Raw genomic sequence first — 68,368 nt, 5'->3', positions numbered from 1 at the left:
CTTCGGCTGATTCTACCAGCAGACACTGAAAGGACTCTGATAGTTCGGTAAGTTAATGTTTATTTTCGTATCGGTGCCGCTTTTACTACACTTTATATGCAGCTTTTGTGTCAGATATAATGTGTGCCATGCACTCCAGATGTTGGTGGAGTTTATTTCTGTGTGTTGACCAGAGAAGAGAGTTAGCATCCAGTAAATATTAGTTTTAATGTTAGCGATGCTATCCGAGCTAGCTGCTCAGTCGTAGCCTGATAAAAGCTAACGTAGCATTAAGCTAACGATGTTTGTGTTGTTTCATGTAAACAGCTGCAGTGTGTTGTGTTCCTGTAATGTGGTTCATTAAGTTCATAAAACTGTTGCTGGTTGACGTTAATGTAACGTTCAGGAAACTTAAATGTGATTAAAATAGTAACAATGTTCTAGTTGTCAGTAATCAGCTTTAATTTGACACTAAAATAGACTCTGATAGTTTTAAATGACATCAGTTTCATGAATTTGTTGAACATTGTCTCATTTGTTGTTGTGATGTTGCTGCTGATTCATTAAAACCAGATGATCCGTCTTGAAGACACGTTTAGTTCTAGTATCAGAAGTACATTAAGGAAAATGGAAGTTTAGTTCTGCTACGTCAAAGATTTCAGGAATAAAATAACTAAATGAGTCTTTACGCCTCAAACTTTATTTTACAATAATGAAATAATCACAGATCATAAAAATATAAATAGCAGAGAAAACCTGAGAGAATAATTTCCTGTGAAGGAAAAGCAGCTTTTTATCCTGAAAGATCAGAATCAGCTCCAACATCTGCATCTGACAGCATCAAGTCAACCAGAAAGAAAAGAAAAAAAGACTTCTTTCTGATCACATCTGTTCCGCTGCTCACAGGCTGCTGCTGCTCACATTCTTCACATTTATAGTCCACTTTTAAAAGTTCAGCAGACAGGTGCTCTGCTTTGGAGTGTGACGATGTCGTCGGTGATGTGGAGAGTGAAGTTTCCGTTTCACCCACAGTGTGCTTTAGGACAGCCGGGTTGGACTTGATGTTTGAAATACTGACCGACAGCTCAGATTTAACTGTCTGTAGTTCCGTTTTGATGGATGTTAAACTTTCATTCAAAGCCGCCAGGAGCTGGGTCTTTAAAATAACCGCCGTCTCGTTACAGAATGAAAGTAGCAGTTCCTCCTGAAGGTCAGAGATTGCAGCATCTGAGGGCCTCTTCAAAAGAAGACGTAGTTGATGAAGGCGTTCTGGAGCAGGACCAGAAAGACCATGACCAAGCAGCCTTGAGATCTTAGGCAGCTTCTCCCTCAGGTGGGTGTCAACGGTGTTCACAGTCAGGTCTGTGGTAATCCCATCATAAAATAAAACAGAAAAAAATCTAGATTATAAATCAACATGTAACCAAAGTACTCTGTGTATAACGCCATAGTATAGGATGTAGTTCAGAAAATGTCAAAGTATAGTATGCTTTTCAAGAATAACATAGTATGGCCTGTAGTTCATAGTATAGCATGTCGGCAAAAAACCCCATAGATTATTATGTGGTTCAAAAAGCACAAAATGATAGGATGTTGCCTAAAATTGTCATGTATGATATGTGGTTCAAAAAATGTCATAGTGCAGTATATTGTCAAAATAGTATGTTATTCAAGAAAACATCAGAGTATATGTTGTCTAAAAAACGTCATAGAATAATATTTCATTGCACAAGTAAAAGTATAGTATTTTTTAAAACTGTTCAAATTCTTATATGTTGCTAAAAAAACAACAAAAAAACTAGAACCAAAAAAACTAAAAAAAAAAAAACAAAAAAAACGTCATAGTTATATGTCAATTAAAAAAGCCTATAGTATAGTGTGCCGTCCAACAAACGTCATAGTTTAGCATGTCGCTCTAAAAACGTCATAGAAAAGCCTTCAGTCCACAAAACGTTGTTTTGTCCCGGCTGTCTGAAGTAGGTGAGGAGCAACACAAAAACAGTCCAAACGCTGGTTTCCAGAGGGTTAGACGAGTATTTATTTGAAAGAGTAAGTTTACAACAACACAACATGTGAGGCGGTTAAAAACAAATGGGTGTTAGTAAAATAAAAAATAAATAAACAGAACTAAAAGTGAACTTCATGTTGACATTGATGGGCATTCCAACCAGGAACAAAGTAAAAGATAATCAATACAAAAAAAACCTCTTCCTGTTCACCTCTTAAAACCCCAAAAACACACCGCAGTAGCACCCTAAACTAAAACTACCAATGGGTTCCCTGTTTTCCTTTCTGAACAATTCAAAGGTCCCTCTGTATCTCCCCACACATCCACCAACCACTGGAACACATCTCCAAAGTTCTGCCAGGCCAGCTCAGCTTCCCCTCAGAAGAAGTGGTGCCACCTGCCAGATGAAGGAGCCTTTTGAGAGGCAGCTGGCATCGTGATTGGACTGTACTTTGGTCTGTTCCAATCCAGCTTCAGCTCCAGAGACGGCAGGCGGGACGAGTCAACGGAGGCCGGGTGGACGAAGACATGCAGCTGAGTACAATCCAGAAAACAACTGAGGAGGAGTGCAGCAACCCAGGGCCAGAACAACCAGAGTAGCATCGTATATCTCTTAGAAAACATCATAGTAGAGCCTCTGGTATGAAAAAACGCCATCATATACATCGTATATTGTACAAATAACAAGTCAAAGGAAAGAGACATACATTGTAGAATTGTAGTAATTGTGGGCTGACTGATTTACTGATTATCAGTATTTTATTTTTTACTGATTTACGGTAATAAATACATTAAAAACGGCGCTACTTTGGCTCTGAACCTTTATCTACCTGTGGTCGCTCTGTCTTCTGGAGTGATTTGATTGGTTATACGTCACGAATAAAACTCCTTTAACTTAACATCTGTAAACAAAACAAAAACGTATCAACAAAGTTTTCTGTTAGAGTTTGTGTTCTTCTAAGTTTAACTCCAAGATTTTAAATACTTTCATTTACTGCAAATGAATATCTACTCCAAATGTCTCACTAATAATCATTATCAGCCTTAAAAACCCACAAAACACCCCTTTATACTCCACCACACTTAGTACAGTCTGGTTCCCCCTTCTATAAATCTGCTTGGAATCATCCACTTCCTGTTTGTCAAAGTGGCCTTCTACCTGGACAGGTTTTGTTGGAGCTCATGCAACAAACATTTTGGGTAACTGCACTTTAATATGGATGGATGACACTGAATTAGAGTCTGTTTTCATGAGACTGAGTTAAGATGTGTAGCTCTGTCATTAAATAAGAAATTATTTCTCAGAAGTCACAGAGAAAAGTCTGAAATGTTTGCTAGGTTAGCGTCCCACATGTTCTTTGGCTCAGCTAAAGCTAACTCTCTCCAACTTCTGGATCTCTTGAGTTGCTTGTTGTTAAAATATCTTGCTAGAGGTGCTGAAGCTCAGAAAGTCTGAGATGTTTGTTCAGAATTAGCTCATTCTCAAGTCTGATCTGAACTGTCCTCTTTTGTTTTAACTTTCCCTAAACTTAGGAGTTAATGACAGAGCAGCACATCCAGACTCAGTCTCATTTATGTAGAGATTAAACTTCAGTGTCATTCATTGATGTTAAAGTGCAGTTTTTCAAATGTTTGCTGCACATGCTCCCGACCAAACCAGTCCAGGTGGAAGACGATGTGAAGAGAAAGCTCCAGCGGATGAATATCACACATTTACGTTGGAAATAAATGTCCTTTAATTAGACATTGTCATGCAAAAGTTGTATTTCCCTTTAATGATGTTCAAATCTTTGTTGAGTGTTTTGTTGATGTTGGTTTCTAAATGTTTTTTGACACTCGGCCCCAAAGATTAAAACCTTTTACGGCTCGCAAGCTGCAACAATTCACACATTATCAACTGTCTTTCTGACTAAACTAAGATAAAAAGTGGAAAAACTGCCTCATTCCTGCATCATGAATGTAAATCTTTTTGGTTTTTATGACATTAAACTGAATATATTTGGGTTTGACATTTTATAAACCAACACAAGAAATTAATTAGTGGAGAAAACAATCAACAGATTAATGGACAAAGAAAATGTGTTTTCCAACATATATGGCTGGATTACTCCAATATTACAAGATACATACAATTTTAATTCAATTTTATTTATAGAATTCCAATTACAGGTCAAATTGTCTCAAGATGCTTTATTGTTATATATTTTTTGTCATATTTAAAATATGACAAAGTACGAAATTTAAACCTCTTGACTAATCCAATTTATTATTTGGTTTTTAAGAGACTAATGGACAATTAAAATAAGTTTCTTCACTAAAACTAATAAACATGAGGTCAAATAGAAGGAAGAGTTTTAAATACTGCAGTCCCACGACGACAAGAATAAAGTTGTCAACAAAAAGTAAATCTGCTGGTGGATTCCTTTAAAGTCCTAATAAAGGATAATAAAGTGTGATACTAAAGGTTTGTGGTGCTAAAAATCTTCAAGTAAAGATATGAAGTTGAACATCTGAATTGAGGTTGATAAAAGTTGATCTCCCTTCATTTCTCTGGAGTGACTCCATGGATTTTATGGATGGTGGTTAAAGACCTGCTCTTCTAGTGGTCTTCCTTCTAGTCGCTGTAAAAAGTCAGTCCATCCTGGCCGACTTCAACACCTCTTCATGACAACTTGTTCTGCCTCCGACCTGGTGGAAACTCCAGAAACTGGGGAAAACCTGTGGAGACTCGAAGAACTCGTGGAGACTCGAAGAACTCGTGGGGCGGGGGAAGGTGTGGTGGGTGGTGGGGGGAGGTGGGGGAGTAGAGGGGGGAGGCCGCCACCCACCTCCCCGCCTACTCTCCGCCCTGACTCCACCCAGACTCCGCCTTGGCTCTGCCCATGTGGTCACTTCAGGGACTACGATGCCAAAGGGACGACGAATTTATTTCTTTGTATCTGATCTGTAGCTCAGTGAGTTAAGGATTTGCCTGTGGAGCTGCAGGTCGCTGGTTCAAGACCAGACACTTCTTAAATTTTATCAAAAGCCTGACAAAGACAAAGAAAGAAAAAGGCCGGTGGTGGGTCTTGAACCTGCGACCTTCCGGTTGGTAGTCCTTCTTCTTATCCCCCTGAGCTACTCGCTCAGATACTAATTCTTCTTTTTTTTGCGCATTTATCATCTATTTTTTGTCATTTTCGAGTTTTTTTTTTTTAACTCGACCGTTTTTCTCAGGAGGTTGGACTTCAGCCTTTGTGCTGGAGGGTGGAACCCTCAGTTCCAAGACTTTCCAAAGCTTCCAGACCTCCTGAGTCCTCAGGACCTGAGCTTTCACACAGTCTGAGGGCTGAAATTTTCTAAGTCCCACAGTAGTTCTCTGTTAGTTTGAACCTTCAGACAGTCTGAGGACTGAAATCTTCTAAGTTCCTGACTAGTTCTCTGTTAGATTGAACTTTCAGACAGTCCAAGGACTGATATCTTCTAAGTTCCTGAGTAGTTCTCTGTTAGTTTGAACCTTCAGACAGTCTGAGGACTGAAAACCTAAAAGTTCTTGAGTAGTTCTTTGTTAGTTTGAACCTTCAGACAGTCTGAGGACTGAAGTTTTAAAAGTTTCTCAGTACTTCTGTTAGTTTGAACTTTCTGGTTAACAGAAGCCTTAAAACTTGTGACCATGAGTCTTGATTTCACATTTAGACCATCCATCTGAGTTCTTCTCAGACCTTCATCTGTGGGTTTTTTAGAAATCCTCAACAAACTTTGATTCTCTTCACTGAACAGTAAAGTTTGTGGAGATCAGAAGGTAACATTAGTTTGATCGATGCCTTCAACTACTAGTAGACTTTATCTGGAAAGCAGTTTTCTGAAATGAGTTCTTAGTAAATCTGTCCACAATCAAACCAAGAACATAGAAAGAGGAAATGTTTGAAGAAACAACTTGATGTTTTCATTTCAGAATAGAAAACGCTTTAAGACTTTTATCTGTTTTTGCTCTTTTTGATCGTTTTATTGTCTCTTCTGTTGAATTTGATCTTCTAAAGTTTAACTGGTGTCTTTTCAAATGTTTTGTCTTTAGTTTGATTCTTCTTAAATGTTTAGTTTTGCTCTTTTCTCACCTTTTATTCTTTTCTAATGTCTGATTTGATTTCCAAATGTTTTGTCTTTTTAATGTTTAATTGTTGTTTTTTCAAATGTTTTATCGGCTTGTTTGAAAAATTCCCTTTTCTTTTCCAATGTTCAATTTTTAGATTAAATCATTAAGGTTTTTCTTTATAAATGTTTTACCACCTTTTAATGTTTAATTTTCTTTTTATATGCTTCATTGTATTTTCTGTTTAATTCCTATTTAAAGTTTTATTGTCTTTAAGATTTAATTTTCTAATTAAACATTCAATTATTTAATTAAATGTTTTGTCTTTTTAAAGGTTTAATAATCTAATTAAATGTTTTGTATTTTTTTAAATGGTTAATGTTCTTGTTTAATTGTATTTTTTAAATGTTTAACTATCTAAAATATTTCATCTTTAATGTTTCATATTTTTATTTAAAAAAATTTGTTTAATTTCATAATTACATTTTTGTATCTTCTGTTTAATTTTCTAAGTAAATATTTTGTCTGTTTAATATTTATTGTATTTAATGTGTAATTTTTTAAAAAAAGTTTTATTGTATTAAATGTTTTTTTCCTTTGATTTAATTGCTTTTTTAATGTAGTTTATTTCTTTAATCTTTTTTTCTGTCAAGATTCTAACTCCAACCTTAAAAATGAAACAAACCCTTAAATCACAATGAAAATACTTCTGTTGTCACAATCATGAGTTTGTCAATTATTCAGTTTATCAATTCAACTTTATTTGTTTAACACCTTTCACATAGATGACAAAACTAAACAAGCAAAGAGAAAAAACTATGCTAAAACTATGATTAAAACTCAAAAACATATTTAAAAGAAAAAAGATTTAACATGGTAATAAAATATGTTGTGTCCAGGGGATGGAGTTTATTGAAGTCTTCTCGGGCTCACATGGGAAATCATTTAAAATATAAACTTGATATTCAGTCTAAGGAAACTGCATAGCGACAGAAGAAGCAACAATATCTCCTGTTTTCTCCTTTAATGAGTCGACTCTTCTTGTGCTTTCAGACCAAAGAACTACAGACTCTTCACAACCTGCTCAAACTCTTGGTACAGGACCTCACCACACGGGTCAAGAAGGTTTCCATCTCATTTCTACTCTGAAGCTCACCTTCTCCTGCTCAAACTGCTGACAAATGTTTCTGCTGCTCTAAAGTCTGGTCTCCAGAACTTCCTAAAAACTCTCAAAGTCTCTTCTGCTGCAGGTTGCTTTGTAGAACTGTTCCAGAAAACCTCACAAAACCACATGGAGGGGCCTCAAGATAGTCGTCCAAATGAAACCGTACAAAAACCAAACTAGCACAACCCAAACGCTAAAGTCTCCTACAGCCTACCAGAGAACCTCTGAGAACAGAGAATCAGGACAGGAACTCTTACCTTCTGGACAATCAATGCTGGTTCTCAAACAAGAATACAGAATATGTCTGACCAAAAACCTCTAAAGACTCACTACAGCCAAGATAAAGACACAACTCAGCTGCAGCAAATCCACTAATCACTGCACACATTAGCACCATATGCTAACTGTGGCTAAAGAACCACCTTTACCAAGACAACTATCCAATACAAAGCCCTAAAACACACCAAGAAACACATTAAAGACGATTTTACTGCTGGAAGCTGCAAGCCAACGCCTAAAGAACCAACTAAAGCAACGGAACCAAACCCGGTTCACTGGTGAAGAGAAACAGAGGAAATGTTTGTCTGCAGCCACATAAAGCAGGAAGACACTGAGCTGCTCAGGTGTTCCTGATAACACCAAGCTGCTCAGGTGTTCCTGATAACACCAAGCAGCCACCTGGACAGCCAATAGGAACACAGCTTCCTGGAAGTCCAGAGGGCTGGCTTAGTGAAGGAAATTTAGTTTAAAGTTGAAGCAGAAAGTTAACAAAGAAAGTTGAAAACTACCTTCTGATCCCTGAAATGTCTGAGTTTTCACACAAAGAATGCCTGAACATGTCAAACTGGTTCCATAGTAGAACCCTCATTGTAAAAACGTCATAGTATGGTGTGTTGCTCAAAAAACATTGGGACCCGACTGTCTAGCGTCGCCGAGGAGCAACACAAAAACAGGACAAACGCTGGTTTCCAGGAGGTTAGGCTGCTATTTATTTGAAAGAGGAAGTTTACAACAACACAACATGTGAGCAGAAAAATCACAAAGTCTGTCTTTAGTTCAGCTGAAAATATTAGTTTTTGTCTTTTTTATTGACCAAACTTTTCAGGAAGTAGATGAAGAATAATTAAAGCTCTCATGTAGAAATCCAACTTATTTTGGATCCTTGTGGAGAGTTTAATCTTAGAGTTTGTAAAGCTGTTGAGTTTTTAGAGTCACATGGATTGTTTTGACATTTAATAACTGAGTCCTGAAATAAAATTACAGTTGTGGATTTCTGTCATTTAGTCTGGACGAAACAAATAACAGCAGCATAAATCTCAAACATCATTATAAGGAGTCTGGATTGAGGTTTCTCACTTGATAATGATCAAGACATGAAATTTAGGTTGGTTTAAAGGAATATTCCACTTTAAATCTTTGAATGTCGACCTAAAAGGTTGGTTTCAGGAAGTATTCCACCTACAAGGTCCTCACGCATCCACCTTAAAGGAACATTCCACCAAAAATCCTTGGACATGCACCTAAAATGTTGCTTTAACCGAGTATTCCATCCAAAATCCTCAAAGAGACCTGAGGGGCTGGTTAAAATGAATATTCCACCTAAAACCTCAAATATAGACCCCAAAGGGTGGTTTAGAAAAAATCCTTCAATGTAGACCAAAAAGGTTAGTATGGAGGAACATTCCACCTTAAATGTAGACCTGAGAAGTTGGTTTGGAAGAATATACCATCCTAAATATCCTTAAATGTAGACTAAAAGATGGTTTGGAAGAAAATTCCACCTAAAATCCTCCAATGTAGACCTAAAAGGTGAGTTTAATGGTATATTCCACCTAAAATTCACTACTGTAGACCTTGGAGGTTGGTCTGATGGTATATTCCACCCAACATCCTTGAACATAAACTTAAAAAGTTTGTTCAAAGGAATATTCCACCTAAAATCCTTCAATGTAGACCAAAAAATCTTGGTGTAAAGGAATATTCCACCTTAAATGTAGACCTAAAGGATGGTTTGGAGTAATATCCATCCATCCATTATCTATACACCGCTTAATCCTCATTAGGGTCGCGGGGGGGCTGGAGTCTATCCCAGCTAACTCGGGCGAAGGCAGGGGACACCCTAGACAGGTCGCCAGTCTGTCGCAGGGTTTGGAGTATTATTCTACTGTAAAATCTTCCAATGTAGACCTAAAAGGTTTACCTGATGGTATATTCTACCCAACATCCTGGAACATTTACCTAAAAGGTTGGTTTAATGGTATATTCCCAGAAGAACCCTTGAACATTGGGCTTATTGGTATATTCCACCCTAAATACTTGTACATACACCAAGAAGTCAGTGTAAAGGAAATGTAGACCTAAAAGGATTGTTTAAAGGAATATTTCAACTGTTATTTTCATTATTTAATAATCTGTTATCAGTCAGAACCCTGGCAAACTTATTTTCATCAGTTTTTTCAGTGGCAGTCACAAATAAAGGAGCTCTTGGTTTTTCCGGGCGTTACTGAGTCCAAAGCTGCTGTTTCAACACAGAACGTTCACACGCTTCCACAAACCTCTCAGCACTCAAACACCCACAGACAGGAGGCCGGCTGGACCGAGGCTCGGCGGCGTCCTCAGACCCACGAGTCGGGGAGTCGCTGAACTTGTTGGTCCGGTTTGAAGGCCTCCGTGTGGTCCAGTAGAAGTCCACGTAGTCAGTGTTGGCTTTGAACCGCAGCGACTGGCCACCATCAGGTGGACCGGCTCGTCCTCATAGGACTCCTCCTGTAGCCTTGAGGGGACCACAGGAACATTCAGTAGCTGTTGGAGTTCTTCCTGTCAGGCTCGTGGTAGAACGGCTCTGAACAATCTTGTACTTGTCTTATCTGGAACAATCCAACAGCCTAAACTGTTCACAGCAGTGTAAAGAAGCAAACACAGGCATAGATTAGGACTCAAACTAGATTTATTTTAGAAAACAAATCAGCTTAGAGGCATTTGTTCACACGTGGCTGAATAGGAGGCCGTCCAATCAGATTGGAGGTCTTCACTCTGTAGGTTGTTTGTTGGGTGAGACTCTTGGACCTCCATCAGCTGACGTGGTGTTTGATGGTCTTCCTCTCTAGTGCCAGATGATTCATCCATGAATTCAGCAGCTACAGACTGAAATGAAGCTCATGCTGCCGTGATTGAATTCCTGTTCCAGATCAAATGTTCAGAGCTCACCTTGAATGCAGCCGTCTGCTGTCTGATAGTTTTTCTCATTGTAGTCTTCAATAAAATCTTTTTCCTCATGTCAGGATGTGGTGAGACTCTTTCTCAGTCTCTGCAGACGTCCCTCATTGTGCATCTCCAGAGAAGAAACAGAAAAACTGCTCCCTGCTTCAGCATCAAATGCTCTCCAGCATTGAGAGTGTTTTAGGAATTCATTCATTGTGTTGTGAACTTTGAAGGAGCAGAAACTTTACAGCTGCCAAAGATATGAGCTCCAATTCTGGATGTTTTAGGAAATTAAGTTCATCAAATGAACACTTGATTTTTGCTGATAACTCATTAAATTACTGAAGAAATCTAACATAAAAAGCTGTAAACTCTCAGGCAGCTTTTGTTAAAAGTTTGTCTATAATTCTATCATCATGTTCTGGAACCAGGACTCTGCAGAAGTTCCTTCAGTCAGATACTTGTGTGTTTCTATTTAAGGCCTCAGGTTTGAACGTACAGCAGAGGATTAGAAAGGAGTGATTTTAATATTTAAATCAGTCCAGTAAATGTTTGGAGTAAAAATGATTAAAATGTTGATTTAGATAGATTTGAGTCAAATAATATTGTAGAGTCTCACTTAAATATATTCAAATGGGTTCAGTGTATTTACATTTTATAGAATATTTGATTTCTTAATCTCAATACTGGAGGGTCTGACCCTAAATATTATAATAATGATGTCAATTTAAATAATAAACTTTAATCAGCTAAACTTACATAATAAATATCACTGCACAATCTTAACCTGAACATTCATATTATTGAGGTAAACTTACATAAATCATGATATTCTGGAGTCTTAACTGGAATATTTCTAACATGAATCTTTTTGTATTGTGCTAATAAACAACAATAACCCAACGTTCAGATAATATTTATTGTCTGTGATTGTGAGACTAAATTCCTCCACATTCTGGAACTTTCCACACAGCAGCTGTAGGAATAAATAAAAATAAAATCTGTTCATTTCCACATTATGCACATTTATTTATTCTTAATATCCCAAACTGAATGGTAGCTGGCAGTAAAAACAAACTCATCTGATGGACTGAATTTCCCAAAATGGAAACATGAACAGAATTTAACACTCATGTATCCATGGCAATGCTAAAGTTTCTGCTTCTTACCAAAGTTCACAACACAAGTAAAGATTTTAATGTAAAACTTCAGGGATGACTGCTAACCATAAGTATTCTGATCAATACTTCATGCTCAATATCAGGACAGATGTTAAAACTCCAGCTGTTCCATTAGACTGCAGTTTTTCACAGAGAAATTAAAACATCACATTCCTCATAAAAACTAGATGGGACTTTTATTAAATAAAGTGTTGGTGAATAAACAGTGTAAAAAGTGCAAAGCAGCTCCATTAAATCAGGAGATGTGAGACTTCCACAGCATGGATCACCATCTGCTGTGTTGATTCATAGCTGAATGTCAGAATGAACTGAGCTAGAAAAGCTGCTTTGAGCTGCAACATTATGGTCTGACAATCCAACACCATCACAGTTTTCATCTGGTTGTTTTGCTCCAACATGCTGTGAAGTTCAGTTTTTACCTGAATCAATACAGAGATTCTATTTCCAACCAAGACTGGAATAAAAATTAGAATGTTATGAGGTTATTAATGCAACTAAATCCTTTCAGATGGAAGGATTTACTTCTAAGTTCTAATTCAACTTTCAGTTGGAGCTCATTGCATTCACAAAGAAAAACAGCGAAACCTTCATAGCAACATTTAATAAACCTAAAACTTCCCTGTTGGCTCATTGGTGGAGTTTGTTACTGAGCATCTGAACCTTAAATCCAGTGAGACGACCATCTTCAGTCGAGGCCAGTCAGAGAACTTCAAGACCTTCCATCAGCTGGACCAGATGTGGCATCATCTCCCTCTGAACATCTGGATGACAGGAGAAAAGACAGAAATCAAACACAGATCACAGAAATACAATTTATTCACTTTCATCATTTTATAAAAGTAGCATGAACTTTATTAAAACTCGACAACATCAGTAATGAAAGTAAATGTTTTTATCTCGTGTTGAAGCTAAATTTAAAGTCAATTTTAATGACAGTTTATCCTGAGAGGAGTGAGAATGGAGCTTTTCTTTCCTTTCTAGAATATTCCCTCAAAATATTCTGTTTATTATTGGCTTTAGAAGCATTTTTCTTTACTTATTTATTTTTAGATACCTCAGACTGATGCACTTTGCTGGTTTGCAGATAATTTCATGTACAATGACAATAAAGATCTTCTATTATAACATATTTTGCTAAAACAAGAAGTGCAAACCTTCTCAACCATCTCTCAGTCTGCAAAATTCCAACTGCGACAAAGAATTATCTAATGTAGTTATTATTATAATCTTTACTGAACCAGCCCTGGAATTAATAAAAATCTGTATATGGATGTGATTTTCTCTGATGGAACCACTAAAACTGCATCCAATAAAGTAAATCTCTTCTGCACTGCACACATACTCTACTTTTGTATAACTCTGGATGTCAGAGTAAAGGCAGACAGATCCACCGATCAGCCACAACATTCTGACCACTGACAGCTGAAGAGAACAACATCCATCATCTTGTTCTAATGCAGTGTTTCTCAAATAGTGGGGCGCGCCCCCCTGGGGGGGCGCAGAGGCATGTCAAGGGGGGAGCGGGAGACTGGGAGGAAAAGGTCCTTCAACACGGAACTAGTTAGCTGAACTATTGTTTTAACGTCGGCCTGTTTTTCGCGGCGTACAACAATACTGAAATTGTGCTGGCCCCATAGACTGTATATGCCATAGATATAAAAAAATATTAATAATGATCTTCTATATATATCTATGGTATATGCACTGGCCGTTCAGACTCTGAAGTACAGACTCCTGAGAACAGGAGAACGCATCGTTAATGTGCAGTCGGAACACCAGCGTACTCGATCACGTCACGTACTCGGCTCATCTCCTCCGATTATTTTTACCAGCGATGTCAAACATACGGCGTGTGGGCCAAAACCGGCCCACCAGACGGTCCATTTTGGCCCGTGGGACGACTTTACAAATGATAAAAATTACAACAACATTAACTGTAAATTTGTAAAGCTGTAAATTTAAAATAATTTCTAGAACCTTGACAAGTTGTTCTGATCATGAAGTAAAATACTGGATTGTTCAGTTGCAGATACCTGTGACTGAATGTTTTGTATTTTTGTAGATAAACTTATCTGGCAGTTACAATGCATGTGTAAATAATGAACTGAGGCATAATTGGCTACTGTTGAAACTGAACTTGTTTTCCTTAAGAAATTTCAGGTTCATAATATTTTGTAAAAAGATAGTTCATTAAATGTGAATATTTTCAGAATGTACTTTTTTGAACTAAAACAAAGGGGAAAAGTTGGAGCTGTGGGGGCCCACTGGAGATCAGATTGGGTTTATGTGATCCCTGGACTAAAATGAGTTTGACACCCCTGATCTTTACTGTGAAAAACAACAAAATGGAATCAGATAAAATAACACAGCCCTGCATATTCATGTTTTCACAGTTTTTATTTTTATATATATATATATATATATATATATATATATATATATATATATATATATATATATATATATACATACATACATACATACATACACACACACACACACAAAGTTATTGAGGGGGCACGAAAGTTTTTTGTCCTCCAAAGGGGGGCCCGACAGAAAAAATTTGAGAACCACTGTTCTAATGCAACGTTCTGCTGGGAAACCTTGACGTTCATGTGGATGTTTGACATGTACCACCACCTAAACACTGCAGGACAAACAACCCCCCAGTCTCCATGGCAACAGCAGTCCTTGATGCCAGCTTCCACCCTCAGCAGGACAAACTAAAACTGCTCAGGAGTGGTCCGAGGAACACGACAGAGCTAAGCTGTTCACCTGGGTTCCACACTCCCCACATCCAGATCTGATGGAGCATCTGTGGGATGGTCCAGGATCAGCCTGGTCTAGGTAGGACCCACCCTGTAACCCACAGGATCCACAGAATCCACAGGACATCCCCAGAGGTTCTGATGAACCACTGGGTCAGAGGAGTTTTAGCAGCATAAAGGGACGAACACAGTATTAGTCAGGTGGTCAGAATGTTCTACTGTTATATTGTCATGCTGATTATATGATCAGTAAATGTTACCATCAATTATAACGTCCACATTGATCAGGAAAAAACAATCAGTTCATTCAGAAACTGTGGGGTTAAACCTAAAAACACAGACCTCAACAGCAGTTTGTTCCAAAGCAGAACACCAGCTGGTTTTCACTAAAGAAGCTTTCAGAGCAACAATTAAATGACAGTTTTGTTCTCATTAAGTTCACAGAGTCAGACAAAATAATGTACACACACATCAGGAAAAGAAAAACTTTTACAAATATTTCATTTGTATAAGTACTTCTATACATATAGATTCCTCTTTCTAAGTTTGATCAAATCACGATAACTCTGTGTCCTGTTGCACGATGTTTCCCCAACAGATGGCGCTACCCTCATGAATGGAGCATCAACAAGTGACGTCTACAACACAACAGAAATGTCTAGAAGCCAGTGGCCACCACTTTGAGCACCTCTTGTAATTGTAGAGGCCAAAGATAACTTTTATTAATCTCATGATGTCTGAATAAATTTGGTATTGAAATATTTATGCTAGCTTTTCTTTTCCTGATGTGTGTAAACATTATTTTGGCTGACTCTGTATGATGGGTTTCTGACAGGTCACCAGGCAACATCTTTTTATAATAATGACAAACATACCTGCATTCTACAGGAGTGATTTTCCTCATGTGCAGGTAAAGATGTGTGAGGAGCTTAGAGATGACAGGAGCTGGAGTCATCCTCACTAATTCAGCTTCCACCTAGAAACAGAAAGACCACAAACAAACACACTGATATACTCTCAAACGTTCAACCTCACAGCCTCAAAATATCTGTTTAGGAAGTGTTGTGTTTCTAAATTCTGCTGAAAGCATTGACAGACATTCTCTTACAAGGTTGTGTAAAAAGCAGCCTGTCCTCTGAGCTACTGAGAAATCTTCCTGAACAAAGTTTCTACGTGTAAATCAGCTCAACAAAAACTAAAGCCTCAGTCAGAGATAACGGGTATCACAGATTATAAACAACTTTCTTTATTAACTCAGACTTTCTGCTTCAACCTCACATAAAAAGGGGAGTTTAACTCGTCAGGTGACTGAAAATGAACGGCTTGTGCAGTTCTAGATCCAAAAGTAGGATGTTTCAACTCATGTTTTACTACAAATACATGCAATAATAAATAAATACAGTGGCTGGTTGTTAGTTTATTCACTATTAATGTCAGTTTATATACTGGATTGAACTTGAGCAGTGGAAGAGAGAAGGAATTTAATTATGGAGATTCAGAGAGGTAATGTTGTGCAATGTTAAGCTAAGCGCGGTTTAATTCAAACCAGCTGAATGTTAAACTTCCGTGCAGCTGAACGGGTTTCAGTTAACCTTAAAGTAAAATAACTTTTTAAAAATCTAAAATACACAGCAGAGAAACACAGGTTGAGAAGTTTGTTCTAATAACGACGGACACCTGCGGCAGCAACTAACACAGGTGTTCCCCGGTAAGTTAGCCACCTGTGTTAATTAGCCCGCTAGCTAACTTAGCCGCTTAGCTAGCTAACGCGTCCGGACCAACTGCTCAAACACAAAACACAACTCTTCACAAGTCGCTGACCTAACGTACAACAAAACAACGCTACTGGTTAGAAGTATTTATCTACTTACCGTGTTTTACTCCAAAAACAAGGTCAGCAGCAGCCTGAGATGCTACCAGACGTGCCGACCATAGATATATATATATAGCAGACTACATCCGCTAGCGCGCTGTCTTCTGTATATCTATGGTCTGACCAATCACTGCTCTCTGGCTCTCAGTCAGTCTGACCAATCACTGCTCTCTGGCTCCGCCCTCTGAGAATCTTCTTGTCGTTTGGCCCCACACTTGCTGATGACCACTTACGGTCTCAGAAAATGAAAAAAACAGAAAAAAACAGACATTTTTTCGTTTCTGTCTCTTACTGATTTTATTTTTTTGTTATTCTAAATATAAAATGAAAATCAAAGCATTTTTAAATCTCGTATATCCCTTTTTGATCATGAAAAGGAAAAACGCCTTGTATTTTAATTTTAATTTTTGTATTTTAAAACGAAAATCAAATAACCACTCGTTTTTTGTTTTTCAATACCCGTTTCAGAACAGAAAATCCAGTTGCGGATCATCCACGGATTATGGACCCTTCATTGTGTGTTGTCACTGAATCTTAATGTCCATAGATGTGAATTGTTTGGGGTTTTTTTTTATGTTAGATGTCATGTAAATAAATGTCTTGGTATGTAAATTAAGAAACACAGCTGACTTGCACTATTTTCTGCAGGAATTGTTGGTTTTGTGTTCTTACAACAGAGATTTGTCTTCACTAATGTTTTTTTTCTTTGTGGTCTAGAAAAAAAATATAATTGAAAGCAGCAGAATCTAATCTGTAGAAGAAAAATAAGTGACTTGATTTCACATTTTATTATTTTTATTAAAATATTGTTCTATTGTTATTTATTTAAAAATACTAACTCCGAAAATTCAATTAACTGAAAAATATTCGATTAAAAATATATATTGATATATATAATGATTTAGGAGTTGATCTCATATTACAGCTACAAAAAATGTTTCTTGAAGCTACTATAATTTGTGTCGTCCTGCAACGTGCTTTATAAAGAATTAACCTGTTCAAAGAGCAGTTTCACTTCATTCTCTGTTGTCACTAAAACAGCACTGATAAAGTGTGTAGAACATTCAGAGGAAGGCAGTCTAGTCTTATGTAACCAACAGCTCAAAGTCCACTTACTAGCTCTACTTGGAGCTTTTAATCAAACACAAACTTGTGTTATCAAAGGACCTAAGAAAGTCTGTACTCAATCAGCTGAGTTGCCTCCATGACCGAGAAAAATCTTTTATACTGAGAAAGATCATGAAATTAATTTAAAGCTTAGGGAAAAAATAGTAATTGGAGCATGATTCAAGTTTTTGTGAAACTATCAAAGTAGCACAATTGAATTACCAAAACAATTTTAATCACTGTCCATTCAGTGACTGTTCTGGAGCTTTCAGTTATATCACATGGTCTTCCTCCGTGGCACTCATGAATTGATCTTTAAAATCATCCATACTGTCCAGCTGGAGATCCAGAATAAACATTTTAGTGTGAAGTTTGAAGCCGCTGCGGGCGAGTAATGCTAAAAATGGTAAGAAATTTTACATTTTGAACTTTGACATTTCTTGTTGATGCTGAGGAAGGTTGTGTGCTACAGTCAAAAGCTCCAGATCAGCTATTGAGTGGATCTTGTGAAATAGTTTCACTCTCAAAGTCAGCTGCAGATTAAATATAGAGGCTAAATCACACTGATGTGGACTGGATTTGAACAGTGCAATAAAATCCTACTGATCTAAAAAAAAAAAAAAAAAGGGTCCATAAATTTCCATTCGGTACAGTTTGAAATAACAACAAAACAAAAAAGCATGAACACACAATAAATGGCCTTCTATTAGCCAGATTTCAGGATTTTGTCTCTATGAATGCATAACCTGCATTAATCAAATGTACAAAGAACCTGAATCTAATGTCATAATAACAATTTCCTTTAAGTGTCTACCACAGTTTAGTGAATTATTCCTGTTGTATTTGCTGCTTTCTGCCAGTCTTATATCAGCTATAGGTGTAGGAATGTTGTACTTGGATATATTACGGCCAACTTTCAGCCTGGGGTTGGCCTATTTAGAGGAGCGCTCACAAACCCATCGAGGACAACCATAATGGGACCGAAAATTGAGAACCAGATAAAGTATCATCATTAAATGCTTTTAATTAGGTAACAGAGAAAAAAAAAAAGTGAAATGTCCCAGCAGGGGCCGCCATGTATAATTGCTGTACTTCTTGAAGACGTGCATCTATTTAAAACTGCATCTCCTGAATGGGAAGATCACCGACTCTTCCTCCTCCTCCTCTTCCCTCCTGCTGCCTCCTGACATTGAATTCCCTCTCAGGCCTTTGTCTTAGACAGGTCCGCCATGTCTGTGTTGTGGCTCTACAGTCGCAGGCAGTCCAGTGACCCATATCTAGTTTCAGAGGCACACTGACCCACAATAGTGACGAGAGGAGTCCCCTGAAATGCTGGCGAGCTATTTCCACTGAGTCCCACCCAGCAGTAGCATTACATAACTGAAGACACAACAGAAAACAAGCAGTTTGCTGAATGTAGCTCACACTGCAGCTGATGGACAAACCCAAGCAGGTCTGCAAGCTAAAAAGTGATCCTGTTAAGCTCACAAAAAAACATCATTTCCTTTGCATTTTACAGCAAATGTAAGTTATATGAAATCTGAAGTGATAAATATTTGTTTTAACTTCCCACCAGAAGTCGAAGCAACATAAAAATGAAACAAAGATCCCCAAAAAAGTGGAACCTCTTCATTTAGCTGACCTCTTTTCCTTCTATTTGGGCCATATTACCATGTTCATTTACATTGATGGGAACCTGGAAAAGGATATTCTATTTCAGAAACATTCCATCACATTCCTTACAGTTTAAAGCTCACAAGAGAAGCCACTGAGTGCATGAATTGCTCTGAGACTGAAACACCCCAGTGAGTATTTTCAGGGTGAGGACCGAATTATCAGGAGACTTGGAACCTTCCTCTGGGCACATTTTTACTAATTAAAGTAAAAATAGCACGCCACGGGGTGTGGTTAAACACCTAAATTAGGTTGCTATAGGGGTAGAGGGTTCTGACAGAACACATGATTTAATGTTTCACAAGCCGCCTAAATGTGGAACCAAAATAGTCGAGCAGACACAGTTAAAAACAGACTTATTGGCATCGCTGCATGTTTATATGCACTAAATTGAGTGAGTCATTGCAAAGTGATGGATGAAATGTGAAAAGTGCTGCATCAGACAGAAAACAGAGGAGCTGCACAACAAGAAAAAGTCTCTATATTTAAATAGAACAATGAATCATCAAGTTTTTTCTAATATATGTGGAGCAAAAGTGGGCGCTGAAGCTCCGCCCAGAGGTGTCGGCCTCCGAGGTGTGACACACTTTAGCAGGATACAAACTAGAGCTGACAGAGAGGATCCATCAGTGCTCATCACATCTGTGGACGGGACACGTTTGATTTCACCTCCAGGTAAGAAGTTGTAGCTCTTCTTTGGAGGCTTGTTCCTCAATTGTCTTGCTTCTTGAATGAATCTTTGTGCATCTTTTGACTCCATATTTGAACTATTTTAGAAGATTTCATGCCAAAATTGATTTGTTTTTGCATGCAGCAGTTCTAAAACTTCACTTCACCTTTTTTACACCATGCAAATTCTTGAGTTAATACTACATCTGTCTACAGTTTTTAAGAAAAAAACTTTTTATGCCTCAGTTTCTGCTGTAGCCTTTTCCATGTGTTGCAGTAAGACATGGGAATCAAAGAATATGGATTACATCAAATTCTAGGTCTAAAATTATAGGAAGTGATTGTTATAAATTTTTTCTTTACATTATTGTGTTTGAATTAAATGTTTGGTTGTAAAACCCAGACAACTGCATGGAGGAGCATCTTTACAATTAGTTATTTCAGCAGGTTCAGTACTCATTGTAACCCATAATAACAATAAGAACCTAAACTAGTTCTACATCCTTTATGAAAGACAGAAAAAGAGAGAAGAAAGTTTAAAATATGGGGGAAAGTGAAGACAATTTCTAGGAGCTTCAGTAGAAAGCAACTGGAGTTGTCTGTCACAAGTCCAGTGGTTTTCTACTAGAGCTCCTATAGGTTCACCATGACCTGGATGGCTGAAAATCTACATAGACGAACATATTTTCTGCTTTAAACTTCATGAAGGGACTGCATCTGTCCTTTTCTAATGAGTGAATAATCATAAGGTCACATTTTCCACTAGAGGCTGTTCGGACAGTCAGTCAGGATGACGCACCAGTTCCCAACACTCTCCGAGGCTCAGAAGAGGGAGCTGCATGAAACTGCTCTACGCATAGTTTCTCCAGGGAAGGGCATCCTGGCTGCAGATGAGTCTGTGGGTCTGTAGCACCGTTTCTGTCTTTACTATAAAAGTGTATTCACGGTGCAGGTGCATGAACAAAGTCCCAACTGTGGATACTAACATCTTGTATGCACATCACACGCTATGAATTACCTGCAGGCAGCATGGCGAAGCGTCTGGCCCAGGTCGGAGTGGAGAACACAGAGGAGAACCGTCGGCAGTATCGCCAGATCCTGTTCAGTGCAGATGATCGCATCAACAGCTGCATCGGAGGAGTCATCTTCTTCCATGAGACGCTGTACCAGCACTCTGATAACGGCGTTCCCTTTGTCAAAATGATCAGGGACAGGGGCATCCTGGTGGGCGTCAAGGTCTGGCAGCACAGTCCTAAATGATATACACCATATTCTACCAACTTCTGTGATAACTGGTTGACTTTTGATAACAAAAAGCAATTATTAATGCTTTCTTTATTTTCTTTATTCCTCAGGTTGACAAAGGTGTTGTTCCTCTGGCAGGAACTTGTGGGGAAACCACCACACAGGGTCAGACAAGCTCCACCATGTATAGCTACTAATATGAACTAATTCACGATAGCAAATTCCTTTACAGTAAACCTTGAAACCTTTCTCCTTAGGTCTGGATGGACTGTCAGAGCGCTGTGCACAGTATAAAAAGGATGGAGCTGTCTTTGCAAAGTGGCGCTGTGTACTCAAGATCAGTGACGCCAATCCATCTAAATTGGCCATCACAGAAAACGCAAATGTTCTTGCACGCTACTCTAGTATCTGTCAGCAGGTCAGGACTCAACATTGTACAGCTTAATAGCTTCATCGTTGGGATATAATGCACCTCAGTGGTATTAATAGTCTCTCATCTCTCGGCCAGCATGGCATCGTGCCCGTTATAGAGCCGGAGATTCTGCCTGATGGCGATCATGACCTGAAACGCTGCCAATACATCACTGAGAAGGTGGGTTTCTTTTTCCTTGCATGCTGCATGTGCACAGATGTGTGATTCTGTTGCAAAGGTCAGACAGATTGGACTGATTTTGCAGAAGTTCTGTGTTAAACTGCTGCCTCTGTGCTGCAGGTGCTGGCTGCAGTCTACAAGGCCATGTCGGACCACCACGTCTACCTGGAAGGAACTCTGCTCAAACCCAACATGGTCACACCTGGACACAGCTGCTCCACCAAGTACAGCCCAGAAGAGGTCGCCATGGCAACCGTCACTGCCCTACGCCGCACTGTTCCCCCAGCAGTCACAGGTAAATCTGCCAAGTGTGGATTATTTTAACCAGAAACATATAAAGTCTGCAGAAACAGAACAAATTGGTTGCATTTTCTGCTGCCCCCCCGCCCTCTAGGAGTTGCTTTCCTCTCGGGCGGCCAGAGCGAAGAGGAGGCTTCTGTCCACCTCAATGCCATCAACAACTGCCCCCTGGCCAAACCCTGGATCCTGACATTCTCATTTGGCCGAGCCCTGCAGGCGTCTGCACTCAGAGCCTGGAGAGGACATAAAGAGAATGAGAAAGCCGCCACTGAGCAGTTCATCAAGAGGGCAGAGGTGCTTTAAACACTCATTTACTGTTAACGTATGATTTAACATGCTGTCTGTGCTCTTCTTCACTGTCTGTTCTGTCCACAGGTGAACAGTCTGGCATGTCAGGGGAAATACGATAACCATGGTGACGTCGGTCAGCGCATCTATGGCTCCTGTCATGCATATTGAACAGTATAGCTTGTTTTCTTCCATATCATAACAAGATGTATTGAATGCAGTGTAGATTATTTTAGAATACAGACACACATGATGCTGTTAAACGTGTTTTCTTGCCTTGATAATTGGGGACAATCAGAACATGGCCTTGGGTATTTCTAATGCATGTACTGAATGGAAGATGTTTGCTGTACTTGTGTTATGTGACAGAGCCACGACTGACGTTTTAAAACCCTGAAGTTAGTATCACGATACTAGACAGGCAAACTGGGCTTTGGCTACAGAGCAGTGACTTTAGTTTATGTCAGAGCACAGTTAACTAAATAGTGGAGAAGACAGAGTGTGTGTGATGTAATTCTCTATTTATTATGTGGAAGCAAAATCAAGTTGTGTGCAGCTTCTGTGTGTGTGGCTGAGTGAAATTTAAATATTGATTTAATGATGAACATGCACAAATAGAAATATTGCATGAGAATTAGCTTCAAGCTAATTTGCATCTGCAGGCAGTGGGCAAAGTACAACATGTGTGATGTGTGTTGTCATTCTCAGTAGCATTTTCTGTGTAATAGTGTGATTAACATAGTTTGAATGGAAGTATTTAAGCAATAAAAGTGTTCCAGTAAAAGCTGGTTTAGAAGCTTTGTTTAATGTGGATTTATGAGGTATCGGACTCATTACAGGCATTGATTGACATTTTGTGAAGAACATTTCATACAGTAAGGGTTTTTAAGTCTCCTCCTCACTCCCCTTTATATTAATTGCTTAGTTTCCTGGGACATTATGGGATCATAACCAGCCAAAAGCAGCACTAGTCACCCCGCTGTTCAGATCGCTTCACTGGCTTCCAGTTGCTTCCTGCATAAAAATCAAAACTATTGCATTCAAAACTAGAATGAAAACAGCTCCCTCCTACCTGAACTCTGTCATTCAGGTCTACACTCCGTCCTGCTCAGTACACTCGGCCAACAGAAGGCGCCTGATACAACCTCCACAACAGGGCCGGTCCATAGCTGGACTCTTCTCCTCTGTGGTTCCCCCGTGGTGGAACAAGTCACCAAACTCTGTTCAGTCTGCAGAGTCCCTCTCAGTCAGTCTTTAAGAAAAGACTAAAGATGCAGCTCTTCACTGAACACGGTTCAGTGAAGAGCTGCAAAAAAAAAAAAAAAATAATAATAATTCCTATTACATCTGCACTGCCTGAAGGCCCCACAGTCCTATTCGTGCACTTGAACGTGGTTTATGGCTTTTATCCAGGTTGTTTTTCTCCTGACTAGACCCTTGCCTGTGTTGCATCTACTTCCAGATGTATGTCACTTTGAATGAAAGGGTCTGCTAAATTAAATTGTAGAATTGTAGAACTATAATTACATTATGTGATCCTATAGAAATCCAATGACTATAAAACTGCTCATTGTCACCTTTTGATTTAACTCCACACTTGATAAAATGCATAAAAAGGTCTGTCCTAAGGAACTGATTAGTTTCTGTTCCTAAAAAAGGGGGTAAAACTGTCAAATTTCCCCCAACAGCTGTAATTCTCAATGATCTCTTGAACCAGATAACACACACGGTCACAACATTAAAACTGTATGCCAGATATTGTGCAGTTTTGGTGATAGAAAAGACAAGATGTTATCACATAATGGCTTATTTAGAAGCCAGATGTCATAGGAACAACATAAAATGTTATCAAATATTAAATATTATACCAACAAAAAACTGTGTTGCTTTTACACATTTTGTGTATACAAAGAATATTCCATTTACCTCATTGTATTTCCTTTAATGTGATGACTTGAGAGTACAGAGAGCTGAGACAACAGAAACGTAGTATTCTGGTATAAAAGTAGCATTGGCATAGAAAGGAAATTTGTCACAGACTGATATTTGGCCTGGCCGACTGATGGATCTGATATTCAGCACATTTGTGACTGTAAATATAATTTTTAAAATCGGATTCTAATAAAATAAGCATATGTGGGGAAAAAAGTGTTCAATAATAATCGGTATTTGATTTTTCCTGAGCAATATTTGGCACAAAGACTTTATTCTGGATTAATAAAGTTATATCTTATTTTATCTACATTAAAACAGCATTGTTTGCTTGCTGTTTAATCATGTATAAACAATTTTAAAAACATCTACAAGTAATTAGTAACTAAAGCTTTCAACTAGATATAATGGAGAACATCATAGTTTTGGTTTTCTAAAAAAATATTGCATAAATAATAAAAATCTGCAAAGTAACTAGTTAAGCTTTAAACTAGATAAAGTGAAGTCCTTAATTATTTACATGCTGTTATATTTTGCATAAGTAATATAAATTGACTAGTTGGTCACAAAAGACTTTAACTAGATGCAGTGGAGTACTTAATTATTTATTTGCTGTTATGTGTTGCTTAAATAGTACAAATCTACACAATAACTAGTAAATAAAGCTTTAAACTAGCTGTAGTGGGGTATATCATTGTTACTAACTGCTAAAGTTTGTATAAATAATAAAATATGTACGCAATAAGGAAAAGTTTTAAATTTGATGTAATGGAGTACAAGCATAAGGCAGAATAAAATGAAATACTTCAGTACAAGTACCTCAGAAATGTACTTAATTTGTAGTATTTGCGTTGGACGCATATTAAACCAATAAATAAAGAGATGTATTTAAACTGGACTTTACTATTAAATCTGTTCATGTTACGTTGCTAGTATCAATAAATTGATTAATTGTTGATGGACACCTGCTCATGCTGACGGACTATTTTGTGAGGCGGATGCGTCACGTCCGGCTGCGGCGTCTCTGGTATTCATGCGTCGGCCAAGAAGCGCGGTTCCTGAAGAAAAAACAGCCGTTGAGGGCGCCTGGTCAGCCGTATTGTTTGTCCGCACGATACCCGCACGTTGGCGCGTCTACCGCCGTTTACTTGGCCGGTTTCCCTCCACGTTTCGACGACTTGCGGGCGCCCGGAACGTAATCTCGGTGAGGCCACAGCAGCCGTTTGTAATCTTACCGAACGACAAGCTTCCAGTTAGCTCGTAGCCGCGATGTCGGGTGTCGTGCGAGGCCCTGCTGGGAACAACGACTGCCGAATTTACGTTGGAAATCTGCCCCCGGACATCCGCACCAAAGATGTGGAGGACGTGTTCTACAAATACGGGACCATTCGAGACATCGACCTGAAGAACCGGAGAGGAGGGCCGCCTTTCGCCTTTATTGAATTCGAGGACCCGCGGTAAGGAGCTAACGGTTAGCCTAGCCGGGCCCGAGGCTGCCCCATTGTGTTGCTAACCAGCTCGCGTGCTAACTGGCTCAGACTATTCCCTGGACTCCGTTTACATTGTTCGAAAACGTCCTGTGTGTGCTATCAGTTTCTGTTATGAAGCTTCCAGTTGGACATATTTCACCTAGTTATGCATTTTACAGCGACACTTTGCTGTTTCCGTTGCATGGCGTTGTTAATGTGTCCATGTTGTTAACAGACACCCACATTGCTTCGGTTTCTGGTTTGCAGTTTAACTCAGGCGCTCACATCGTTCCGCCTGATTGTGCATTAACGTGGCGACATTGTGCTTCCTGTGCACCGAGAAGTTTCTCCGCATGCACATTAAATCCAAATAGTTCTGGTTGCGTCTGCACGACGGATTAGCGGACGTTAAGACCGAGCTAGCCGCTAACATGGCTGACTCTCCCTGCATGTATGGGCTGAAGACACCTCACTGTCCTCTGTGCTGCTGTGGTGCGGCTGTGCTTACTTATTTACTTTTCTTAAAAACAGGGACGCCGACGATGCAGTCTATGGGCGTGATGGTTACGACTACGACGGCTACAGACTGCGTGTGGAGTTTCCACGGAGCGGCAGGGGCTCCAGAGGCGGCTTCGGTGGGATCGGCGGGGCACCGAGAGGCAGATACGGGCCACCGTCTAGACGATCCGAGTACAGGGTCGTTGTGTCGGGTAAGCAGGCATTTGTCAACAGCACTATTAGGGGAGCTTATCTGTTGCTGGCACTTTGTAAGATAACTTTAGACTGCCACACATTAGAGCTAGGCAATTCGGATCACATGTGAGATTCTTCTAACATATAATTTTTTAAACCCGCAATTAATATTTATAGTGTAATAGGCTGAAAACACGATGGCTCATTTCCACATGATAGACCATCAAATCATTACCTGCTCTAAATGTAGTGCAAGGACTTTAAGATATAAATTGCTTCATACGTGTTACTTTTTACAAGGCATAGTAAACTATGTTTGGGTAAATAAAGTAATATTAATGCAGTCATATAGTAGGACGTGTCTGTCAACAGTCTCACACTGGAACTAGTCAGTCATTCATGGCTGGGGAGTAGCTTCTAAATATAGCACATTCTAGTGGCAAGTTAAATAAAGTAGGAATAAAAAATGTGAAGATGTTGCGTTTGTATCCTCAATGACAGCCTTTCCGTATTTTGATTTTTAACTGAACTGACTGTTCAGCAAAAAAATTGGGCACATTGTTCATGTCCAGTTTACATTTAGGGAAATAAAAGTGCTGAAATGTAGGTTATGCATGCAAACTTGCATTAGATTCCTCAAACACTTGTATCAATCACATTGCTCTAATGAAAGTTAAAGAATTCAGGTCAAAGACATTTAGGGAGAATATAGAAGTTGGGGTTAGATAGGAGTACAGTGATGTGATAGCAGTGGGATAAAATAAGTTCAGTTGCATATGTACTTACCTTTTGGCTTAGACACTACATTGAAAATCTTAATAAGATTAGACTTAACGTTATGCTTTTTGTTCTTATAAGATGGGGCTAATGAGGAGTGATATACACAAATAAGATTGTAAATAAGCCGGAGTTGTGTTAAAAATGTAAATATTTCACTTGCTTTTGCTAATGAAATGTGAGGAAGGTGCACCGAAAGTAGAATAAATCTTTTTTTTTTTTTTTTTAATTAATGTATACAAAATAAATGGGAACAGAGTGGTAGACTACACCTCCACCAATAATGTCACAGCACAGCCTGTGATAGTTGGCTGCACTACATGAAAAATATGTAAAAGAAACAGGCACGAGATAAGTTAGTAAAATATTTTTGGTTAGGCAAAGCCAATTTCCATGACTTTGCATCTTAACTTGTGTAGCTATAGTTAAACTTTGGTCATATCATTAAATCTGGCATCTACCATTTGGGTAAACAAATAATTCTTGTAAATGTGGACACTAGTGGAAAGTTCTTCATGTCTTTGCTGACTATTTTTGTCTTATTTTTCAGGGCTCCCTCAGAGCGGCAGCTGGCAGGACTTGAAGGACCACATGCGTGAGGCAGGCGACGTGTGCTACGCCGACGTTTACAGAGATGGAACCGGAGTTGTAGAGTTTGTGCGCAAAGAGGACATGACCTATGCCGTTCGAAAGCTGGACAACACCAAATTCCGCTCCCATGAGGTATGTGTACTGATTTGATTAACTGTCATGGATAATGTGTCTTTGCTGTGTTGAGGTGAGTACATCAGGATATGCACACTAATTTGAACAACTCCCGGCCCATTTTTTTTTTCTTTCTCCATCTATGGTATTTCCACCATAGGCAGGAATGTTGTCTTTTCAATGTCAAGTTCTCTTGTGTCTGCCAGGGAGAGACTGCTTACATTCGTGTGAAATTAGATGGTCCCCGCAGCCCAAGTTACGGAAGATCTCGCTCACGCAGCCGTGGCAGCCGGAGTAGGAGCCGCAGTCGCAGCGCCAGCCGCAGTCGCAGCAATTCCCGTGGTCGCGGCAGAGGATCGCCTCGCTACTCGCCTCGTCACAGCCGTTCTCGCTCCCGTTCCTAAACCTTTCTACCACCGATGTCTTGCCCTTTTGATGTATACCCTCCTGTTTTTACCTCTTATGAGTTCCTGCAGATGTCAGCTATTGATTTTTAATTTTGGCATTTCTTGTCGCGATGTCCTTGTGGATGATCTTGGTATGTAGATGTACACCCCCCTCCTTCCTCCCGTCTCCTCCTTTCAACCTTTCCCCTTCCCCTCTCCTGCAGCTTTGTCCTTTTTGTTTTCTCCCTCTCTTGCCCTTCTTTCTGTCCTCTCAATTTTTGCAAAATAAGAACTTGTGCTGTGTTGAACTTCAAAAATGTTGAGTTGTTTTGAGCTGCACTCAATGTTTTTGCAAGTGTTGAAAATTGAAGTTTTGTTTTTTTTGTTTTGTTCTTGTTTTTTTTTTTTTTTTTTTAAAAATAGCTTCTCTTATTGGATATGTGGGGTGGGCTGTTTGAACGGGGAGCCCAATGCTTAACTGTATTTTACCCTTGTGTCTTCCTTTAGACATCTGAAGAGAAGGATTAAAGTGATTTGGAATAAAACCATTGTGGAGCACATTTCATTTGTATGGTCAGGATAGGACATCTAGGAGCAATCAGGTCGAGGCAATGGTATGCTTCATATTCCATAAATTGAACATTTTGATCGGTTGCCATGTCATGCATGTCATTTAACAAAGCCATATGTGCTGTACTTTGTTATATATATACAGTTTTTAACATGCTACTCTGGCCTGTGACAGAATAAGCAGTCCTAGATCAAGTGTTGTGATGTAAGTGTAACATCTTTGCTGTCAAATGTAAAAGTCTGAATCACTGCCTTGTTGCAAAAGCGTCCCACTTTTAACTTTAATGTCCTCATTGGTTAAAATGTTAACTTCAGGGAGTGATAGGTTTTTTGTGCTCAGTGGCATTTTTTTCTTGATCTGACATGAGTGCTCAACATAGAAAAAAAATTAGGCCCTAAAATTTTGACATTTTATTCTAACAGTCTGCCTCTGATTTTCTTCCTGGTATTTCAAGGTTTTGATTGGAGGAGTGGCTCAGTGGATCCCAATCCTTGGAGCTGGATGAGTGGATCGATTAGGGAAGGGATAGGCAAGGATGGATGCTCGGAAACGGGAGCAGTTTTTCCAGGATTCAAATGAGAGTTGATTTCAGAACTAATTAACGGGAGTCCCAGAGCAACTCTTGTTTTTTTTTCTCTCGATTAGGCCCCCCTGCCTAAAGTTTTTCAGTGATAATGGCTTTATTTTACAAGAAAACGAAACTGAGGACCAGGAAGTTGGATCAAAGGATGGAGTCGTAGATGCCTGGTATGAAGGAATTAAAAAAATTGGGGAGGTTGGGAAAGGGGTTTCATTTGGGAGTAGTTTGTATGTTTTATTTTGCTTAATCTTACTTTTTTCTCTTAGCATTTTCAATAAACACTTTCAAACAAGGACACTTTAGTTTGTTTTTATTTGCAACAAGCATAAATTCATGTCATGATGTGGTCTGTGTGTTATTTATAAGGATTTTACCTCCTAGTGTGGTGCACAAATGTGTAAATTGGAGGGAAGTGGAGCCAGAAATGATTGTTCTGTCTGAAAGCAGCAGCTGCATAAAGCGAACCAACACCATACTAACACACGTGTTCAGTATTCAGAGCTCCAGTGTCTCAGCTGTGACGGTGACTGATGAAAAAAGGCTTTAGCCAAGTGATCCCTACCTACAGCCAAGGTCTCGTTTCGTTTTAGCCCACAGTCGGTGGCGTGCACTGTGAATGATGCATTGTGGGATGAAATAAGATGCCGGCAGACAGGAGCTGGAGAAAAACGCTTGCACCACACGGGGAGGCTGCAGCCCAGCCAATGGCAGGGTGCAGCATGCAGCAGAGGGCGGGGAGCTGTTGGAGCCCAAGCACAGCTCAACCTGTCTACATGCTTATTGTGTAAATCTTTAAAAAGCAATTAGCCGCAGCAGCATCCAAACCTTCCCCACTGGCCGCAGGAGAGACACAGTTTTGGAAACAAGTGCTCCAGATTAGGTGAGTTGCAGGTTTCCTCGTGTTAAATCCAAAGACTTGCATGTCATATTTGTGATTCGACTTTCCCTCATGATGGGGATGTTTTACTGTACATCCTCATGCATTTCGGTTGCTTAGATTGTGCCAGCGGAGCTACTGGAAGGCGTGTGTTTCCTGTGCGTTTAATTAACCGGATTCATTTTGCTACTTTGCAGATGCTTCTTACGTGAAAGTGATTTTGCCAAGTAATTTAACTCCACCTGTATCAAGTTTCGCAGCCAATCTATGCAACGCTCTTGTCATCATGCAGTTTAACAGTAAAGATAATAATTTAAAAAAGGCAGGAATGTATAAAGGCAGAAGTTGTGAAACTGGAATGAGCGCAAAAATGTGCGAAACGAGCAGGGTTTTTTTTTCTCCTGATGTTTGGCCTAAACCATCCCCATCACCACGTGCGGTGTTAATTTTCAGTGCGGTACGTCGGAGTGAACGTGCTTCCCCCCTCTCCTCTTCCTCAGCAGGCATCATCATCCTCATCCTCAGCCATGACTGACAGGAAAGCTGTGATCAAGAACGCGGACATGTCCGAGGACATGCAGCAGGACGCCGTGGACTGTGCCACGCAGGCCATGGAGAAGTACAACATAGAGAAGGACATTGCAGCCTACATCAAGAAGGTGAGACGGGATGGATCCACATGATCTGCACATTCACAGCTCCGATCTATTGATTGCTCAGCGTGCACATTATCAAGGCCATAACCGGGATTTTTTAAAATTACTCAAGTCCGCAAATTCTCCTCAAGGCCTCTTGTTTACACAAAATTTAACCTGATACCATAGTAAGAGCTCTAAATGTTTCTGTATTACACAGATTCCCCAACATGAGCATCCAAATCAGTCACAGTGCTTTTTGTGAAGAAAATCCCGAGGCACAAAATGCACATACAATTCCTAAAAACAATGGGATGTATAAATATATAACATGCATGCAAATGATGAGCTTTACACCAGAATGAAATCATGTGTTACACTGTTTTTTTGTGCGCAGCTGGCCCAAACGGATGTGAGTTTATGCCTGTTGCTGTTCCAAATTTCCATCCACATGCACCCTCAATTTATTCCACATGCATTTATTTTATTTAATTTTTCTAAACTGCCCTGCTTGGGATCAGTACAGTTTTTTCTTCGCGGTGTAACAATTGTTAAATGTGGGTACAAATTTGCTGTAATTTTCAGCTATTTGTGCATTTTTAACTGCAGAAGGTAAATCAGATGATTCATTAGCTTCTTATTGTTTGGTGTTTTTTGATTTTCTATGTTATATATGATAGTAAGCATTATAATCTTAAAATTTCAAACTGTTGGCTCCATAAAATGGGCTGGTTTGAAGAGTTCACCTTGGATTAGTTGACTATCTAATAGGATTTACTGTCAGATTAGTAACCAGATTCATCTTTAATGGAAATAGAATTTAGTTTCAAACCGTAGTATTCTCAGTAGCAGCCACATTCTTCCTGGCAGCAATATGTAAGACTGATAATGTACTTTGCAGTCACTGGTTCTGGATCTAATCTCCTCTTTTTGTCCCTTTGCAGGAGTTTGACAAGAAGTACAACCCCACCTGGCACTGCATCGTCGGGAGGAACTTCGGCAGCTACGTCACCCACGAGACGAAGCATTTCATTTACTTTTATTTGGGCCAAGTGGCCATCTTGCTCTTCAAGTCTGGCTGAGAAGTTTCTGATGGGTGTTGAGTTTTATTCTCCCCTGAACCTAAATCGGAAATGCACTGGTGGCTGATGTCTCCCATACACTAATAATGACATACCATAACAATGCAAAACCGGCCGTGCGCAATTGCATGGACTATACACTATTTAATATGTATGTTACAGTAAGTTTACTTTTCGATAGTTGCCATTTGAATGCAACTGAAGTAGTTTTTGTTGATGCTGTTAACTTCTAGGTTGTAAAACATTTCAATGTGGCCCTTGATTGTATAAATAAAGAGGAAAGCTGTCGAATGTAGTGGTGCATCTGCTTTCCTTCACGAATGGCATTTGAAGACCCTGTTATGAGACTCTGTTGGTTTAGATGGTAACATCATACTGTGTGCACCAGTTTAACAATCCATCATCGAGATTTTAACGTGTGGTCATGAAAAGAAGATGAATAATGGGGCAAATATTTTCTGAGTTTAGTTTATTAATGCTGTCTTATGGATTTAAAGGATTTATGTTGTGCTGGAGATGCACGTGGTTCAAAACTTATTTTTTCAATTTAATGCAAATCCCCAACTGAAGTGAAATTTTAGCAGCTGTGATTGGAAAAGATGTCACAACATCCAACACACTTGACATTTCAGAACCAACACGAGCCAGTGCAGACGTTTCCGGGGATTTTTAGTTTGTCAGCACTTAGATTTTCACTGTGAAGGACCATAGAGCGACCTGAGCCTGTAATGTTCGAGCTATAACGCTACAGACCGGTTTCCACCATCTCCCAACTCACCTACCCAGATTTCCGTCTTATTATCCTGTGTTCCTGCATGTTTGGAGGATAATGACCACAATTTATTTAACTGGAGCCAAATTATTTGCTTTATTTCACTTTTACTTTTGAGTATTTAGATATTGGACTGAGTCGAAGTGTGTCTTGTCCCAGTTATTGCTGTGAAGCAGCGTTAGAACGTGTTTTAGCTGAAACATCTGCAGTAAACTCTACCGAGGCTACAAATCTCCCCCTTTGTGTTTCAGATGATTGTGTTGTCTCACGTGGCTTGTGATATTTTCAAGTTGCCCCCCTACCTTTAGTTTTGCATTGCCAGTGTACTGCCAGACATGCAGGAAAAGAAGAAGTATTTGGAGTTTGGACTTCTTAAAGCAACAGAAAGATGGTTTATCTCTTCATCTATCACAGATTTTTCATTTTGCAACTTCAGTATAGTTGGTTTGAAATGGCAATGCACGATGTTTGGATCCTGATTTAATGTGTTGTTTGGGAGGACAGATTGTGGAGGATTTTAGTCCGTGGAGCTGGATAACACCACACATTTCTAAAGACTGAATGTTTACTCAGTTGTTCACTCCCATATGTCAGCTATGGGCGAAATGTGTATCTCTCAAAGTGTTAGCTTGGATTGACTTTTTTTTTCAAGGGATGTCTTCCTAATTATTGTTGATGTAAACTGATTTAGTATTGTTTTTCCTCTGGCATGTATTTTTGCTGTGTATATGTAGGAGCCGTTCCGATGCTGTTAAATTTGCACAAAACGTGTGCCTGTCATTGCTCTCAACTGTAACTGGCTTGAGTACAATTGCACTTCATTAGAAATATCCAGTAGGTTGCTACAGAACCAAAATCGTATAAACTCAAATAAAAATTAATTGTTGACTTATTACCCTGTGGCTTTTGACTTTCTCACTGCCCCTCACTGTGCTGAAAACAGAAGCTGAAGAATTTATTAGCTACAGGACAGGAATTTAATTTGCACTAGCTGTGAGAGTTAAACTGAGAAATATGCTTTTTTTCTTTATTACTCAAAGTCAGAAAAAGCTTTATTGCTGTCACGGCTGAGAATTAGCTTTGGCAAGTGACAGAGAATTTTTGAAAGTTAAATACTTTTTTTTTTTTTTTAAATTCCACTGCAAAATTTGAGCTCTGTTTTAAGTCTTTACGCTATGCTAAGCTAATTAGCCACTGAATGTACTGTCATATATAAAGGACGTGTGTGTGATAATTTGAAAATTTTATTATTTTTTTAAAGTTTATACTGATACCTTATGTCTGTCCAGGAAATATGAAGCTACTGGTAGCAGCTAGCTAACTTACCACAAAACATTGAGATGTAGCTAACCTGGCTCTGCTCAAAGGTGACTAAATATGTCTACACCTTTGAAGCTCACGAATTAACGTGGTGTACAGACTTTTTTTTTGATTAAAGAAAAAAAAAGTGTTTTGTTAAGGTCTCCATTCGTCATCAGAACAGCTTTGAAAAATTGAAAAATATTTACCCCCAAAATATAACACTCACATCTCATTCTTGGCAAAAAGAGTGACTTTACTAAATTAACAAACCATTCCTTTTACTGTTTTTTAATTTTTAATGGCAGTTCTGCAACAAAATCTAATTGATCTCTGGTAATGCAAGCTAATGTTAGCCACCATAAGCTAATGGTCATATCAGAGTAAATGTGAGCGTAGCAGCAGAACCTTTCAGTGCATTAAATCGAGCAGGGGTGCCTTCACCAGCAGTCAAATAATAGATTCCATCTTGGTTGCAGTGATATTTTTTCTGTTTAATATAACTGTGAATTTAATATCTCTGAGTTCCAGATTGGAGTAAGGGAAGTCACCTCGGACTTAGAAAATTGCAATGGGAGCTAATTACCTAATTAAAAAATAACACATGAAATAATTGTGAGATGCAGCTTCGGTTTCATTGTAGTTCCTTGTCATTTAAGTCTCTCTACAAACAGTGACTTGTGTTGGCACTTTGGATACAAAATAGATTAAGTTTTTAGGACATTTCTGATACTTACGCCTGTTGTGAAAGATCCTCACCGGAACTTGCACTTTCAAAAAAGGTTAAGACCTTGAGACATTCATTATTAATATCAAGTAAACAAGATTAATTTCAAAAATAGAGCCGACATGTTTTTAAAGCTTTTGTTAGCTATACATTTACATGGTGTGATTATGTGAAAATTAAGCAAACATAGCATTTCTACAGTAAATCAAAAAACAACAGACAATAGAAGAGGACATCAGAAATCAATAAGGTGTGAGATGACTAATCTGGATGAATAAGACTGAGAACAGAAGGTGACACTGTGTAGGCTTCAGAATTCATGGGTTAAATCTGCAGGTCTAATAGTATGGCTATAGTGTTGGCCTATTATGTGTTTACGCTGAATAAATGAGAAACGGTCCATAGCAACAAGTGTGTGAGACCTTCACTCAGAGACAACGAGCACCAACCACGTAACCATGACATCAGTAGCGTTGTGCTGTTTACTCATATGGCTCTATCACCCAGACAGATATTTGGCTGCTCATCACTCAGCACTGTGATAAACTGATGTTGCACTGAAGTCGTGTCAGATTTACCACAAAAATACATCCTGTAGAAATCTTTATAGCAAAGAAATGCTATAAAGAAATCTTTATAGCATGTATGCAATATTTAGTAACTTATTAAAGGAAAACTTATTTTTTCTGTCGTGCAGGAGACTTCACAGCTTATGACAACAGAAGAAAATAATCCTCATGACATGAAATATCTCTAGTATCAAAACACCAAATAATCATTCAAATAGACAAACAACCTTTATGATGTCTCTGGGCCTATTTCAGCGTATCCTTGGAAAATGTGTATTTTAGAAAGTTTGATTTAAGAGTCTTTCATGCAGTAAGCTGGTGGTTTGGTGTCTGAAAAATGTTTGCATGTCAAGGACAATCTAATACAGAGATATCGTGCATTATGCTGTAAACATGATAGTGTTTTTTAAATAGATTAGTTTTAAAAATGATGCTCCTTTACAACAAAACTTCATTCTCATTTACCTTCTTTTGTTTTTTACATTTTCACATTTCAGTAGCTGTAATGTTGTGACTAATTTAAAGTTATTTTACCGCATTTTTCCTGTTTTGTTGCTTGAGAAATTAGAATTACATGTAAAAAGTAGTAAAATCACATTAAAAACCAGACAAAACTGAAATTAATGCCCACAAAAAATATGTATTTTTTGAGATAGTAATTAGTTCTTTTAGAACATTTCACAGTAAAATTACACCTTTTTTTTTACTGTTTAAATCAGGAAAAATGTCATTAATTTACAGATATTTGCCTTTTATTTAAAAAAAAAAGTTTATTAATGAAATAAATGTTATTTTGGACATGTTCCACATTTGGATAAATTACAGATAATAATGTATAATAAAAATAATAATATAGAAATATAATAAGTAAACTTCCTCAATAAAAAAAGTTATTTTATTTATTTGATTGTTAAAAAAAAAAGGAAAAAAGGAAAAAAATGGCCTAAGCTGTACATGATGTCATCAAAAATCTGTTTACTTACAGCTATTAATTTATTATTTTACAATTTTTGTTAAGAATTTAATGTATTAAAAGAAGCCCAAAAATGATTAAAATTTTTTGATATTTGCAGTTTTAAAAAAATATATCTTTATGGCATTCTTGCTGCCATATTTTTACTTTTTTTATTCATTTATTCATTTTTAAAATGGGACAATTCGTATTAATGTACATTTCCATGTAAATACGAGAGACTATAGCCATACGGCTAATTTTCCTTTTCAAGTCCCATTGGCAGATCAAAATTAGAGAACAACATAAAACCATAACTGAACAAAGACATATATATATATATATATATATATATATATATATATATATATATATATATATATATATATATATATATATATATATATATATATAGTTGCTATTGCACATATCCCTCTACATTGTCACATTGTCATACTACACTTATCCCTCTCCCTTTTACATGATTTTTTTTTTACAGTGTAGAATGCAGATATTTTTAAGATAGTCCCCCAACTAGGAACTAAAGTCTCTTGTAAGTCCACTAGTGATTTAGAACTGAAGAATCGAATAAGTTCAGCGTAAATTACATACAGACAAATCAATACGTTTTGTGTTGTGGAACCAGTAAAAAAAAAAGCACCAACTAGTGATGTTCAGTAATCTGCCATCCACAGCCATGTTTGAATATGTGACACTGGCTGATTTCACTGATTAGCATCCTGTCAGTCTGTGCTGTTTGGCTGGTATTAAAACTTACGTTGACTTGTTTCATGACGACAGACAGAAGGTGGATGAAGAAACTAACCCCTTCGGTCTACAGATTATGTATCAAGATCAGGGCTGATGTAATGGTATACATTACAGTGGAATGTAATCACAGAGAAAAATGATAGATTTTATGTTTCCCAGCAAAAACAATGCTCACTGTACAGCCTACAATATGACCCACAGCAGAGCTATTCTGTTTATGCCCTGGGCAGTTGTTTTCTCATTGATAAAAACAGCAAGAGTAGGCAGGTGTAACGTGTTCAGTTGGTGCTGTAGTTACGTGATGTCTGCAAGTGGAAATCTGTAGAAACAAGAGCTCGCATCGCCGGCAGAGCTGAGAAAGCAGACAAATTAAAGGACAAGTGACTAATGAATAATTCCTCGAGACAGACTGAGGTCAAATTGGATGAAATCAGAAACTCTTTGGAGTTAACTGGAAGACGTTGTTCCTTTGACGGTTATCGTTTCTTCATATTTTTGACACTCAGAAGTTCCTTCTTTTGCTTGCTGCTCTGTTGGGTGAGTGAGGAAGCCTGAATAAGTGGAATGAATAAGGAGAAATCAAAGACTGCCTGTTTCACAGATACTCTGAATGATGTTGAAAGCATGATGTATCATAATGGGCTCCCATTCACTCACACTTTAAACAGAAGTGCGTCAGAGGCCTGTCTGCTTTTCCAACAAACCTTCACTGCTGTTTTGCACTCTTGTTTTTCCCATCACCACCTCCTCCCCCTACATACCTGCCTGTCTTTGTCTTTCATAGCCTCTGGCTGCCTTCATCCATCTTCCCACACACAGCTGTAATTCATGGTCAGAGCACATTCACATTTAGCGGTAATTGAGTGGACAAAGAAACTAACCCCGCTGCCTGGAAATGACAGACACATTAGTATAAAATGTTTACCCTTAGGGGGCTTTAAACATTGAATTTGATCATTTAAATGACACAATTTGAGGTTATTTCTCTGAACAGTGGCCTTAAAACTGACAACGTACAAGTAAATGGATAAATTATGGCATAGATCTCTCTGATTCTGGTTTCTTCCATTTAAAAATATATAGATAACTTTCTTGTACAGCAGATTCATATCCATCTCATAATGCTACTAACGGTTCAAATGCAGTTCCAGGAATGGTCTTGAAAGCTCCTTCTTCTGTGACAAATTTGGCTCAATTCAGCTCCTCGAAGGTTCCCTCTGAAAAACAGTTGAATAACCTTAATTGCACCAAACAGACTGTTGTTCTGGCTGAGGCTGAAAGTACCCTCATCTTCTGTCCGGAGTGCAGCTCTCATTGATACGATGAATGTTTGTGCTCTGCAGATGCCTCATAGACTTTGAGATGACCGGTGGGCGGACTTAACACCGGCATAACAAGGAGGCAAATGACTCAGACTCAAACATCAGGGATGTTGGGAAAATGTGGCGCATTCATGTGTTAATGGCAGCAACTGGACCCATGGGCCACACTTACATGATGTGTAGGTCGTGATGTGGTGTTATTGTCTGGGAAAATACACTTTGAATGCATTGTTGGATGAAAATCTTTGGATATGAAAAGATGTCCCTCTATACTCATATCTAATGTTTGTTTACTGGTTGAAAAACAGCAGTAAACATTCTCTCTTTCCCCAAGGTCAACATACAATATACACAGATATGAGAACGAACTCTTTCTCTGCATGGATGATCTCCAGTTTGCATCCTGTGTAATGTTAATTTCCAAAGGCCTTTTCACAGCAGATATTTTGACTCATCACAGTGGCAAAGTTCCATTTAGTGTCCAATGATAGTGAACCAGCTTGCACAAAAGCAGGACCTCCTCTAAATGGAATGCAGCCTTCATTAATACACCTGTCCTTTAGCTGTTGCAGTGAATCCATTGCCCTGTATGTTGGAAGCTGCAGGAGTGTGAAAGTTGCACAGCTGTGAAAATATAGCCCAGTGCACAAATTACCCAGATGTAAAAAACATTTACGCTCAATGTGGCATCAATCTGTTTATGCTTTTGTTTAGGCACCATGTTTACATGGTTTTGGAGGACAGTGAGATATTTTTAGACATTTTGTGTCCCTGTTTTTAAGCTGAAAATCGCAGCTCAGGCATAGATTTTAACTATTGTCGTCAACACTTCTGATTGGCATAAATAGTTTTTTAACCTCACAACAGACACACAGACATACAAAGACCCATCAAACAGTCATCTATTCCATCAATAGCATTTTTGAATGTAATATTAACCATCTATATAAATTTTAAATATATGAGGTGCAAGGACACTATCAGCTAATGGTGTGACATGAGTATCTAATGCCATTTAATTCAATATTACATACATTAAATATAAATAAAGTCATAAATAAATGAATAGTCCAGTGAAATGAAAAGATGTGACCATGAAGTAAATAAATGAGGGAATAAATAAATAAGCACACAAGCTCTGACTTACAAAAAACCACATTTTTCGTGGGACTGTCTTTATTTAAAGATTTATTTCACTGCCATATTTTTAAATTATGTAATATAGAATAAAACAGCATTTCATACCAATTTGTGCAGTCTGAATAGTACAGTTTTTTCTCCACCTTACATAATGTACATTACAGCATTATATCCGTTAAACAGCAGCATTATATAACTGTTCACTCTTAAACAGTGACACAGTCTAACGCTGAGCTGTAGTAGGACATGGAGAGCCTTGAGCCAAATGTGTAATCTGTAATTTTTCTTGGTGAGATAGATAGATAGATAGATAGATAGATAGATAGATAGATAGATAGATAGATAGATAGATAGATAGATAGATAGATAGATAGATAGATAGATAGATAGATAGATAGATAGATAGATAGATAGATAGATAGATAGATAGATTAGTTTTCTTATATGCACTTCTACATTTGACCACAAGAGGGAAATCTTTCTCTTTCTGATAAATCTCCTTCCTTCCTGTCTGATTCCCTTCGTTTTTATGAGATAAACGTGTGGATGGATTCCTGAGCAGGCCCAGAGGCTGAAGACATCAAGGAGCTCATGGATCAAAACCTCAGTATGAAGGAACTGGTAAGATTTGTTGTTGGAAATTCAATCAAATGACTACAAAGACACACAAAAAGTTGACAAAGAGACCCAAAGTGACTTAAAAGTATCAACAAAACAGCCACAAAGACATAAAACACCAGCAAAAATATGTGACTCGACTTACAAGGAAGCACAAAGCCACTACTGAAGAAGAGGGACTAGAAAGAGGTAGAAAATCATTTAGAAGCTGAGGAAAAGAAACGCAAAGAGATACAAAACAACAGCAAAGACACACAAAATGCCGACAAAGAGACCCAAAGTGATATGAAAGTGTAGACAAAACAGCTTCAAAGACAAATTACTTACAAGGAAGCACAAAGCCACTACTCAAGCCAACAGACAGAAATGCAATAGTGACTAGAAAAAGACACAAAAGCAGTTATACATGGAAGCACAACAACTACACAGAGAAACAAAATGGTGACAGAGATCCAAAGCAACTTATACCTTTAGACAGAACAGCTACAAAGACATAGATAGTCTCTAAAAGGATCCAAAATAACTGACAAGGAGACAAAAACACTTCTTGAGAGACAGAACGCCCACAAACTCACAGTGATCTACAAATTGAGAACGAGCCAAAACTACAAAAAGGACAAACAAAAGTACGGAATAAAATATAGCGAAGAAACAAAATGACCCCAAAGAGACGCAAAATGGTGACAGCCTGACATAAAGTGACTACAAATAGATCAGAAGTGTTTGTCAGCCAAAAAGAAAAAAAACAGACACACAATTAACATTATGACTACAGATGATGTTGAGAGTCTTTTTCATGTCTCTGTTTTGGGTATAAGCTTAAGACTGAAGCTTATCTTTGCTTTCTAAAGTAGAGCTGCAGTGAAACCTAGATAAAAAAATCAGAATAATCACAATTCTTGGACTGAAAAACAGCCAAATGACTTACAAAAATGCTTGAAAGTGTGATTCCTTGTGATTACAATCTGTAATATGTGTTGTCTGGTAATTTTTTATATACTAAACAGGAATTTTCTTTTTTTTGAGCTCATAAATATGCTGCTAAACCTTTTTTCGATAATCAGAAAAATTACAAATGTAACAGAGAATTGAAATGATGTAGCATCAGTATCTAACCATTGAGATACTGTAGCTGATGGACAGAAAATCAGGTTGATTATGCAGCTCATTTTACCTCTATATTTTTATTCGACACATAAACATATTTTATTAGAGAATTTTTCACATCAACAGGCTGTTATGAAACACAACAGGAAGGTTTAGAGAAAACAATGGAATTTCCCATGATTAATAGGAGACTTAGTTACTGATTATATTGATCATGTAGACACCAAAAAAATACCAAATTTTTTGTTTCATTTTTCTGTGACTTCACAACTCTGAGTCCTGCTCCTTGGGTGGAGGGTTTGCATGCTGACAATCTGAGCTTTGTCCTTGCGTAGGGCACCCTGAGGTGATGTAGTTCATAAATGATCGCGCCCGGTCTGCTTTGCTGCACCTGAGAGCAGTTTGTTCTAATGGTTTCCTCTGAATGGACTGCAGCCACTGCGGTTTGCATCGCATTGCGGGAAGTTGCTGAAGCAGTCACCCCATGCAGTTTCACTCAGGTGTGGTATCGCTCATATGCCATTAGGCTCATTAATAGAGCCATTCTGAGGATTAGAAAAGGTGGAACTCAGCGGGGAGGAATTTCACCTGTGACTTCTGGCATAACAATGTTGATCAGACTAGCTGAAAATGAAGGAATAATCTGCAGTACAGACAACTCAGCTTTACTGTTTTTAATGACAAAGCAACTTAAGAAACAATGAAGTTATGCAAACAAGTACATAACACTCAGTTTTAAAGTCATTTCACATCTTGGCAAATGTCCTGAATGACTAAGTAAGGAGCAGGTTAAAGGTTGAAATGGCTGCCTTTCATGGGCCGCAGCGTTTTTATGACCTTGTCTGGTCGGACACTACTGGAAATGCATGAACAGAAGTTGCGCCTGGTTAAACTAAACATCAAAACTGACGTTGAAATCAATAACATACGACCACATATACTGGTGTTTTTGCGGTAATATGTGTCAGAGGTGGCCTGGGTGTCAGTGAGAAAACCCGGTTTCTACTGACCTAAAGTCATCGTACAAACCGCCTTATCTGAGCCAAACCCTTTATGGACCATCACCTCGTAATCCTGCTCCTTTACTGCCCTCGCTGTGCGCTGCTGTCAAGGATAAGGTAATCAGCTTATCACCAAGACATGATTTATAAAACTTGGATGCAATAAGGGCATCTCAGTGATTCAGACCTTCTTTGATATCTTCCAAAGAAATGAGACTGGATATGTGAAGAAATATTGACACAAGCTTGTGAGCGATTTTGTTTGATTCAGTAGAATTTATATCTATTTACTGCCTTGGTCACAATAATTTGAAAAACCAATTTGAACATGTGCCTGTGCTGGTCTTGTACCTGAAAAAGCTGCGTAAGGAAGGAGGAGAGGGACTTGTTTCGGTACTTTTTTTCTTGCCTTATCTCAGATCATATCCCAGGACTGAAGGCATGTGATGTTGGGCAACGGGGCCATAAAGCAGGGCAACTCTTTATGAGGAGGACTGTGAAACTGCAGCTTCACCGACTGGCTCCGTGGCTGCACTAAGAACACAGCTAGTATTCTGGCTTAAAGCCTTCAGTCAACTGGGACATCTTATACTACTGAGAGAAAATGCCCTTATTTCGATAGAACTAATTCTACTGGTGTGTAGAGGATTTAAGAAATAAAGACAATTACACACAAGTTGATCTACATTGAAAAATATTCAGTATCTTACTCCATTAGCAGGTTTAACTGAAGTTTAGCTTAAATTAATTTCAGCTTTGTTCAGTTTCCTTTAATTTAGCTTACATTAGCTTAGCTTCTGTTAGCATAGTTTTAGTTCAGAAGTTTACTTTTGCAGTGTAGTTTAGCTGAGAAGTTTTATTTTAGCTTAGTTTAGCCTATCTTCGATCAATGTAATGTCTTAATTTGCATTTCATTTTAGTTTGGCTGCTTAGCTTAGCTTAGTGAAGTTGAATGTAATTCATCACAGTTTATCATATTCTAGCTCATTTTAGCTTCTCTTAGCTAAATTTAGTCCAATTTTAGTCTACCAAATAATGTAGTTTTATTTACTTTAGCCATAAGTTGAGTTTAGCTTAGTTCAGTTTAGTTTACATTAGCTTGATTTAGCATAGCTTATCCTAGTTTTAATTGAGTGTTTTAGTTTATTTATTTTAGATTAACTTTGTTCAGCCTATCTAACTCATCATCAATCATATCTTGAGCTTCACATACTTTTTAATTAGTTGTTTGTTTAGTTTTTCCAAATTTGTTGATTTAGTTTGCTTTAATTTAATTCAGCTTTTCTGAATTCAACTTAGTTTCACTTAGCTTAGCTTTTCTGTTAGTCAGGAAAAGCTCAGAATTTTAAAGGAATTTCTGACAAACTCTTAAACAGTGTTATTTTTTGAACTGGAGTTCACTGGACACTTAGTGTTGTATTAAAATATTGTGTTCTTTCCATATTCTAACTCTTCATATGAAGAAATGTTTCACACCCAGAGTCACAGTACAGGTGAAGTAGAGCTCACTCTGGATTACAGCAAGGTGGTGCAGGTGCTGCTGTCAGTGAGGTAACTGATGGGCTTTGCATTGCCCTGACAGGAGTTTAAAGCTGTTATGAAAGTGGCTTTTTATTTGATTGCTTTTGGGACTTGCTGGCCCTGGCTCAAGGTCTGTTTGAAGACAATGCAAGACCAAAGCACATGTGGAGGTATGTGGTGGTATGTGGGGGGTGGTGGGCCCAGGGGGTCGTGCAGTGCAGGGGGTTTGGAGGTCAGAGGGTGGGGTAGTCACACAGGTAGGGGACACTGATCCAGGCGGTGGGACTGTGCAGCCACCATGTCTCAATCTACAAACCAAGCCTGCATGACTAGTCTTGGGCAACAGCTAATGGCCCCCAATTACAGTTCCTCTGTCCTCCAGAAAGCAGCCAGTGTGGCGTGACCCTCTGAAATGAGTCTTCCTCGCAACGCCATAGCAACAACTGACATGCTTAGGGTGGCTTAATTACATTTTACATCGTGATTGTTTTGACTCTCTTAGTTCTGTGAGTCTTTAAGATGAGTGAGCAGACGGTCTGTGTTGCAATCGAGTAAAACTCGGAGGAACTGAACATGAGGGTGGGAATGGAGCCCGGAGAGGGTCCAAGGTGGAAAGGTCAAACTGATGTTTCACCGTGATGGCAGAGAGGGACGTTTTTTCCGTCAGGATGCCTCCTGTGGTCGGGGTTAATGTGGTGTTCCAGGGACAGAGATGTGCGGATGAATTAATTTTAGGGATGAGCAGAGGAGCGTGGAGACAGAGGGCCAGAGTCCACCGGTGGAGCGCTGGTGGGGGGGCCGGTTTGGAAATAGGTTTCTGAGTGCAGATCTGTTGGCAGCAGATCCAGCTTAACTTTATTGTCAGTGTAATCTGCCTGGACTCTGACACCGTTTTTAGTCTGTAGTTTCTATTATTTGTTTTAACCGGAGATTTTAAATTTAAATAGCGTAGTTACCTGTTCCTTTAAAATAAATAGGTGTATGATTTCATTGTTTTTGTTATTCTTTAAATATGCAATTTCAAATTTAATCTTCTTTTGAACAGTTAAACCAGAAAAGTCATTGGAGCTAAAGATCCATCCTCTGGTAACCATGAACGTCTGTAGAATTTTGTTAATGATGTGTCTGAACAGCTACTGGATGAACTGGGGCTGAAACTCTGACACAATTCTAAGTTTCTGGGTTTCTATTACATGTTGAGTTTTTATTTTTTATTTTAAACAGATTTTAAAACCTGAATAACAATATTAACTATTGTTTTAAAATAAATTGGTATACATTTTCATTGTTATTGTTTTCATTTGAAATTTCACATTTTTGTTCCTTGAAAAGATGTAATGTCTTGTCCTAACAGTTTTACTATACTAAAATTCCTAGACGATACATCCTCTGGTGACCATGAATGTACAGTCCAGTTGTGTACCCTCCACTGCCTCTTCATGTGGTTTTCATCTGAAGTAGTTGAACATCTAAGTTTGTACAGGCATTCATGGTCACATGAGGATGTGTCAGTGTCATTGATCTTCTAGTGCCACCATGAGTAATTTGTGTTTATGGAACGGTTGCTATCAGGATAAACTGTAGTCATTTATCAGCCTTAGCAATACTTTATGTTCAATGCTAATTAGCAAGGGTTAGTACACGATCAAGACTGTGAACTTGGTAAACATTATACCTGCTTTACAGCTTCAGCATTTCATTGTTACCACGACAGTTTTGAGCATTTAGCATTTTCCTTAAAGCGTTTCATTTGCAGTATGTTTGCAGAATGGCAACAATTGAAACGCATGGATAGCCTTAGCGCTAACTGTTTCATGAAAAGAAGGCCTACATTGGCTCCTTTTGCATTCGTTCATCCATCCTAATGTTACCATCACATTAGCTGAGGATGTGCATTAGTGTTAGGACTGGATTTAACTATGAGCGGAGGCATGTGTATCTACTACACCAACTCTTAGTTGGAATATTTGTGGTACCTTTCACCCCGCTGGAGATATTAAGCCATTTTTAACTGCAGGAACTTGCATTTTATGGAGGTCCAGACCTTTGTGGATATCACAACCCTATGAACTGCCCCCTTAGAACCTCTTTCAGGCCTGTTTTTGCAATAGAAAGAAGTACTTACTCAAGGAGGGGTTACCCTGACAAAGCTTTATAGGACTCTTGAACATTGCCATCTTCAGCATAAAATTCACCATCTACACTGACATAGCAAACCATTGCTCTATTTCCTACATATTCATAGAACTGGAGTTGTGCCTAGAAGCTTCTAACTGTTGCTGTGGCTCATTTGGTTTTAACGTTGCAGTCTGTTTTGATGCTGGAATGGAAACAGAGAGTCTGAAAGGCCTGATTACAGTTGCATTTTATGTAAACATCCCCCTAGTTTCCTACAGTGAAAACCTGAATATTGTTAGAAATTTTCAAAATCCGACAAAGGAACTTTTGGCACATCTGTTTCTTGAGCGTGGTTGAGGGATGAACGTATGCAAAAGTTTCAGACTCCTGCACATTACCCAACTTGCAAAAATCCTTTTTGTTTTGTGCAGAATTTCAGTGTTAGACCTTCTTCAGGCAGGAAATTCCCAATATTTCAGACTTAGATTTACAAGTTGAAGACAACACAGGATAAGTAATCTCTATTCTTTTTGCATTGTTTCATATAGGTTATATTTCACAGCCCATGCAAGTTAAAGATGGCAGTATTTTACGTTTCACTCTTAAAGCTTTAACCATCTTCTGACTAAATAGATTATGTATCTTTTACATAATAATTAGCCAGATTTAATTAAGAGTGACCGACATAAACAGGATATAAAGCAGCTCATCAGGGGATCAGGTTTACCCGAATACAGTCATGTCCGATGGCTTTTAAAACTGCAGGTGCTTTAAGCAGTCACAAGGGGACAAGACAGACGCCATGGTTGACTGAGTGTGAAGCTTTTCTCTTTACTCATGAAATAATAGATAACTCGGGTTCCACATTAGGTGGAACTGAGCCAGAATCTTAATTGTCGAAAAGCTGACTTAAATAAGCAAAGTGGCTTCAGAGGAGCTCCTGCGAGACCTTTTCCTAGCAAAGTTCATGTTTATAGTGAAAACAGGTTAATGCACTTATGGAAAGATGGGAGCTGATCATTACAAGGTCACAGCTGTGGCCTCATATGAAGCCGGTGGACCACAGGTGTTTCGCAACTTTGATTTTCTTGAAGAATCGTCGTTATATTCACCCCACTGCTTATGTAGTTTTATATCTTTCTTGCTTTTCCAGTCAGGATAAGATGAGGTTCTCTCCTGACAATGATCCATTTATGCCCCACGCAGTGACATCGATCTGTGTATGAGGTAAAAGGAAATGTGCTGATTCCTCTCACACCTGGTTATACATTAACTGTTTGCAAAAAAAGAAATAAAAAGAGCTTATAGACCTGGACAGATAACCCGCTACTGCATCTGACAGACCAGGCAAATAAATTGCTGACAGAAAAAATAATCTTGACACTAAAGGTCATCAGTGCTACTGTCTCATTTTCGTGTTATTGGCGCTTTTATGGCCAAAATAAAATTCTATGGGCTTGTGTCGGATCGTAACAGGAGAGAAAGATCTCTTAGCTTGAGGAAGAAAATTTTTTGAAATAGTCTTATAACCTGCCCAGATTTGACTCATCGCTAAGTTTCATTTGTAGTCATTCATAGTTGTGATCTTTTACTGAAATACAAGCAGCAGGTTTAACACAGAGTAAAAATAACCATTATAGCTAAAAGTGTATTAGTTAATCAAAAATGCAGAATAAAATACAGAAAAGCGTTAAAATTCCCTTTTCTGTGGAATGTCTTAAATTCACCCTTTTTTTTATCTGGCAAGTGTAACTATTAAAGGCCTATTATTAATCAGTACATAATATAAAAATACAACCGCTAGCTAACATGTAGTAACTCCTGCATTCTAAAGTCATATCTGGTTGGGGTGGAGAATATTTTGATAGTGTATTTAATAATAATAATTTTAAAATTCATTCTGCTGTAATGCATATTTGATAAGATCCTTGTATGGTTTGAATGTAATATCTTTATGTGCAGTGTAACTACAGCTGTAGCAGAGTACAAATATACATTTATCTAAATTCTAGTTAAGTAGTAAAGTAGCAGGAAGTTGAAATACTGGAGGAATGTACACGTATGTAAAAGTGAGTGGTTGCTTTTTACTGACACTGACTGGACTTCCCAGACGTCCCTGCTTGTCAGGTTTGTAAAATAATAGTAATAATTGGATAGAGAGTGTGTTTTTTCTTTTCTTCAGATTGTATTAAAACCAAATGTGTAGGAAAATATCCCTTCACTTTATTACAAACTGGACTTGCACATTAAACAAAGCATACAAAATACAGAAAGGATTTTAACCCTGTAATCTCTGGAGGTGCCTGAACCAGAACCAGGCTGCATCTCTTATAAAACACACAACAGAACATATCACATTCACTGAACCAACCACCCATTATTATAGTAACTGAAATGGATGTGACATGGTTGGACTTGCACCACATTTAGTAGAGTTACAGTTGAGAATTTTTAGCACGGGGTCGGCAACATCAGTGTCTCTGTTAAAGAGATTAAATTGTCAGTTTTTGCTGTAGTCTTTCAGATCTCACTCCTGATAACACTGTGTTATATTTCTAAATGATCTTCAGTGTCTGATGCATAGAACCAGAGTGTTCATTTTAGTTTTGCAGGTCTCACTGAGTGAATCTGTGCATGTTTTTTTCACGTCAAAGTTTCAAAAATATAATTCACAAAGAAATCCACAGAATTTGGAAGAACTACTTTTGCATGAAAAGTTCAGTCAGCACCAGTCACAGGCATAAACCATATTAAAACCCATTACATTCATTCATGTTTCAGAACTGAGGTGACAGAGCAGAACAAGTGTGTCATTTTCTGATACACTGTTGGTTCAAAATAAAGCAATGCTGAGTACATTTTTTGAACTGTGAAAGACAGACAGGATTTTTAGGATCCTAAAAGTATTTAAAATGTTGCACATCAAACTGTACAGGAGCACAAACAACACACAAACTCGCTGAGATCAGACAAGGGCTGCACAAGAATGAACTTAGAAGTCAACCAAAGCAAAAACATGGAGAATATTTTGAACTTAAAAAACTGCACCTTTGATGAAATGAACAAAATAAAATGCTAATTGGATAAAGAAATCTTATTTAAGTTGGGTTTTATAAAGAAGAAAATTGAAACAGTTGGTAAGTCATTGTCTCCCCTTCTCACTTTATTATTCTATTTCATAATCTTTTCAAATGAGAACTAAGAATTGAGAAAGAAAACAAAATCATCTTTGGAAGAAGTAAAAGTTTAATAGACTATCCACTACAGTATATGGAGATGCCGCTATCCAGTTACTCATTTACCTACATTTCTTTTGAGCAACTTTTTTTTGTGTTATTTTTGTGTTTTTTCCCTAAGAGGTACATCAACAAAACAATTACATGGTTGCAGGTGTCGTTGTTGATTCAGGAGGTGAAATCACATGAGAGCTGCACTTGTCTGATACAGACATTTGTTTTGAATGATCAGCAACTTGCTTCACATGTAAACAAAGTGCAGATTCCAACATACACATGCTGCAGAAAGGGTTAAATAATAAAAAAACTCAAGCATGTTTGCATTAGGTGTGTAGCATTAAGTAGGGATACTTATTAATAATGTGATATCAAGCATTTAAATGTTGCAGCTCTTGAAAGTGAAGCTAATTTTTAACTCTGTTATGTACACTGTAGCCGTGCAATTTCAGTATATTGTTTGTATATAAAATCTTATCTACTAATCACAGCTGCTCTTGACTAAAAAGAACAGCGCTAAAACATGCAGAAGTAGAGATAAAATGCACTCACATATACAGTAACAGTTGATAAAACTAGAAAACTTAAAATCAAGATTTAATTCTAATTCACACACCTAAACTTTCCTTTGTTTCATACACTGTAAGAGAATTATGAAAAATGAGCAAATAAGAGTGGATTTGATAAAGTAAAAGCTACTAAATAAGTGTGATAGAGTCCAGTGGTATTATGGGTTTGTGTGTGCATTTTTTTCTCCACATTTTTTCTCTTTTTGTGTGTTTACAGGCTTGGACAGTGCAATGGTTGTTCTGCAGAGTTTCAGTCAGAACGTTCCACCTCTCCTGGCCACTAATGGCAGGTGTGCATGCCTCTGCATTAATCAGGGTGCTGTGAACCTGCCGTTTAATCGCAGAGGAAGCCGAGCAGGTAATTACTTTTGAATCTCTAATTGCGCAGACAAGGAGAAAGAAAAACACCAGGCTGAGAGGCAGCCATGTAGAGAGATCAAAATCGCATAGTCTATGGGTGGAGGCACCTTTGGGCCCATGTGTCCCACTGAGCATCATTTTTAATACAGGTGGGAGCCCTACCAGACTAAAAAGTTTCTTCCTCAGCAGATTATTGGATAATGTAAAATTGCAAGCACATGATTGTTTTCTGATGGAAAATGCACTGAGCTGCCAGTTCATTAAGTGCACTTAGCTAAACTCAGTCTACTACAGCCACACTGCAGTACTTTCAGAAAACAAGAAACGGTGGTGAAAAGTAACGTGAGGCCTGTATTTAATTAAACTGGGTATGTTTCATGATATTTTACACTTCTATTTCTTTTATTAACTCCTGTTTCTTTTTCTAACAGCTACAATTACTTGCAGATAATTGAAAATCTGCAATAGTCCAAAGTCACTGTGACAATTTCCCTCATACAATATGAAATAAGTCATATGTTTTTATTTATTACTTTTACTAAGTTAAAGCATCTCAACATCTTTGACTGAAAGTCTAAAACTGCCTGTGAAGCACTGAAAATGTCAATAATTCATAGTTTCAAATATTTCTTTTACTTAAATGTTTTTTAATCTACAGACGTTAATGACTTACTCCACAACAGCCATCTTTCACACTTTCTCATTCAATGCTTTTTGTTTTATTTTCTACATTGTACATTAATACTGTAAAATAGCACTTTTTTATTTACAACATAATTCCATATGTCTTCTTTTATAGTTTCGATGTCTTCAGTATTAATCTGCAATGTAGAAAATAATTAAATAAAAGCATTGAATGAGAACGTGCGTCCAAACTTTTGACTGGTAGTATAATGCATATCATTATAAATGCTCTTGATGGTTGCTTTCACTCAAAGGTGCAATCTCACAGTTTGCTTTATTTAAAACATTCTTATTTTTTCTTCACAGTTTTGAGATCAAATCATATTTTCTATGTATTGTTCTGCATAAATATCAAGAAATATCACATGAAGTGAAGCCCGTCCCTTTTTGTTACGCCACTCTGTACCAGATGAGAGGATGTGAGTCACTGGGGAGCCAAAGAATGTAACAGTAAATGCAAAGGTGGCTGAATTTCCTGTCAAGTGATAATTAGACTAATCCAATGTCTAATCCACCGCCTGCTCCCAACAAGAAACCAGGTTCCATAGCAAAGAAACTAAATGGTTTGATAGAAGCAGAACAGGAGTTAAAGACATTGGCACTGCTTTCTGGTCACCTCCTACCCCATATTTCATCCATTTTAAACTTACATACGGCACCTTGAATGCCTCATTTAGAATAATCTACTAGTACACTACATGCATACATGCTTGTTTACTATCAGTGCTTATATGTTTTTAGTAAATTAAGACTTTGATTTTAGGACTTGCAGCGGAGTATTTTTACATCTCTGAATTGCTGCCTTTAGCCTTGATGATAGAAGCTCTTACAGCTCATATGTAATTTGTAATGAGAGATCCAAGTCAAAATGTTTGGTATTTGCTATTTTAGTCTGTTGCATAAATGTCTCAGAATAGCGCAGATTTCACCTGTAAAGCACAACAAAGAGTTCACAGCATAAGGATGTTAACAAGGACAAAGTAAATATCTGATAATGGCATTCCAGTCTCGTTTTCAAACACACTGCTGAACACAGAGACGTCTTATCGCGCCGTTGTTGGTCACAAACTCTTCCTTGTAGGCGTGTGTTTGACTTCCCGCTGAGTGCAGCAGCTAACGGCTTGGATCTGATTCCCTCGTGTTCCTTTCTCAGGAGATTTATTGCACCAGGACACACCTTACACAGAGGTGGCACAGTTTGTCAGATCAAAATAAGGTCGAGGGTGATACCGTGCAAGGGTGTGTGTGTGTGTGTGTGTGTGTGTGCGTGTGTGTGCGTGTGTGTGTGTGTGTGTGTGTGTGTGTGTGTGTGTGTGTGTGTGTGTCTGTGTTTCTGCTTCTCTGTTGTTTGCTGTAGGTGCAGACTGCCAAGCAGGTGCAGTAAAACTCCCAAATAATGATTAAAAATGGAGTTAAGTTAATCGATTGAAAATGATAGAACAGAAAGAGACGGGTTTTGCAGGTGCGTGCATGAGTCTTACCTGTGTGGCTGTTTGCTGCATCGTCCACTAGGTGACAGCAGTGAGTCCAGCAAGAGCATCAAAGTCACAGCTTCATATCCTGCTGCTCACTTTTAGCTCTTCACCTGAAAACAAAAGGAGTCTTATGTTTCTGTGCCTTCAGCTCAAAACTATGCAAAATGAACCACCGGTATGGAACTCAGGAGCTGGTGTCGGGCTCATGCAAATCTGCCAGAGATGACCAGTTGAACAGTCACTAATAGATAACTAGGGAATAAATAAGGTCTCTCTGTGCAGGTGGATGGAACATCTTTGTACTTTGCACACTGCTGGAAATATTTGAGTACATTTGTGCTTTCCGGGAGCACTGGAAGATGCTGGAAGTAACAAAAATGCTTTATTTCAGAGAGAGGAAGTGAACATTTAAGACTTTCTGTCCTGCAGAGTCTGACTGAGACAGTAACAGCTTTGTTACACACATTTTGAGTGGGAGTTTGGTTCAATAAATGTGTGAAATCCTTGTGGTCAGGAGCTAATTTGAGACGTTTATCTAACCCTAGTCTTCACTAATAGTGGTGGCATCAAGTCAGAAACATCTGTGCAGGTTTCTTTTCATGCATCAGTGTGCTTTTTTTGGCTCATTTACTTTCACAGAGTCAATCTGTTGGACTGTGACGCTGCTTTTGATCCCTTTGCTTGCTTTATTTATTGGGGAAAAAATAATCATTAAAGCTTTTTGGATAATTTCGGCTGTTACAACCCAAAAATGTAAAACATGTCTTACAAAAATGTTTTAAAAATTGTCGTATGACAGAATTATATCATCCAATGTTATTAATAGTGGATAAAGTTCAGATTATTCTCACAATCATTCAAAATGTTGCTGTGATTGGGCTTATTGCATTATTTGAAACTGTGCAGGTTTTATTTTCCTGACACATGACGACCTGACTTTTTGTGTTTTCACCTGATGCCATAGAGATAGCAGGTCTGCCCCCTGTATACTTGACAAAGTGGCTGTTGCTTCGATTCCTGAGTCAATATTGACCGCCAGCCAAGAGGAGAGAGAAGCAGCAGCTGGGAGGAGGAGGGCAGCCAGGAGACCATCATCAGCTACAAACACTTTTATGAAACAAAAAAGGGAGATAATATAACCACAACAGCATAAAAAAACCATCCCTGTCAATATGACATGGTGCCTCTGAAAGCTGAGATTCATTTTCATGTTATTGATCTCAGTGCAGCACAGTGTTATCAGTGTAGTATATTTCCACAGCAGTTGTTGATATTTTTTGGGGAAAAAAACTAATATCTTTTCCTTTACATTTGTTCTCCTTATCTACAGAATTATAGAAAGAAAAATGCAAATTTGACTTGGTTTAATTAAGCAGTACAATTTGCTTTTAGCTTTGTGGGAAAACATCAAGTTTTGTAGGTTATATGAATGACAGAGAACAATGAACTGAACTGCGTCATAAAAATAGAAACAAATTTGCACAAACACAATTAATACATGGCACAAAACACATGACTCATGTTTTAAAAATGGCATCATCCATTTAAATCTAAAGTGATTATTGACTAAGACCCTAAAAGTTGATTTATCTTGGAATATCTTACAATACAATGACAGTGAAGTTTTTTAGGTGGAGAATTTATCTGTAAAACTCATTTAAACATTATCATGTAAATTAATTAGAATCCTACTAAATCATTTTTCCTCAAAAACCATGCAAGGGGACTTTTTCCATGTCAGATTTGATTGTTTATTTTTTTCAAAAGGAAAAGGTACACAAAAGACTGTCTTCCAAGAAGAACAACTCCATCTGTAGTTGGCCTACACTACCAGTCAAAAGTTTGGGCACACCTTCTCATTCAGTGTTTTTATTTAATTATTTTGTACAATCCAGATTAATACTGAAGACATCAAAACTATAAAAGAATACATATGGAATTACATTGTCAACAAAAAAGTGCTAATGTTCAGTATTAATCTACAATATATAAAATAATTCAAATAAATAGAAAGCATTGAATGAGAAGGTGTGTCCAGAGTTTTGACTGGTAGTGTGTGTGTAACTGTACATTTGAAGCAAACTTTTAAAATGTGGAATGAACTGGCAAGAAAACCAGCTGTTTGCCAACTGCCAAAAAACTCCAAGAAAAAGAAGACACAAACAAATGTGCATTCACCTTGACTATCTATGTCAGAAATAGTCATTTGTGCTAATTGTCATTATTGTTTCAGCTGGTAGTGGACATGTCCCATGCTGTTCACAAACATCTGATTGGTCTGCTCTGTTACAGTTACAGCTTGTTGAAGCCAAAAAGTCACCAACTTGATCCAGTCAATCCAATTTTTTAGTCCTCGTTCTATAGTTTCAAAAGCTTCTGCTGACGGATGTTTTCAGTGAACATTATTGACTGAGTGATTATATTTAAACCTGTAGATTAAGGTGAAGAGATGAGCTGAAAGAAAGGTGTTTTTAGATCTGGCTCTCGGCCTGAAGGTAATGTACTGGTTCTACTGGTTCTTTAACTAAACTGCAGAGAGTTCATGACCTTTGCCATCAAATATCTTCTCCTGGTTCTTCTGTTTTTTGGGGAATAGCCTTAAAATCCCATTGAGGATTTTTTGGCAGAGTGCATATAAAAAGAAGACATCAGCTGCATTTTGGCAGCTTGGCTCAGTTACAGTTGAAGTGTAGGAGTTGCAGACTGCAGAGGGGTCACACTGCCCTGACAGCTTAATACTACATCACATTTGTGGCTACTTTTTTTTTCATCACCAGCTCACTTCCCTGGATGGAAAATCCCAAATCTGTAGTGTCAGATTGTCGTATTCTATCAGCTGATTTGTCACTGCAAAGAAATTTAAAAAAACAACTACACAAGTAAGACGTTAAGTCGTGACCAAACATCAGTGAGACAGTTTGCCGTGTCGTGACTAACAGCCAACCCTCAAAGCTACTCTGATCTGATTTAACAAAAGAAAAGAGGAGGAAAAGCTCAATCCCTGACTACACACATGCCTTGTGCAGTGTCAAGAGCAAACAGCCTCAAGACTTTCAAGTTTTGGGCCCGATTCAAACCCACAGAAACTCCTCTGTCACACATAAATATACATATAAACACACCCCACTGCAGCGCATGTTGACTGAGCCAACAACGTCGCTGCAGACTTGCTGCCACAGGCCTCCCAGTTCTCCCAGTGCAGGATCACCCACAGGTCATGTTTAAGAACTGGGAGGAGTGGATGGACGCCAGCATCTTCCATCACTTTCCTCTTCCTTATCTGCAACTTGGATTAGTCAAAACCTTCCCTCCTCGTCTTTCTCTCTCTGCCATCCCTCTGTGATTTGTGGGTGTGGTGATGAAATCTTATTGCACTGATTGAGATCAAAGCCACTGCTGCTGGACAAACTGTGATGCAATCAAAGCACTTGTGGAAAAGTCTGACCACTGGTAGATTTATGGCTGATAACGGTGTGGGGGCGATGCGACAGCAACGTGTCATTGTCATAGAACAGGCGGAGGATTTGGTTGATTAATGAGGGCTTGTGTGAGAAGTTGACACGAAAAACGACTTGAGATCCTGGATCAGACTCCACATAATCCAGGTTCTTCTTACTGGATTGCACTTTTTTCTTGCTTGTACTTCGTGGCTGAGTCAGGTGAGACACATGCTAAATCAATCTGTTGTTTTTAAGCTGCATCCTCATATTTATTCTTTGGTTCGTTCATCCTCTTTCTAGAAATTCAGTGCAGCTGCTTGGTTGAAGGAATAATCTGACAATGGTCTGTCCAATATAAAGCTACAGCCAGCAGCCAGTCAGCTTAGTTTAGCATTAAGACCAGAAACACAAAGATACAGCAGGCCTATTTTTGTGTAAAGACCCTAAATCCTGTGCAGTTTTGAGGTACTTCTGCTTTACTTCAGTATTTCCATTTTGTGCTGCTTTGTCTTGTCACTCAGGGAGATATTGTACATTCTACTCTACTACATTTACGTAGCGGCTTTAGTTACTTTCAAGATGAAGATTTTACACAATGATTGTAATTCAGCACACTTTTAAAACACAACACATTGTTAAAGGTTAAACCAATTGTTTTAAATCTTTATGGATTCTCATTCATTGCGAAAAGAAAAGAAGGGTGTATTCAGGCTCACATTTCAGATTTCTGAGTTCTTCACAGCTCCACCATAGAGTGATCTTCCCTCTAAACTTCTTAAATGGTTCACTTCAATAAATATGTCTATCAGTCGGAGGGACTAAACCTGTACTTTTACTTTAAATCTTCAACTACATTTTCCTGCTAATGCCTTACTTAAATAGGATTTTACTTGCAGTGGAGTATTTTTATATCACTGTATAGGTGTTTTTACTCTGGTAAAGGATCTGTTCTTTGGCCTTTTACAATATTTTTAACTTGGGTTGCATTCAAAAGAAAAAAAAAAGCCAGTACATTCAGCTTCTAGTCCCAATCTGTACAGATCAGTCACAACACTAAAACACTAAACAGAAACATGAACCCCGATCATCACTACAAAAAAAAGAAAGGTTCTTTTAGTACACATGATTCTACAATGAATGGGAGGTTTGAAAATGACGGAGCTGCACAAAGAAGCTCAAGAGGACATAATGGTTTAGTTGTAGCCACATCATGTAAAATAATATTAAAAGCATCTTACTACTGTTTATAAGTAATGATTGAACAGAAGCCATGTGGGAGGGGGGACTGTTGAACTTCCCAAACTGTCAGATATGATGGACAGATTGTTGGTGCTGTTTGCAGTAACTTGATCAGATTGTAATATAAGCTGGCAGTGAACAATAGTTGATTAATCTCTCTCTCACATTAACATGTTTATCTCTTGTATGGCCTTGTGGCTAGAAAATCCCTGGTTGATGTTCCAAGTCTCCATGTTCTCCAGCTTCCTCCCACAGTCCAGAAACATGCTGAGGTTAACTGGTGATTCTAAATTGTCCGTAGGTGTGAATATGAGTGTGATTGTTTGTCTCTATGTGTAGCCCTGTGATAGACTGTTACCTGTCCAGGTGTCTCCTGCCTTCACCTTCAGTCAGCTGGGATAGACTCCAGCCCCCGGTGACCCTAATGAGGATTAAGTGATGTACAGATAATGGATGGATGGATTTCTTGTGTGTTTTAACCTGTACAAAAATTCAAGAGCAAGAAGGAGTAATTGCTCCTCATAATCTGGTCTAATTTGTGGCTCAAAGCTGTAACTGGTTGAAGTCTTGTTGTTTCCTCACTTTGGTTTTAGTGCAGATAAAACAAGATCTAACATGTTAATTTGTGAGATTTAGAGAGGCAGGAAAGTTGGATTTTGTTAACTCTAGACAGGATTTTTGCTCCATTTTATTACCTAATGATCCACTGGCTGCAGCAGATATGAGCATAAAGTGTATTTTCCAAAGTGTCGAAATACTCAAAACTATAGTGTAATTGTGTGAAAAATCACAAATCTGTCACTTCAGTCAATCAGATGAGCAGATAATAGTGGGATCCTTCATGTCCAGCAGAGACAGAGGAGCGGTCGGAGGGTTCAGGTGGAGGGTTAAGGTCCAGATCAGTCTGTGGAACGGTACACGGCCGCTGGTTTCCTGAACCTCACGCACACACCATGTAGCCCTTGCCCTTTTTATTTCAGCCGCTTTCCAAATGTTCCGGTCTGTGCACCGGCCGGGCTGTGGGCCGAAGAACGAGAGGTCGCGAGAGGTCAGCGAAGATACCGAGAGCAGCCAAGCACACCTTGAGCCAACATCAGCCTCACAGCAGCTTCCTGAGGATGGTTAAAATGACACAGAGAACAGGCTGATTCCAGCTAGGTGCAGGTTTAGAGGCTTATTATGTCTGTGGCAAAGGGAGAAGGTAGAACAATATGTTTTAATACAGTCTACTATCAACTATAGACACTGCACTGTGTTATATTTCACAAAATAATGACTCCACTGAACAAAGAATACATAATTCTATACCATTTTAAGTGTGCAAAGAGAGATCCCCAAAAAGGCAAACAAAGCCCATGAACAACAGTCATCTGCTTTGTACTGAAAAATGATTAAACTGTGTTATCTTTGCACCAGATTAATATCTCCATTGGTCCAACTGCTCAGACAGACTTCAAAATATCTGTCAAACAAAACTGGACACCTGGCTTTAGGAGATTTGCATAAATGTTGATGTTTGCAATGATCTTTATCCAAACTTAATCCTATTATTCCAGTGGTCAGTCCTGCTGCAGGTGAGACAAACCTCAAAGCTACAAAACCATAGTTAGAATAAGTGTTTAACAGACTTGATGGAGGGAAATTTTGGGACAGTTTCTATCTCAGATCTTAAGCTAACATGGATAGTGCGTTCTCAGAAAAACAAAGTGTAATTCTGTGTCCAATTCCATTTGCTAATCATGATCATGTGAGACAGTCGAAGGCTCAAAAACATCTATGGACCAAAACTGATCTGAAAAAGTATGAAGGAAAACACAAGTTGCTATAACTTCAAGATTTTAGGATACTCTCCTTGATTCTGTAGCGTCAGTCTAGAATTTTGTTTTATGTTTAGGGTTACTTGGGCTTCAGGGACACTCTAGAAATAATGAATAATGACAAACATAAACTCAGGACCTCAAAACGAGTTCACATTTTTACATTCACAGATGTCTCTATTTTAAAGCACAAACAACACTGTTTCCCAACCTTGTAGCTTGTTGAAGTTGCACATCAGGGGTGATAATAGGCAACAATTAGAGATATTTCCAAAAATTAACATGTCGACTGTCTTTTTTACGCAGTCATTTTATATTTATGCAACCTTGACTTTGACACGTGTGTATATATCTTTGATAACGGTGGTGCTGCTCTATACTCTGATTTCCAACAAGTTACATGAACAAACTAAAACTATACCTGCATCAGTTCAAATTTTCTGACTTTGTGCCTTAAACTCACTGGTTTACAGATTTAATCTTTTAAAATGGGTTATACCTGGTTTAAAAACACCTAAATAGTTTACTATAACCACTGCACAGTGTATTTTTGCTCAAAAAAAAGGATTAGGGATGAATTAGGGAGCCAAAAGAGATGCAAATGATTACAAAGACAATCAAAAGGACCAGAAATTGATGTAAACCAATGAAAATGAGGTGTAAGATGAACAGAAACAGATGTAAAACCTTTCAAATAGACAAAAAACAACTGCAAAGAATGAAATATAAGCTGGTGGTGAACAATTGCCAATTAATCTTTCCATTAATTAAACCTCACTGTAAGAAACAAACCACAGACTCAAAACACATCAGCTTTTCTTCGTAGTTGTTTTGTGTCTCCTTCAGTCGGTCTCGGTCGTACGTAGAACAGGTAGAGGCCTTTGAAAGTCGCCTGTAAGGATGTTTGTGTTTTTAAAACATTCTGAAAGTGTTCCACAAAGTTCTAGTAATGTTTTCAGCAGGTTAAAGTTTCAGAATGTTCTTCATAAAAGTAGGACAACTTTCTCTAAAGACATTCTACAAAATGATGTTCTGAAAATGACATTCAACAGTTTATAATGTGTGACTTTAACAACATCCTCAGACTATCGCAGGCAAAATGTTCCACCTTTGTTAATAGGTCACATTATAGGAACTTTTTTTAAAGAAAACTCGATCACTTTTCAGTGATGTTAGAACACTTCCTGTTAGATGGCCTGTTGTCCATTAAGATCCTAAAATAATAGCAAGAACCTCATTTTCTAGGAAGTTTTCAGTATGACTACAGTACTCTGTGGCTCACTGGTGTGTTTTTAGTAGTTGTTAGGCACCAACTGAGCCTCAGCTACACAAAAAATGTTTTGAAAATGGTTGGTTTCATGTGTTCTCATGGGATTTGTTGACAATAAGACAAATCTAAGATACTGAACACATTATCCCAGTGCGTGTCTTTGCCTGCTGTGACTGCAGGTGTAGTCTCAGGTGTAGTCTCAGGTGTAGTTCCAGCAGACAGGTGAGCAGTCTTCGTCCCTCGTTGCTCAACCAGTGTATCATCAGTCAGGATGAAGTCACGTCGAGCAGCTCGTGTTCTTCTGTTCGCTCCACTGCACAGGCTGCTTTCACAACAGGTGTGATGGTCTGTGTACTGGATAAACTGTTTCTGCCGCTTGTTATTATTTGTCATTAATGGTTGACAGATTTGAAATGGAGACATGTGAAAGTGCCAGAAAAATGTACGCACACAGTTTGTGTGTGTGTGTGTGTGTGTGTGTGTGTGTGTGTGTGTGTGTGTGTGTGTGTGTGTGTATGTGCGTGTGTGTGTGTTCTCCTTATTTAACACAGCGTGCTCTGATGGGACTTTTCTGAACTTTGATTCACAGAGTTTCAGTTAAATGTAGACCACATCAGTATGTTTGTTCCAGTTTTCAGCACTTAAATTCTGTTTTATGTTCATTTTACAGTATTTTTCTCCCATTTATGTTTAATCCCAACATGTCTTTAGCTTGAGTATGTAGCTTTACACAGAAAATGTTCTTTGTCAGATGACAAATGACCCATTTTTTCCACTTTTAACAAAATCAATCAGTTTCTTCGGGCCCTAAAAACCAACAACTGAGTCATTAACTTGTCGCCTGTGATGACAGAGCTGCAGACGGCCTGTAATTTATCTGGTTATTAACTTTACCCACATAACACAGCGGCTGGCACTTTAAACAGCAGAGCGAAGGGCAGCTCAGCAGTGCATCTCAGGGAAACTTTATACAACAATAGTAGCTGCTGATAAGCCAGCAGATTAATCTGCTTAATGACACCTGGAGCAGCCGCACACTTTTACATCTAAACAAAAAGTTCCATTAATGAAACCTCACTGTAATAAAACAGTTAACATTCCAGTCTAGGCCTTAACTGTGACCCGGCAGGGAACTTTTAATGACCTTGTTGAACTTTATGGTGCTTTTGTCTTCTCTCGTATTCTAACTTTTAGGTGTTTTCTTCATATAATCTCCTACAGGTTGCGCAAAAATCATCTGTGTGTTTTTTCTGCACGGCTAAGAAAGTTCTACTGCATCATGATAGCGCTACTGCTGCTAATAAGTTCAGGGCGATTCTGTGTATTACTAATGATCAACCACATTGATACTACACTAAAAGATTATGTCTGACCAATAATTGGCTAAATATCTTGTTGTAAAGCTTCAAGATATTCACACAGCAGCTTCTGTGTTTATGTTTACAGCAGCAGTCGTGCACTTAATGTGGGTTGATTTCATTTAAAAAAACAGAAATGAATAGCTAATGTGGGGAATTTCTTTAACCTAAGTGACTGCAACATTCTCTCATTAAACGTGCTAGTAAAAATATAAGGATTATAGCTGCTGACTTATAAAATCCTTCATTATCTGTTCTTGACATTGAACTCACAGTAGAGTCTGTTAGCTGAAAATGTGTCTGCGGCAGGAACATCTGATCCCAGATCAGTTTTAACCTTGAGCAAATCTGACTTTAGCTGAAAAGATTTGTTAAGCAATCCTTGAAATAAAAATAACCAACTGATCATAAAACTGGTTTCTGGATTTTTAGATGACCTGTTGACCAAAAAAATAAAATTTTAAGACAATATTATTTGGTGAAAACAATTACTTGATAAATCAGAAAATTAACTAATAACAAAAATCATCATTAAGTTGCAGCTCTGTCCTCAGTTACACCAGCAGTCTGTCATTAAATGATAAGTCGACAAATAAGAATATTATATGCAAATGCAACAAGGCACAGTCGACTTTTGACATGTCTGTAATGATATTGCTGCATTTATACATTTAAAAACACACAGGAAATCACATTTCATTGTTTGTCAAATTAAAGCCAGTGAAAAGACTTTTAATTTCAGATCTAAGTACAGTCATTGCACTGAGACTGGAAGTTATTTATTAATATACATGTAATTAAACTGTTATTTAAAAGTATTATTATAAAGCTGTTCCTATGCGCACTGTAGAATTCTTTGTATTTCTAGAAAAGTTGTTTATTTACTTATCATCACTTCAATCTGGATACACGGAGTCACATTAGGTTCATCTGTGCAGCTCTGTATTCACTGTCATTTATATTTTGGGTTTTATTTATCTATTTATTTATTCCTCTGTCCTATTTTTCTGTGAGGCCATGTTTTAATTTTGCTGTTTTGTTGACACGTTATCATCAGAAACCATCATTTCAACAATTTTCAACACAATACTTCTTTACCAGAAAAGTCATTCACATCTAAAAATGAAGAATTTTGCTCTCTAAAAAGTCATTAACGGAATTTATTCCCACTGCTTTATTAAATGCATGGCTACAAAATAAAATCTCTAATTTACTGGTTTAGATAAACTATTGACTACAATGATGTTGGTATTTGCATCACCTTATTATTGTGTAAATTAAACTAAAATTTCTGCACTACTTTAAAGCTAAATTCAAGTTTAGGTAACTTTATGAAATCAGCTTGATAACTTGAGTTTTTTAAATTAATTTATTTGTGTTGAGTGCCACCATTATAATTTAAAGTGCATTACTGAAAAGTCTTGATCAGCATGAACAAGGCAGTTCTGAGGATTTTATAGTTAAATGATCGTTTTGTCTGACATTTAACAACTACAGATAAATATTAAACCACCTGTGAAGAAGTGAAACTAGACTCGTATGAATCATCAGCAGGAAAATATGAGCTCCACATCTTTTAAAGTAAGTTTTCAGGATTTTTTCTCAAGGTTTGCTCGAACCTCTAAATCAGACTGGACTCCACATCACGCTGCAGCTGCTGCAGAAAAGCAGGTCAATTCGGTTTTATTAGATTTACAGTGTCTTCATGCAAAAAAAGAAAATGTAATTCCACTGTACTCCTAATAACCACATTCTTCATCATTAATGATTAAAGGTCGCTTTAACTCCTGAGGAAGTGAGGATTGTGCGTAAAATAAAACTTTTTACGAGACCTGAATACATGGTTTATATATTGTGTGTGTTAATGTGCGCAGATAAGAGAAGTGAGGCTGGAAAGGGTTTTTAACCACATTTTCAAGGTTTATATTCATGCTATTGTAAGCCAGTTAGATCAAGGGTGTTTTTAAAGTAAAAAGTGAATAAAATGTGTTTTAAACTGGAGCCTAATTGAGACTTTTTACACATCAATTTGTTTTCACTGTAATGTAAATATGCACATATTTAGGTTGTATAAATGGCCTCATCATGTGAGAATACTTTCCTCAATCTAACGCGATTATCAGGTTTCATTAAAGGAAACACACAGCAGAATCAATGAGGACATTAGCGGCCCATTAACAACATCAACACACATCATTGTTAAACGTCTACTAAACACCTCCAGCCTCCACTAAATGAAGTCCTGTCTGTTCCCGCAGCCTCCACAAGGCCCAGAACTGGCCTTTTGTCAGAGCTTTATGGAATAAAACCACTGATCCGGCGATGTGAATGTGAGCAGCTCGCCTTTCTTAAAAGTCTTTATGGCATATACAACAGGCTCCAAAGTCCACCAAAGTTTTGCTGATAAGGGGAACCAATAAAAGCAGCAGTGCAGCAGTGTAAACACGTCCACCTCGGCCCACAGAGGGCCTGATTCTGTGGATTTACATAAGGCTCCATCAGCCGGCCCACTCATTACCATGTTTTATATCCCCTTGCGCTCAGAAAGCATCATGGCAAAGCAGCTCCATCCTCCCCTCCAACAGGGAAGTGAAGCAGCTTCTCAGAGCAGGTGTCAGCAGCAGTAAACTCCCCACAGCTCTGCACCGGAGACCAGGAAAAGAACTTTATTCTCACTTTTTTTGTTCTACCATTTATTCCCCTCCTTTGTCGTCCGTTTTTTAAATCCTCCCCTGCGCTCCAGCGGGCGCACAGCAGGCCTATGTTGTGTTTTTAATGTTCTCTAAAATGGTATCGAAGCTGACATCCCTGCAGCAGGAGCTGCTCAGCGCCCTGCTGGACTCAGGAGTCACCAAAGACGTGCTGATCCAGGCCCTGGATGATATGGACCCCAGTCCGCCTGGCTTTGGAGTAAAACTGGAGAGTCTGCCGCTGTCTCCCGCTCCGCCTCAGAGCGGCAAGATGAACGGGGCGGACGTGGACTCCAAGCCCGTTTTCCACACGCTCACTAACGGCCACAGCAAGGGCAAGCTGTCCGGGGACGAGGGCTCCGAGGACGGGGACGACTACGACACGCCGCCGATCCTGAAGGAGCTCCAGTCGCTAAACACGGAGGAGGCCGCGGAGCAACGAGCGGAGGTGGAACGCATGTTGGCGTAAGTTCTCCTCACTTTTATCCACTTTAAAAGCTTTTCAAAAAATAGTTCAGATTAAATTAAATCAAAACTGAAACGAGAAAGTGAAAATAGGCGCTCATGTGAGTCTTATTCTGCTTATTTTAGCGCGTAATGCCTGTGCGTAATTGTCAAGTTTGGGACCTTTAAAAACTTTTAAACATTTAAATAGGAAAAACCGGCCAAAACATATTCTTGTGTTTGTTTACAAATTTAAACTAACCCGCCACGGTTTGGTTTTAACATTCTGGTTACTAATTATCCACAAGGATTATTATTTCTTTACCTTTGGAAAATATCAGCTGAACTTAGATCTATTTATTATTAACTATACTCCACCTCTCAACGATAAAAAGCCGGCGACATGGGGCCAAGACGAGGAGAAAGTAAACCAACAAGCTCAACCTTAGCCTATTATTATTATTATTATTATTATTATTATTATTATTATTATTATTATTATTATTATCATCACATTTTCTATTTTAAATTAATTATCCTCCTTTTCCCTCATGTATCAGTGAATTCATCACGGAAAAAATATAATCTCATCCCGAAACCATTTATTTCTAATTACCTCCAATCAAGCCACTGGTCGTGTTTAAACTAATATTTGAGGCTCTATCATCTGCCAACAGCACCAGGGAAATATCAAAACGAACCCACGTGTAGTTAAGTTATTATTAATTTTATTCTATAAATCATCTACTGAAAGATACACAGTGGCGTGTGATTAGAGTGAATGGAGATCTGGTTATTCATTGTCAAAAGTTATAAACTAACATCTCCCACTTAACCCCGCAGACTTACATGCAGGCCTACACATTCTCCAAAACAAACAGACGTGTGTAGATTTGCTCTAATTACTGGTGTCCGTGTGTCTGCTCACATCCGAGGCTCCAGTTTACCTCCGAATAGGTTTTATTGTACAATCTGTTACTGCTGGAGCTGTAAGAAGATGATTCTGCAGGTAAGAACATGCGCGTTTTTAATGCTAAAATGTCTAACTCTAGATAAATGTAATTTAAAGTAAATATGTTTTCAATGAGCTCAGCTTTTCTCTGAATTAATGTGTAATTTTTGAAGCCTAATTAGTGACTTAAACCTCACTTAAAATTCTAATTTATTCATCAACTAAAAAAATAGCTTTGTATAACAAAAATGCATTTTTTCCAATTTAAAATAAGTCAAAAATTCTAAAATATATTGTTTTATAGCACAGTTTCGCATTTTATCCTATGTTAATTTTGAGAGTTTTTCAAAAATTTGTCCCTTTACTGTGATCAGATCTTTTCAGTTGGATTTCACTCTTTGTTTTAATTCACTTTTAAGAACTTTTCTCATTTTATGTAAACTTAATCTTGCTTTTTCCAGGCTGAAATATGGTCCCAAATACTAAGTCCAAGTTTCTCAACCTCCCTGAATCCACTTGAACTAACCTTTGAAAATATTTACAGCCTATTGAATGGGCTGCAATGATAAACGGGGCTGTCTGTGAGGAGACTCGTTATCGTTACAAACCCTTTAGACTCTTGAAAAACAGGGAAACTGCAAGGAAGAGACACTATTAGCAAGGGTGTGTTTGGTGATTTATAGATTTTGTCCAACAAAACAACTTTATCATTACATCTGGAGCATTTCGTCTTGTATTTACACTGATTTACCAGCACAACTTCACCCAGAACACTTTATTTCAGCCATAAAATGCAAGCAAGGGAAGGCTTTTCTGTTTGCTACTTCCTTCTGAACGCTGCAGCGAGGTCAGTGTTGAAATGTTTTCTGCTCCTGTGCTTTATCTGAACCCAGCGAGGATCCGTGGCGTGCTGCCCGCATGATCAAAGGTTACATGCAGCAGCACAACATCCCCCAACGGGAGGTGGTGGACATCACGGGGCTGAACCAGTCTCACCTCTCCCAGCACCTCAACAAAGGCACGCCCATGAAAACGCAGAAGCGAGCGGCCCTCTACACCTGGTATGTCAGGAAACAGCGGGAAATTCTCCGACGTAAGTTAATATTTGAGTTTCTCACAGCTTGACTCTGGCCTGTAATGTGTAGTCGGCAGCGGCATGTTGCTTTATTTAGGTTTCAGACCTGTAGGGATATCAGGTTTCCTCATCTAGAGGATGATGCAGCTACAAGTTTGTCATGATGCACTAACAGTTAAAACGCAACCAAGTTTGAAATCGGCTTTATTCAACATGCCCCTTCATATTTTGCAGAGTTCAACCAGGCAGCACACGGTCCTGCCAGCATTATGACAGATAAAGGCAATCAGGATCCGGCCTTTTTCTTCCCAGAGTTCAACACGTCTGGTCAGGGCATGGGTCAGCCGGGCGACGAGGTGGGCAGCGAACCGTCCTGCAAGAAAATGAGACGCAACCGCTTCAAATGGGGGCCGGCGTCCCAGCAGATCCTGTACCAGGCCTACGACAGGCAGAAGAACCCCAGCAAGGAGGAGAGGGAGGCTTTGGTGGAGGAGTGCAACAGGTAGAGTCACCTCACCTGCAAACCCTGCTGCAAACATGTCCCCCAGAGCAACGTTAACCCCTTTATCTTATCTCCTGCAGGGCCGAGTGTCTGCAGAGAGGCGTCTCCCCCTCCAAAGCTCAGGGCCTCGGCTCCAATCTGGTCACCGAGGTGCGAGTTTACAACTGGTTCGCCAACCGCCGCAAAGAGGAAGCCTTCAGGCAGAAGCTGGCCATGGACGCCATCACGGCGCCGACCCACGGCATCAACCCGCTGCTGTCTCACAGCTCGCCGCATCACCCCCAGACCAGCACCTCGCCTCCCAGTAAGATGCCAGGTGGTGTTGCTTTGCACGCAGGAAAATACGCTAACATCAGAAAGTAGCTCAAAAGGTGCACGGTCTAGCTCTGTTTGGAGAGAAACTGCCATCAGAAACGGGGCAGAGTTGATGTGATCAGAGAGCCGAGAGAAAGAGAGGACAAGTGATCAATGAGCGTGAGTGAGTGACCTGAGCAAATGCCATTGTTATTCTGATCTTTGAAAACACACTGAGAACAATCCACATTGTACCTGCAATCTCCACTCCAAAGTCAGCATGGAGAGGCATGACACAAAGGGCAGCAATCCTGTGACAGGCCAGGGTCAGGCCAGGGTCAGGGAGGGAGGGAGGTGGGAGGTTTGGAAGGGAGGCAGACGATCCGGATCGCCTCCACGTAATGCCATCATTTCCACATTTCCTCCTCCTCCCCGTGCAGGTTGCTAATGAGAGTTGCCAAAACAAGGAGACAGCGACGTGTGATTATTGCTCTGACCATTTCACCCCGACCTGGTGTTTGCATTGAGAGTAATTAGTATTGACCGAGTCTACCTGGCGTATACAACATCACAACAAAGCTGATAGGCCACACAGGGCATCACTCACCCTCCATAAAACTGTGATTTGAGACACTCGCTCGGGGCCCATTGTTGTCCTCTCACGTTCGAACACGGCTTTGAAGGGAAAACAAACTGTTTGCCTTGGCTTGCTCTTTTACCTTTGGATAAACTGGTCCCACTTGTGGATTGTCTATTTGCTTTGGTTTTTAGTGTGTGTTGTTGTTGTTGCTCAGAACACCTGACCAGGCGCTGACCTCAGGTTGCAGAGGGGTCAGGAATAAAGGTTGTGGTGGCAGAAGAGGGAAGAGTTGGTGGAAAGCACCTCGCTCCTTCAGAAAGCCCTCAGCTGGCTGCTTACAAGGTGTCCTGCTAGCATCCTGCTGACAGCATCAGCTGTTTTTCAGTGTCAGCCCCTGACCCGACAATAATATCCCAGCAGGCCGTCTCATTGCGTTGCTAGGGCACGGCCTGTATTATGCATGCTTAATGGACAATTAAAATCCTTTGCTACTACATCTCCCAGGCCTTTGATAAGGAGCTCCTCTGACTTCTACTCTCTATACTTGGCCTTAGCAGGGGGTCCCATTGTCTGTGGTGTATTAGAAGACTGCAGTGACTGTAACCAAGGTTCATTTATCTCCGCTGGGCCTGAAGGAGGACTG

At 38.7% G+C, this 68,368-nt stretch overlaps 5 protein-coding genes and 1 long non-coding RNA gene across 12 annotated transcripts in view; 5 read left to right on the top strand and 1 right to left on the bottom strand.

Annotated features, from left to right (window-relative positions):
• rskra (ribosomal protein S6 kinase related a) overlaps positions 1-4,712 on the top strand; it is a 13,990-nt gene extending 9,278 nt beyond the window's left edge. For 2 of the 3 annotated variants that reach the window (XM_055012516.1, XM_055012514.1), the window contains exons 12-13: positions 1-1,312; positions 2,287-4,712. The exon at positions 1-1,312 is cut by the window's left edge. The gene's annotated coding sequence lies outside the window, so the exon portion shown is untranslated. The remainder of the gene's footprint in view (positions 1,313-2,286) is intronic. The other variant, XM_055012515.1, reaches the window with a different exon arrangement.
• A 5,438-nt stretch (positions 4,713-10,150) lies between these two features.
• Positions 10,151-16,442, bottom strand: LOC129349374 (uncharacterized). Its single transcript, XR_008602360.1, has 3 exons — positions 16,243-16,442; positions 15,247-15,347; positions 10,151-10,552 (listed from the first exon to the last, which is right to left on the bottom strand). It is a non-coding gene; the product is annotated as an uncharacterized LOC129349374 (long non-coding RNA).
• Positions 16,443-19,560: 3,118 nt separating this feature from the next.
• On the top strand, positions 19,561-22,920 carry aldoca (aldolase C, fructose-bisphosphate, a). Its single transcript, XM_055011859.1, has 9 exons — positions 19,561-19,700; positions 20,461-20,596; positions 20,719-20,930; positions 21,050-21,104; positions 21,197-21,357; positions 21,448-21,531; positions 21,652-21,826; positions 21,926-22,125; positions 22,207-22,920. The coding sequence occupies exons 2-9, from the start codon at positions 20,485-20,487 to the stop codon at positions 22,288-22,290; spliced, it is 1,083 nt and encodes a 360-aa protein (XP_054867834.1). The 5' UTR covers positions 19,561-19,700; positions 20,461-20,484; the 3' UTR covers positions 22,291-22,920.
• Positions 22,921-25,078: 2,158 nt separating this feature from the next.
• On the top strand, positions 25,079-29,527 carry srsf1a (serine and arginine rich splicing factor 1a). Of its 2 annotated transcripts, XR_008602302.1 has the most exons (5): positions 25,079-25,508; positions 26,052-26,230; positions 27,541-27,713; positions 27,902-28,695; positions 29,107-29,527. XR_008602302.1 is itself a non-coding variant. In XM_023272690.3 (4 exons), exons 1-4 carry the CDS (start codon positions 25,321-25,323, stop codon positions 28,097-28,099), a joined length of 738 nt encoding a protein of 245 aa, XP_023128458.1. In that variant the 5' UTR covers positions 25,079-25,320; the 3' UTR covers positions 28,100-29,527. The 2 variants fall into 2 exon arrangements, 1 of the variants encoding a protein (XP_023128458.1); XM_023272690.3 differs by having other exon boundaries at positions 27,902-29,527.
• A 424-nt stretch (positions 29,528-29,951) lies between these two features.
• On the top strand, positions 29,952-33,493 carry dynll2a (dynein, light chain, LC8-type 2a). 2 transcript variants are annotated; one of them, XM_023272686.3, is made up of 3 exons: positions 29,952-30,112; positions 30,610-30,768; positions 31,689-33,493. In XM_023272686.3, the coding sequence occupies exons 2-3, from the start codon at positions 30,637-30,639 to the stop codon at positions 31,824-31,826; spliced, it is 270 nt and encodes an 89-aa protein (XP_023128454.1). In that variant the 5' UTR covers positions 29,952-30,112; positions 30,610-30,636; the 3' UTR covers positions 31,827-33,493. The 2 variants fall into 2 exon arrangements, with proteins under 2 accessions (XP_023128454.1, XP_023128455.1); XM_023272687.3 differs by having other exon boundaries at positions 29,955-30,112; positions 30,613-30,768.
• Positions 33,494-63,652: 30,159 nt separating this feature from the next.
• The window catches only part of hnf1ba (HNF1 homeobox Ba), an 18,100-nt gene continuing 13,384 nt past the window's right edge, over positions 63,653-68,368 (top strand). Inside the window, exons 1-4 of one of the 3 annotated variants that reach the window (XM_035949295.2) lie at positions 63,653-64,343; positions 66,168-66,367; positions 66,662-66,851; positions 66,932-67,167. In XM_035949295.2, the coding sequence (XP_035805188.1) occupies positions 63,964-64,343; positions 66,168-66,367; positions 66,662-66,851; positions 66,932-67,167 (1,006 nt within the window). In that variant the 5' untranslated portion in view covers positions 63,653-63,963. Of the gene's footprint in view, positions 64,344-66,167; positions 66,368-66,583; positions 66,852-66,931; positions 67,168-68,368 lie in introns of all 3 variants that reach the window. The other 2 variants (XM_035949294.2, XM_023272688.3) reach the window with 2 other exon arrangements.

This window comes from Amphiprion ocellaris, chromosome 7 (genome assembly GCF_022539595.1).
Source record: "Amphiprion ocellaris isolate individual 3 ecotype Okinawa chromosome 7, ASM2253959v1, whole genome shotgun sequence".
In the NCBI taxonomy this organism is placed as follows: domain Eukaryota; kingdom Metazoa; phylum Chordata; class Actinopteri; family Pomacentridae; genus Amphiprion; species Amphiprion ocellaris.
The sequence above is the reverse complement of the archived record's forward strand: the minus strand, read 5'-3'. Positions and strand labels throughout refer to the sequence as shown.

Excerpts from the sequence above, each read along its gene's own strand:
- srsf1a (XM_023272690.3), top strand. The coding sequence starts at position 25,321 with ATGTCGGGTGTCGTGCGAGGCCCTGCTGGGAACAACGACTGCCGAATT. Across the intron at positions 26,231-27,540 it reads GTACAGGGTCGTTGTGTCGG|GGCTCCCTCAGAGCGGCAGC; the intron begins GTAAGCAGGCAT and ends CTTATTTTTCAG. Across the intron at positions 27,714-27,901 it reads CCAAATTCCGCTCCCATGAG|GGAGAGACTGCTTACATTCG; the intron begins GTATGTGTACTG and ends TGTGTCTGCCAG.
- aldoca (XM_055011859.1), top strand. The coding sequence starts at position 20,485 with ATGACGCACCAGTTCCCAACACTCTCCGAGGCTCAGAAGAGGGAGCTG. Across the intron at positions 21,532-21,651 it reads GCCAATACATCACTGAGAAG|GTGCTGGCTGCAGTCTACAA; the intron begins GTGGGTTTCTTT and ends TCTGTGCTGCAG. Across the intron at positions 22,126-22,206 it reads AGTTCATCAAGAGGGCAGAG|GTGAACAGTCTGGCATGTCA; the intron begins GTGCTTTAAACA and ends TTCTGTCCACAG.
- dynll2a (XM_023272686.3), top strand. The coding sequence starts at position 30,637 with ATGACTGACAGGAAAGCTGTGATCAAGAACGCGGACATGTCCGAGGAC. Across the intron at positions 30,769-31,688 it reads TTGCAGCCTACATCAAGAAG|GAGTTTGACAAGAAGTACAA; the intron begins GTGAGACGGGAT and ends GTCCCTTTGCAG.